The sequence below is a fragment of the Lampetra planeri genome, chromosome 59 (genome assembly GCF_965212315.1).
Source record: "Lampetra planeri chromosome 59, kcLamPlan1.2.h2, whole genome shotgun sequence".
Taxonomy (NCBI): domain Eukaryota; kingdom Metazoa; phylum Chordata; class Hyperoartia; order Petromyzontiformes; family Petromyzontidae; genus Lampetra; species Lampetra planeri.
Genome location: NC_136165.1, coordinates 438,325 through 510,413, shown reverse-complemented (window position 1 = coordinate 510,413; position 72,089 = coordinate 438,325). Strand labels below are relative to the sequence as shown.

Genomic DNA, 72,089 nt, shown 5'->3' with positions numbered 1-72,089 from the left:
GACCAGGCCATTCCAATCTCCGGAGGTATTGCTGGGCTACAGATTGACCTGTGCAGTGGACATGTGGGCACTGGGCTGCACGGTGGCGGAGTTGGTGACCGGCAGGGAATTATTCCAGTCGGACAGCCGCGACGACCACCTCCCGTGCTGCATGGAGGTATTTTCAACTGGGCGTTCACCCACTCGTGATTCCCCCCTCCCCTTCCTTAAAGTTGTAAGGAGAGGGGGGGGGGCGATTGGGTACTTGGTGACCTGGCGAATGGCAGCCATCGTATGTTGTATGTGTGTACATGTGTGTGTCTTGTATGTGTGGGGGAAGCGGTGGTGCAGCGGTTAGCGTGCTCAGCTACAAACCCGGTAATGCGAGTTTGATTCCAAATCACGGCCAACATCAGTGAGGATTATCTGAACCGGTACTGGGCATCCCCGAGTTCGACTCAGCCTCAAATGAGTACCTGGTGCGGTGTGTACCTGCTTCAATATGGCCAACCATCCCCTCTCTGTGTGTACCACAGTCCTGGCCCTCAACAGGTGCCGCTGCTGTTGCTGCTGTTTCTACTCACTACTAAAAGCACTTGCCCCTACAGTTTGCTGCGCCTACACGGGTGACATTTGCCTTTATCTCAACCATGTGCAGATCCTCGGGTTGCCTCCAAGATGTATGATGGATGCAGCTCCTGACGGAATGCACTACTTTGGTGAGTTGAAGGGTGGGGCGAGCAACCGACCGGATTCAGTGTTAGGGTGTGGCCTGGAGCTGTTGGGGTGGCCATGGGGGGGGCCTCTTTGTATTTTCAATTCCTTGGGTGAGTGGGTGGGTAAATGGCTGTGTGGGAGAGTGGGTGGGTGGGTAAGTGGGTAGGTGGGCAAAGTGGTGGTTGGTGACTGTGTGTCTCTCCTGCTGTGCATGTCTCCTGCAGATCGTGTGGGCATGATGTTCTGCCCAGTCAAGAGAAGGGTGCCAGGGAGCTTGTCACTTCATGGGGCACTCAATAGCCACGACCCGGAGTTTGTTGATTTCGTCAGCTCCTGCCTGCGGTAAGAATCATCCCCCTCCCCCCTCCCCATGAGGATTTCCCCCACCAAGGTGATCAACGATCGCTCTCCTTCGATCACCAGGAAGATGTGGAGCTGAGTGAACCTGCCGATGACCAGTACCACCGGTGTTAAGATCGCCCTCTTTGGAGGCTCATTAAAGATTCTACTCGGCAGTGCGAGGCTCAGGGCATTTTTAGAGTACTGCGTATTGAAGGATTTCCGCTGCTACCACGACTACCGCTGCTGCCGTGCGTTCCTGGACCTCGTGGGAGAAGGGAAGGAACGTCAATGCTCTCACCACGCCTCATCATGTGCGCCGCGTGTGACCCCCGTGTGTCTCTCAACAGATGGGATCCGGATTGTCGCATGACGCCAGCGCAGGCGCTGGGTCACAGCTGGCTCCGGACCGCGGCCACCAGCACCACCAGCAACGCCACCACCACTGCTACTCCTGGCAGTGTACAGTGTTTTGGAGCTGCTGAGCGACGGTAAGCCACGATCTGCTTGTCAAATATTCAAGACAGTCCATAGGGAGGTGTGGAGCCCGGGGCAAGTCACAATTAAACCGGAAGTATTACTAATAATACAGGTTTGTTTCGGTTAGATCGCGTAGATATACGTGTGTTGTTAAACCCACCATCACCCACCACAGCCAATTAATAAGGTGTATCATCTTCTTGGTTCTTTCGGTAAAGTCACGTAGAAGGGAAGTAATAAAATAATACAAATAAAACATACTAAAATAATTCTCACGACGTTTCGGCCACAACGCAAGCAGCCGTCCTCAGGTGAAGATCAGGTCTGTCGGGGAGACAGCGTCTGAATCATGTAAACAAAATGTGACAATTAGTTACTAGATCAGCACACCAGTGTGTTGGAAAGTAAACCCACCACATTTACAATTCGAGTACAACATTTTGCCGGGGAGAATTGTGGAGAAATGTGATGTCATCATTTGTGAGCCAATCTGGTACGAAAGCCTACGTGTTAAAAAGACATTACGTCTGACACCGTGACATCGAAGCACAGGGCCGCCAGAAGCACGGTGCCCGGGGCGGTTTCCCCAGTACACCGTACCCGGCTCTATATTGATTACTACTACCCTGATTTAGCCAGCATGAGCCTCACTCAGTCTCAAGACTCTTTTTAATTAGAGTCCTGCCAAGTTGTTTGCAGTACAGAACAAATTTGCTTTTGTTACTGCTGCTATGCGATTCCTATTGAGTGATTTGGGGGTTCAATTTCTAACACTGCCGAGGATGTCCATCCAACACTGGTTGTGTGGCGTGTGTGTCAGGGTTCGGTTACGTGGAGGAAAATGCCAAACCCCAAGGAATGAAAGTTACATTTTAATGTACAATTTCATTGAGGGACTGTGTGTTGTCTTGGTGAGGTCTGGGGCTGTTTTTGTTGATGTTTTGCTGCCTTGCCCAAGTTTGTATTTAGTGTTGAAAAACTGGCAGGATTTTACGTACTTTGTGCTTATATGCTGAATTATTTTGTGACTTTCTTACATATTTACACGTTGCACTCATTTTCTTATGTTTGTTGTTGTAACTTGCTGACCTTGTGCCTCGACTGCATATCTGTGAAAGAAGAGCTTCATAGCTTATCGGATTCCTCTTCATCCAGTCTAAATAACACTGGTCAACAAAAAAAACATGTTTTTCTGGCCTGGACTTTTGCAGCTGTTTTAGACTAATTTCAGTATGCTGATTCCAAATCTTATCTCAGATTTGCTCGATCACATCTCATTTTTATGCTATCGGCATACCCCATTTTCATTGCTTTTATCTGAAATTAACTCTGTCACTTATGATTGCAAGTTGTTGCGAGTCAGTGACTGCTTTAGTGTTAAAATATGGTGCTGTATTTTTAGGATAGTGTGTTTATAATATCATTTTATGTAGATATCCACATTTATTTAATATTTTTCTTCTGCAGTTTTTATTGAAAGTGCAATATTTGAGATCTCAAAAACCTGATGTGATAGACAAAAACTGAAGCCAGATTTGGAATCAGCACCCCAAAATTACCTTAAACCCGTTGGAATACCTTATGCCAGAAAAAGTGTTGACCAGTGTAATTTTCCACATTCCACACGGAGAAAGTGGCCCAAGTTTGGGCATCAAACCCAGGTCCCTCTGACTGAGTTCCAGCCCTGCCGCCTGCAAACGAACACATGTACAGTTCAAACCCCACGTGTACATTCGGTTATATACAGATGTATTTTTATAATTGGTTTCTGGGTGAGGACAAATAATGAAGCAGCCATATATTTGCCATGTAGCCTTTCATCCAGTGTGATATCGCAAGACTAATGCCCATTTTGTAACCAGACCCACGATGGGCAAAGGTATGCTGTGTTACTGCAGCATCGTTATTAACCTGGTTAATCTATCTCCGCACGATGGTGGGGGGGGGGGTGGGGGGAGTGCAATCTCTGCTGTAGCAGGAAGTTGGAACGGTGTCGTGCGCATCTCTTTACAGAGCGGAGCCGGCGCTGCCCCCATCCTCCGCGCTTGCCCAGGCCTCTAAATGGCTGACGGTTGTTGTGGAGGAAGAGGACACTCCGGTGGAGGAGCTGTTGGTGCAGGAGGAGGAGACCCTGGTGGAGGAGCTGGTGGTGCAGGAGGAGGAGACCCTGGTGGAGGAGCTGTTGATGCAGGAGGAGGAGACCCTGGTGGAGGAGCTGTTGGTGCAGGAGGAGGAGACCCTGGTGGAGGCGTTGGTGGTGCAGGAGGAGGAGACCCTGGTGGAGGAGCTGGTGGTGCAGGAGGAGGAGACCCTGGTGGAGGAGCTGGTGGTGCAGGAGGAGGAGACCCTGGTGGAGGAGCTGGTGGTGCAGGAGGAGGAGACCATGGTGGAAGAGCTGATGGTGCAGGAAGAAGAGATGAGGGGGGAGACAGAGGAGGTATGGACGAAGGAGCAGGAGGAGGAGATGGTGGTGCAGGTGGAGGAGACATTGGTGGAGAAGATGGTGGAGAAGGAGATGACAAGGAAAGAGGATCAGGTGATGGTGATGCAGGAGGAGAAGAGGAAGCGAGGGAGTCTGGCCCGCATAGCGAGAACCATCCGTTCACTCCTCCGACGCGTGCTGCTGTGTGGTGGCCGGTCCACCACACAGTAGAGGTGGTGGCCGGTCCACCACACAGTAGAGGTGGTGGTGGTGGTGGTCACGGATCGTTGTGAACCACGACCACTATCACCATACCCACCACACACACCCTGCACCCATTCACCCCCCTGTAATACCCACCACACCACACACACCCTGCACCCACCCACCCCATGATGCCACCCCCACCACATTCCACAGGTTTTGGGTTATTTCAGGGATAAGGGGTTTAGAGGTTTCGGGATTTCGAGGGTTATAGGGTTTAGGTGTTGAGAGTGTCAGGGGTTTAGGGGATTCGAGAGTTAGAGGTTTAGAGGGTTAGGGTTTTCAGGGTAAAGGGGGTTCAGAGGGTTAGGGGTTTATAGGGTTTTGGGTTTACAGTGAGGGAAAAAAGTATTTGATCCCCTGCTGAGTTTGTACGTTTGCCCACTGACAAAGAAATGATCAGTCAATAATTTTAATGGTAGGTTTATTTGAACAGTGAAAGACAGAATAACAACAACAAAATCCAGAAAAACGCATGTCAAAAATGTTATAACTTGATTTGCATTTTAATGAGGGAAATAAGTATTTGACCCCTCTGCAAAACATGACTTAGTACTTGGTGGCAAAATCCTTGTTGGCAATCACAGAGGTCAGACGTTTCTTGTAGTTGGCCACCAGGTTTGCACAAATCTCAGGAGGGATTTTGTCCCACTCCTCTTTGCAGATATTCTCCAAGTCTTCTTGGTTCTTTCGGTAAAGTCACATAGAAGGGAAATAATAAAATAATAAAAATAAAACATAATAAACCAATTCTCACGACGTTTCGGCCACAACCTAAGCAGCCGTCCTCAGGTGAAAACCAGGTCTGTCGAGGCGACAGCGCCTGAATGAAACAGCACACGTGCTTGGAGCATATATAAGCTGGGTTGGAAGGGGGGAAAAGGGCGCCTTGACAAAAGAATATGCATATCAATAGCAATTTAGCATATTTATGGGAAATGCAGGTATGTGATTAGTACTACTTATGCCCGTGCATTATGCAGGATTAGCAGCATCAAAGGGAGGGGATAGGGGTAGCATTAATAAAGGGAAGGAGTGTTAATAGTATGTATCTGCAGTAACTAAAACCACCACGTAAACAACTAAAGTATAAACTACATAGTATCATCAGTATACTAAATATACTCTACAATAAGCTGAGTTACTAACAGTAAGTAATACATTACAATTCTATGTCGTAAAAAATATATAATATGCTTCCATCTAAACTTTATTCTCTTACATCACACGAGTCTACACCGTACTATATACTGCCATAGACAAACCCAACATTAAATTACATACTGTATTGCTATAAACCACCTTATACATTGTAATATTACACTATGTATTATTCTACCCACCCTAATGTATATCACACTGCTGTATATTGACTATACAATTACGATACTATATATTACTTTGTACATTGTATTAAGCATATAAATGTTATACTATTTGTTATTATACACTGTACCATTGACCGTCGTGTGAAAGATACTAAGAGGAAGCAACAAAATATGTCAATGGGTGAGTAGTGTGGGAAACTTGCAGCGGAGCAAAGAATCCATTCCCTGCGGAGAATACAATGCCAGTGAGTGGAACGCGGTCTGAAAGTCACCGTAAACGTGAACACAATCAGTTAAGATCTGAAATGGTTTATTACGTCCTTCCAATGATTGCTAAGCCAGAATCCATCTTCTCGGTTGAAATTGTCTCTGTGTTTGTATATGTGGATCGCCTCATGAACGAATCTCTCATGGTAGCCAGATGGCTTGCAGAGAACCTCTGTCTTGGAGAAGTCAATATCATGTGAGCCCACTGAATTGTAACAGTGATCTGCCACGGCTGAGGTGTTTGTCCTACCGTGTTTCAGGACTGTTTTATGTTCACGGATGCGGTCCGAGACATGTCGTTTGGTTTCTCCAATGTAACTGCTACCACAGAAGCAACTTAGTTTGTAGACGCCAGGGTACTGTATGTCTGGAACCACATCTTTTACAGACGGGACCAGATCACGGATTTTATGTACTGTGTTGATTTGGACCTGGATCTTGTGTTTTATCAGGATTTTGGAGATCTTTTTTGTGACCCCAGCAATGTACGGTAAGGTGATGGTCTTGAAAGGCTCCTCAACAGGATCCTTCTTGATGGTTGGAGTGATGGCTTTACGGATTGTGTAGTCGGAGTAACCATTAGCCTGAAGAGCTTGGCGTACGTGTTTGAGTTCACTGGCAATGTGTTCCTGGTCGGATATGCATTGGGCTCTATGGTATAGAGTCTTGATGAGGGAATTCTTCTGGGATGGATGGTGGTGGGAATCCGGTTTTAGGGAAGCATCCGTATGGGTGCTTTCCTGTAGACAGAGTGGCTCATTGAACCATCAGGTCTCATTTTAATTAGGACATCCAAAAAGGGTAGCTTGCCATCTTTTTCGACTTCCATGGTGAATCTGATGGCTGGGTGTATGGAATTGATGTAGTCGAGAAATTGGTCTAGAGCAGGCCGGCCATGTGGCCAGATGACAAAAGTGTCATCTACGTACCTCTTCCATAAGGTCGGGCATAGAGTGGCAGTCTGGATGGCGTCAGTCTCAAATTTCTCCATGAACACGTTGGCTACAACCGGAGATAGGGGGGAGCCCATTGGGGTGCCCTCAGTTTGCTTGTAGAAAGTTCCATTCCAGGTGAAGTATGTATTGGTTAAGCAGTGTCTCACCAGGGGGGGTACCCCAGCATTCAGTCATTGATGAACCAAGTCTTCAATTATTGCGATGGTGTCAGGTACAGGAACTTTGGTGAATAAGTAAACCACATCAAAACTGACAAGCAGGTCGTCTGGGGACAGGGAAATCCCCTTGATTGTCGATACCAGGTCAGTAGAGTTTAGTACCGCAGAGGTGGGTTTTCCAGTGAAAGGCCGTAGGATTTCAGACGAAAAACGAGCCAGTTTGTAGGTGGGGGAGTTGATAGTAGAGACAATGGGACGAAGAGGTGTATCTTCTTTACGTATATTTGGCAAGCCGTATAATCTTGGTGGCCTGGCTGCAGAAGGTTTCAACGAGAACTGTTTGGTCTGATCAATTAATGCGGTTGACGCAGAAATGATTTTGTTGGTTTTAGAGACGAGGCTGTTGGTGGGGTCTCTTTTTATTTTTGTATAGCTGCCATCGTTGAGTAGTTCTTGAATTTTGTTGTTGTATTCTATTTTGTCCATGATGACAGTGGCATTGCCTTTATCGGCTGAGAGGATGACAATGTCATCCCTCTTTTTTAATTGAGCTAATTCAAAACGCTCATCTTTGCTGATGTTGCTAGCTGGCATCTTAGCGTTTTTGAGGGTTGCAGAGATTTCAGATCTTGCTACGTCTGCAGCGATGTGACTCAGGCCCTTGAGAGCTACATCTACTCTAGCAATTATATCATTAACTGGTATGTGTCTAGGTGTGACTGCAAAGTTTAGTCCTTTAGCTAAAACGGATTTCAGACCTTCAGAAATAGAACTGTTACTGCGATTAATTACGACTTTGTTAACGTCTAACTTTTCAATGTGTGGGTCCGGTCTCTTGTTTGAGAGGCGGTTGAATTTGGAAATCAAGTTGTCCTTACATTTGGTCGACATAGCGGCAGCTGAAGAGGCAGTCATTTTGTCTACATATTCCCAATCCTATGTGGACATTGTTGCACTCAAAGATAAGTGTGATTTGTAGAGTGTCTTGTCTAACTGATCTAGATCGGTGCACGTAAGTCTGATTTTCTCTGAGATAATGCTAAACGAATTCTATCTAGAACTAGCTTAGCTCTTATCTCAGAGAAAATCAGACTTACGCGCACCGATCTAGATCAGTTAGACAAGACACTCTACAAATCACACTTATCTTTGAGTGCAACAATGTCCACATCGGATTGGGAACATGTAGACAAAATGACTGCCTCTTCAGCTGCCGCTATGTCGACCAAATGTAAGGACAACTTGATTTCCAAATTCAACCGCCTCTCAAACAAGAGACCGGACCCACACATTGAAAAGCTAGACGTTAATAAAGTCGTAATTAATCGCAATAACAGTTCTATTTCTGAAGGTCTGAAATCCGTTTTAGCTAAAGGACTGAACTTTGCAGTCACACCTAGACACATACCAGTTAATGATATAATTGCTAGAGTAGATGTAGCTCTCAAGGGCCTGAGTCACATCGCTGCAGACGTAGCAAGATCTGAAATCTCTGCAACCCTCAAAAACGCTAAGATGCCAGCTAGCAACATCAGCAAAGATGAGCGTTTTTAATTAGCTCAATTAAAAAAGAGGGATGACATTGTCATCCTCTCAGCCGACAAAGGCAATGCCACTGTCATCATGGACAAAATAGAATACAACAACAAAATTCAAGAACTACTCAACGATGGCAGCTATACAAAAATAAAAAGAGACCCCACCAACAGCCTCGTCTCTAAAACCAACAAAAGCATTTCTGCTTCAACCGCATTAATTGATCAGACCAAACAGTTCTCGTTGAAACCTTGTGCAGCCAGGCCACCAAGATTATACGGCTTGCCAAAGATACATAAAGAAGATACACCTCTTCGTCCCATTGTCTCTACTATCAACTCCCCCACCTACAAACTGGCTCGTTTTTTGTCTGAAATCCTACGGCCTTTCACTGGAAAAACCACCTCTGCGGTACTAAACTCTACTGACCTGGTATCGACAATCAAGGGGATTTCCCTGTCCCCAGATGACCTGCTTGTCAGTTTTGATGTGGTTTCCTTATTCACCAAAGTTCCTGTACCTGACACCATCGCAATCATTGAAGACTTGGTTCATCAAGGACTGAACGCTGGGGTACCCCCCCTGGTGAGACACTGCTTAACCAATACATACTTCACCTGGAATGGAACTTTCTACAAGCAAACTGAGGGCACCCCAATGGCCCCCCCCTATCTCCGGTTGTAGCCAATGTGTTCATGGAGAAATTTGAGACTGACGCCATCCAGACTGCCACTCTACGCCTGACCTTATGGAAGAGGTACGTAGATGACACTTTTGTCATCTGGCCACATGGCCGGCCTGCTCTAGACCAATTTCTCGACCACATCAATTCCATACACCCAGCCATCAGATTCACCATGGAAGTCGAAAAAGATGGCAAGCTACCCTTTTTGGATGTCCTAATTAAAAGGAGACCTGATGGTTCAATGAGCCAGTCTACAGGAAAGCCACCCATAGGGATGCTTACCTAAAACCGGATTCCCACCACCATCCATCCAAGAAGAATTCCCTCATCAAGACTCTATACCATAGAGCCCAATGCATATCCGACCAGGAACACATTGCCAGTGAACTCAAACACGTACGCCAAGCTCTTAAGGCTAATGGTTACTCCGACTACACAATCCGCAAAGCCATCACTCCAACCATCAAGAAGGATCCTGTTGAGGAGGCTTTCAAGACCATCACCTTACCCTACATTGCTGGGGTCACAAAAAAGATCTCCAAAATCCTGATAAAACACAAGATCCAGGTCCGATTCAACACAGTACATAAAATCCGTGATCTGGTCCCGTCTGTAAAATATGTGGTTCCAGACATACAGTACCCTGGCGTCTACAAACTAAGTTGCCTCTGTTGTAGCAGTTACATTGGAGAAACCAAACGACATGTCTCGGACCGCATCCGTGAACATAAAGCAGACTTGAAACACGGTAGGACAAACACCTCAGCCGTGGCAAATCACTGTTACAATTCAGTGGGCTCACATGATATTGACTTCTCCAAGACAGAGGGTCTCTGCAAGCCATCTGGCTACCATGAGAGATTCGTTCATGAGGCGATCCACATACACAAACACAGAGACAATTTCAACCGAGAAGATGGATTCTGGCTTAGCAATCATTGGAAGGACGTAATAAACCATTTCGGATCTTAACTGATTGTGTTCACGTTTACGGTGACTTTCAGACCGCGTTCCACTCACTGGCATTGTATTCTCCGCAGGGAATGGATTCTTTGCTCCGCTGCAAGTTTCCTACACCTACTCACCCATTGACATATTTCGTTGCTTCCTCTTAGTATCTTTCACACGACGGTCAATGGTACAGTGTATAATAACAAATAGTATAACATTTATATGCTTAATACAATGTACAAAGTAATATATAGTATCGTAATTGTATAGTCAATATACAGCAGTGTGATATACATTAGGGTGGGTAGAATAATACAGTGTAATATTACAATGTATAAGGTGGTTTATAGCAATACAGTATGTAATTTAATGTTGCGTTTGTCTATGGCAGTATATAGTACGGTGTAGACTCGTGTGATGTAAGAGAATAAAGTTTAGATGGAAGCATATTATATATTTTTTACGACGTAGAATTGTAATGTATTACTTACTGTTAGTAACTCAGCTTATTGTAGAGTATATTTAGTATCTTCTTAGGTTTTTTCCGGTAAAGTCACGTAGAAAGTAAAATAAAATAAAAACAAAAATCACGACGTTTCGTGATTTTACGTGATTCGACGTGACTTTACCGAAAAAACCTAAGAAGATGATTCCTTGCAGTCACGAAAGCTTCAAATCTATATTTAGTATACTGATGATACTATGTAGTTTATACTTTAGTTGTTTACGTGGTGGTTTTAGTTACTGCAGCTACATACTATTAACACTCCTTCCCTTTATTAATGCTACCCCTATCCCCTCCCTTTGATGCTGCTAATCCTTCATAATGCACGGACATAAGTAGAACTATTCACATACCTGCATTTCCCATATCCCCTCCCTTTGATGCTGCTAATCCTGCATAATGCACGGGCATAAGTATTACTAATCACATACCTGCATTTCCCATAAATATGCTAAATTCCTCTTGATATGCATATTCTTTTGTCAAGGCGCCCTTTTCCCCCCTTCCAACCCAGCTTATATATGCTATAAGCACGTGTGCTGTTTCATTCAGACGCTGTCGCCTCGACAGACCTGGTTTTCACCTGAGGACGGCTGCTTGCGTTGTGGCCGAAACGTCGTGAGAATTGTTTTATTATGTTTTATTTTTATTATTTTATTACTTCCCTTCTACGTGACTTTACCGAAAGAACCAAGAATATGAATCCCTGCAGTCACGAAAGCTTTAAATCGAAAAATTCTCCAAGTCATTAAGGTTTCGAGGCTGACGTTTGGCAACTCAAACCTTCAGCTCCCTCCACAGATTTTCTATGGGATTAAGGTCTGGAGGCTGGCTAGGCCAGTCCAGGACCTTAATGTGCTTCTTCTTGAGCCACTCCTTTGTTGCCTTGGCCATGTGTTTTGGGTCATTGTCATGCTGGAATACCCATCCACGACCCATTTTCAATGCCCTGGCTGAGGGAAGGAGGTTCTCACCCAAGATTTGATGGTACATGGCCCCGTCCATCGTCCCTTTGATGCGGTGAAGTTGTCCTGTCCCCTTAGCAGAAAAACACTCCCAAAGAATAATGTTTCCACCTCCATGTTTGATGGTGGGGATGGTGTTCTTGGGGTCATAGGCAGCATTCCTCCTCCTCCAAACACGGCGAATTGAGTTGATGCCAAAGAGCTCCATTTTGGTCTCATCTGACCACAACACTTTCACCCAGTTGTCCTCTGAATCATTCAGATGTTCATTGGCAAACTTCAGACGGGCATGTATATGTGCTTTCTTGAGCAGGGGGACCTTGCGGGCGCTGCAGGATTTCAGTCCTTCACGGCGTAGTGTGTTACCAACTGTTTTCTTGATGACTATGGTCCCAGCTGCCTTGAGATCATTGACAAGATCCTCCTGTGTAGTTCTCACCTCCACGAGGTGAGATCTTGCATGGAGCCCCAGGCCGAGGGAGATTGACAGTTATTTTGTGTTTCTTCCATTTGCGAATAATCGCACCAACTGTTGTCACCTCATCGCCAAGCTGCTTGGCGATGGTCTTGTAGCCCATTCCAGCCTTGTGTAGATCTACAATCTTGTCCCTGACATCCTTGGAGAGCTCTTTAGTCTTGGCCTTGGTGGATAGTTTGGAATCTGATTGATTTCTTCTGTGAACAGGTGTCTTTTATACAGGTAACAAGCTGAGATTAGGAGCACTCCCTTTAAGAGTGTGCTCTTAATCTCAGCTCGTTACCTGTATAAAAGACACCTGGGAGCCAGAAATCTTTCTGATTGAGAGGGGGTCAAATACTTATTGCCCTCATTAAATGCAAATCAATGTATAACATTTTTGACATGCGTTGTTCTGGATTTTGTTGTTGTTATTCTGTCTCTCACTGTTCAAATAAACCTACCATTAAAATTATAGACTGATAATTTCGTTGTCAGTGGGCAAACGTACAAAATCAGCAGGGGATCAAATACTTTTTTCCCTCACTGTAAGGGTTTAGGTTAAGGGTTCAGTGGGTTAGAGGTTTGGGGGTTTATGGGTTAGGATTTTAGAGGGTGATGGGTTTAGACCGTTATGGTTTTAAGGGTAAAGGGGTTTTGAGGGTTGGGTTTTAGAGGGTTACAGTTTAGAAGGATATGGGTTTAAAGGGTTCTCGGTTTAGATAATTAGGTGTTTAGAGGATTTATGGGGTTTGATTGTTAAAGGGTTAGTGGTTTAGAGGGTTAGGAGTTTATAAGGTTATGGGCTTAGGGGTTTAGAGGTTTTGGGTGTTTCAAGGGTTATGATGTTTCGGGGTTGAGTATGTTAGAGGTTGAGGGGTTTAGAGGGTTAGGGTTTTCGGTGTATTTGGGTTAGGATTTAAAAGGGTGAGTTTAGACGGATATGGTTTTAAGGATAAAGGGGGTGAGTTTAGACGGATATGGTTTTAAGGGTAAAGGGGTTGAGTTTAGAAGGTTATGGGTTTAGAGGGTTTGGGGTTTAGAGAGTTGGGTGTTTAGAGGTTTAGAGGGTTCATGGTTTTTGATTGCTCGGTGTATTGGTTTACAAGGTTAGGAGTTTTAGAAAGTTATGGGTTTAGAGGTTTTGATGTTTAGTGGATTACGGTTTTACAGGTTTAGGGGTTTCGACGGTTTGGGGTTTATAAGGTTAAGGGTTTAGGCAGTTAAGAGTGTTGGGGGTTTATGGGTTGCCGTTTTATAGGGTGAGGTGTTTAGACGGTTGGGGTCTTAAGGGGAAAGTCCTTCAGAGGATGTGGTGTTTAGAGGGTTAGAGTTTAGAACGTTTTGAGTTGAGGGTTTAGAGAGTTACATGTTTAGAGGTTTATAGGTTTTAGAGGGTTAGGGGTTTAGAGAGTTACGTGTTTAGAGGTTTATGGGTTTCAATTGTTGGATGTTGAATGGTTTAGATGGTTAGAAGTTGAGGAGGTTATAAGGGTATGTGTTTAGGGGTTTAGAGGTATCGGGGTTTCAAGGGTTAGTGATTTACAGTGTTAGGGGTTTAGTGGTTTGAGAGTTGAGGGTTAACACCTAGACTTTCACAACTAATATTGTCCGTAATAAAGTGGGTTTTTTTCGTTAGTCTCCAACACTTAATGGCACTTTTTGTTGATGTGACAAATTTTACTAATTGGCTGTTGCGGGTGGTGGTTGGTTTAACGACACGTTTATATTTACATAATCTAACAAAAAAACCCTTTATGGGTTTAGAGGGTTACGGGTTTAGTGGATTATGTGTTTAGAGGGTTAGCATTTTAGGGGCATAGGTGTTTTAAGGGTTATGCGTCTAGAGGGTTCGTTCTTTAGAGGGTTGGGGTTTAAATGTGTTGGGATTAGGTTACGGATTTATGGCTTTAGAAGGTTAGGGTTTCAAGGTTTAGAGGGTTAGGGATTCAGAGGGTTTATAGGGTTTGGTTATTAATGGCTTAGACGGTTAGGGTTAAAAGAATAAGGGGTTTAGAGAGTGAGGGTTTTGGTGGATTAGGGTTTTAAGGGTAAAGGGGTTGAGGGTTAGGGGTATAGGAATTTAGAGGGTTAGGGGTTGAGATGGTTAGGGTTTTGGGGGTTTAGAGGTTAAGCTTTTAGAGGGCGAGGGGTTTAAAGATTAGGGTTGTAAGGGTAAAGGGGTTGAGAGGGTTAGCGGTTTAGATGGTTATGGATTTAGATAGTTAGGGGTTTAGAGGGTTTTAATTGTTCGAGGTTTAGTGGTTAAGGTCTCTGTGCGAGTCCAACAGGTTTGTATGAGTCTATGGTAAGATAAAAAGAGTTCAGTTTAATTTGTATATTTCGAAACAGTTTGTTTACCTTTCCTGTGATGTTTTTGTATTGTATTTTTGTTGTTATTTTCTGACCCACCCGATTGGACGTCTGTGAAAACAGATCGTTATAGCTCATCAGATTGATCCAGTATGAATAAATATTCAAATTCTAATTCTATTGACCTCTGTGCGAATATATGGATTTCTGTGTGAGTTTTTGGGCCTTTGAGTGTATGGATCTCTGTGCGAGGCGATGGGTCTCTGTGCATGTCTATCGGTCTCTGTGAGTATGGGGTCGCTGTGTGAGTCTGAGTGTCTGTAGGAATGTATGGGTCTCTGTTGGAGTCTATGGGTTTCTGGGTATGGTTGTTTGTGCGAGTCTTACATGTGTAATGCGGGCGTAAGCGACCTTCCGGATGTGACGTCACGGGGGGTGGAGTCATGTGACGTGGGTGGAAGGTTCGGGTCCTTAAGCGGGTAAACCGGAAGGGGAAGTCAGTCGGGGTGTGAGCGGAAAAGAGTGAGGCCACGCGGGCGGGTGAGAAGAGGGGGGGGCACCGACGGCTATCGGGAGCCAACCCCGAAGACAAGAGGAAGCTGCGGAGTGGTGTGCAGCTGCAGAGGAGACAGCCAGAAGGGCTGCGTGTTAGAGGCAGCGGTGTGGCTGCCAGGAGGAGCTGCGGAGAGAGAGAGAGACAGCACGAGGCTGTCAGGGCTGCGGAAGGAGAGAGGGAGACAGCACGAGGCTGTCAGAGCTGTGGAGAGAGAGGAGTTGCAGCGAGTACAGCCAAGGGGGGCTGTGTGAGAGAAACAGCAGCGGGGCTGCTGTTGTGGATCGGGCCGACATTGGAGTCAGCACCGTGGAGAAGCTACAGAGTAAAGACAGCCGTGTGGGTGTACAGCACGAACCGAATAAAGGACACTGAGCCAGACATCGTGGTCCAGTCGTTTATTACACTGGTGTCGGAAGTGCAACGGCATGTCGAAACAAGTGAGGAAGAAAGTTAATCCGGCGCCTGCATCGGCTTCTTCGTCCGACGACGACGAACTCCCTCCAACCACGGATCCTGTTGGGGTGGTGGAGGAGAGCCCGGCTGAGGCGACCACGGGAACGGGAGTGGAGGATGTTGGCGCGGTGGCGGGTCCGTCGACATCATCAGACGCGGATCAACGATGGCAAGCGATGGCGGTACAACTGGAGGCACTTAAGGACGTCCTGGCGCATCTATGCCATCTCGTCGCGCCAGGGACGATGGATGATGCAATTGGTGCTCCGCGGGCCGCCACGTTGCCTGTCCTGCCGCCGCCATTGCCCACGCGGCAAGAGGCCGCCATTTTGCGCGCTCCGTGGCGCCAAACCGCCATCTTGGCCACGCCGCGGGCCGACGCCATTTTGAATTTGCCATCACAACCACCACCATTGGAAGACGGCGGGAAGAGGAGTCGGAGTCGCCACCTTACAACGGTTAAAGAATTTTCCGTCGGTGGGGACTGGAGCGCGTTCGCCTGCCGCTTCTTGGCGGCGGTACGCACAGCAAGATGGACCGATGCGGAGGCTTTGGAGGTGTTGCCGACTCTCCTGGACGACGAATCTGTCCGATTCTTCCGTTCCATAACGACCGATAAGAAGGCAACTTTATGTGGTGTTTTTCAAGAAATGGCCGATGCTTATGAGCCACCAGATGATGCGCATCGGCGATTCGCTCAACGACAACGAGCACCAGAGGAGTCGCCCGTGGCGTTCAGGGGTGCGGTGCTGGAGCTGGCCATGGCAGCTTATCCTGAGACGCCACAGGACCTGCTCGAGCCTCTCATATTAGGGAAAATGTTGGAGCTGTCTCGGGATCTAGGGATCCCCATGCCTGTGTGTGGGCATGAGAAGCTAACTTCCCGGACGGCTGCTAAGTGTCTCGATGCGCAATTCAACCTCCGTCGCTGGAAACAAGTGACGGCGTGGACGGGGGGGCCCGTCAAAGAAGGGGATGCGCTGGGGTGGAACCCTGCGCAGGCTGTCTATGTTCCGGATGACCGGGGCCCTCAACAACTGACGGCCGCCTCCGCTCCATGGACGGGACGCGGCGGGCCGAGACCGCGCGCGGCGCTACCAGAACGGGGCCGTCAGGAGGCGAGGCCTGCGCTTCGGCGCAACGAGGCCGAATGTTTCCGCTGCGGGCGTAGGGGCCACTACGCCAGAGACTGCTGGGCCCGCTTCCCGGCTCCGCCGCAGCAGGAGGCCTCGGCACCGGTCAAGTCGGCTAAAGATCCTCCGAAACAGACAGGCCGGCCGTGACATTGCGGGGGACGAGGGGCCCTGCTCGGAGGACGCCTGCCAGGTCTGCGGGACCTTCGAGCCCTGCAGCCCTTCCGACCCAGCTGCGGGCACGGTCACAGGACAAGCCCAAGACTAACTCTTTAGGGACACGGGACGTCGGTGGACTTCCAGCTGCGACAGGGGGATTACCCCCTGTCATTCCTCGACTTTCATCGCGTTCCCGTTCTGCGAGTGGGCCGCCGACCGTCCGGGACGGGCCGGCGACCCGCACACGTTCCAAATCGCTTACGTTTCGTTGATTGTTGCTGTCTTGTTATTTTTTTTCTTACAGTTGTATTTATTGCATGCTTTTTGTACGTTCGTTGATGTTAATTGCGTTGTTGTTGTTGTTCTTGCTGTTACATTGTATGCTTAGTGTCCTTTAGGGGGGGAAGCTCGGTTCGCCGCATTACGATTTGCTATTGGTCAGCCGAGGTCGGCTGGGATTTTTCTACGGGGGAGGGTGGTGTAATGCGGGCGTAAGCGACCTTCCGGATGTGACGTCACGGGGGGTGGAGTCATGTGACGTGGGTGGAAGGTTCGGGTCCTTAAGCGGGTAAACCGGAAGGGGAAGTCAGTCGGGGTGTGAGCGGAAAAGAGTGAGGCCACGCGGGCGGGTGAGAAGAGGGGGGGGCACCGACGGCTATCGGGAGCCAACCCCGAAGACAAGAGGAAGCTGCGGAGTGGTGTGCAGCTGCAGAGGAGACAGCCAGAAGGGCTGCGTGTTAGAGGCAGCGGTGTGGCTGCCAGGAGGAGCTGCGGAGAGAGAGAGAGACAGCACGAGGCTGTCAGGGCTGCGGAAGGAGAGAGGGAGACAGCACGAGGCTGTCAGAGCTGTGGAGAGAGAGGAGTTGCAGCGAGTACAGCCAAGGGGGGCTGTGTGAGAGAAACAGCAGCGGGGCTGCTGTTGTGGATCGGGCCGACATTGGAGTCAGCACCGTGGAGAAGCTACAGAGTAAAGACAGCCGTGTGGGTGTACAGCACGAACCGAATAAAGGACACTGAGCCAGACATCGTGGTCCAGTCGTTTATTACACATGCACAAATTTAACTTAAAATGGCCATTGAGGGTTAGGGAATCCAAGTTGAATATTAAGTTCCCTGCAGTGCAAGCCAGCTCTCTAGTCGTGTCATCAAACAGCCCCTTCAAATCTTTAATAATAAAATAGACTTACTCCAGGAAATCCACACTGAGTCACAGTCGGGTCCTGAATTGTTTTTTTTTTAAGTTTTCGACGAATTAATGATGAGTTCTTACACAAGTGGGGGAAACCGGAGAACCCGGAGAAAACCCATGCGTGCGAGGGTGAAACACTCTATCCCTGTACAGGTGAAGATGGCGATTAGTCCACTTGCTCTACTGCCTTCTCCTGGCGAGTCAGGTTATGGCACCTCGACGCCCACGGGAAGGTGATTTGCCAACATCATTGTGCGGTGATTCACCAACCCTCGCTACCTTCCACAGTGCTGGATTAGAGACGTGCGCTACCAACACCAGGCGAATGATAACAATAATAACTTTCTACTTCTAACTTGATAACAATAGGCGAAAAATAACAACAGGCAAATGATAACGACAGGCGAACAGTAATTATTATTTCCACTTAGAACTTGATAACAATAATTATTTCTACTTTTAACGAAATAACAATTATTTCTACTTATAACGTGATTACAATAATAATAACTATTTCTACTTTTAACTTAATAACAGGCGAATGATAACAGGCAAATTAAAAAAAACAGGCACCACATCTACGCCTATACATAAGGAACGAAACAGGTGAATGTCTCCACAAATCTGGCTGTTGCCTGATGAATCTAGTTGTAATTACTGGCGAAACGTCGTACTCAGATTGTAAATGTTGTGGCTTGACTCTCCAACACACCGTGAGCTGTACTAGTTACAAATTGGCATGTTCTGCGTACGTGACAACCCTTACTAGTTGGCTGTGTCGGGTGGTGGTGGGTTTTAACGACACATTTATATATTTACGCGATCTAACCCAAAAAAGAAACCTCTATTATGGATGATATTGGTCGCGAAAGTCTACGTGTTAAACAAACCCGAAGGAATCAGAGGAAAATCGACGTGACCACGGGAGAAGATGCAAACTCCAAAAATACAGACATCAGGGTTGGGGTCAAAAATACGATTTCCAATAAACCAGTTTAACACGTCGACTTTCGCGAGGGAGTTTGCATCTCGCCACTGTGGCGCCTCATTCTCTGACTCACCCACCCACTAAACTACGAAAGCCACCCACACACTCACTCACCCACTCACCCTGCCACCCACTCAACTGCTAACTCACTCGCTCAAGCACACACACAGCCACTCAAGAACATACCTGTGCACCCACCTACACACCCACTCATTAACTCAACGACCCACCCACCAACCCACTCACTCACTCACTCTAGACTCCACTCACCCACCCACTCACCTATTCACTCCCCCACTCACACACCCACCCATCCACCCACCCACTCACCCACCCATCCACCCACCCACTCTCTAACTCACACACTCACTCACCCACCAACCCAACCACCCACTCAATCAATTACCCACCAACCACTCACCCACCCAATAAACGAAAACTGAACTATTTCTCATTGTACCAGCTAAGGCCCACAGAGCTATATAGATCTTTTTCAAAAGCGACCTTGTTACAAATTACAGGTAAACAAAGTGGCTTATCACATATACATTTATTGCAGCCAAATCCTCTGAATGCAAGTTTATTCTCAATGCAGAGGTAAAACCCCGATGACCCGGAGAAAAATCCACGTGACCACAGGGAGAAGATGTAAACTCGAAATATACAGGCGGCAGGGTCGGGATCAATTCCATGACCTCCTGTATACTATGCAAGGTAGCTAACATCTCACTACCGTGGTGCCCCATTCTCTGACTCACTCACCCACCCACTCGCACACTAACTTCCCCACTCAACCTCCTACACTAACTTACTCACCCACCTACCAGCCACTCACCCAAACACCCACCCATTCACCTACTGGCTCGCACCACTTACTCAAATACCCATCCACTCACACAATGACCCAGCCACTGACTCGAACACCCACCAGCTTACCCACCCAACCCCCATTCAACCACCCAACCACCAACCCACCCATTCACTCACTCACCCACGAAACAAAAACTAAACTGTTATTATTTTACCAGGTAAGGCCCACAGGGCTATATAGATCTTTTTCAAAAGCGACCTTGTTACAAATGACAGGTTAACTAAGTGGCTTATCACATACACATGCATTGCAGCCAAATCCTCTGAATGAAAGTTTATTCTCAATGCAGAGCGAAAACTCAGTGGACCTGGAAAAAAAATCACACGACCACGAGGAGAACAAGCACAATCAAATATACTTGCGACAGGGTCGGGATCGAATCGACAACCTCCTGTATACTAGGTGAGGAAGTTACCATCTCACCACCGTGGCACTCCATTCTCTGACTCACTCACTCAAACACCCACCCATTCACCTATTCACGCACACCACTTACTCAAATACCCACCCCTCTCACTCAATAACCCATCCACTCACTCATGAACCCACTGAAGCACTCACCCATACAAAAACCCACTCACCCACTCACTTACCGACTCACTCACCCATGAAATCGCACACCCATCTTCTCAACCACTCAGCCAGCCACCCACTCAATCTCGTACCCACTAACTCTCTCACTTCCTCACCAACCTACCAACCCACCAGCGACGTGCGGTCAGGGAAGGCAGAGCCTCACCTGTCATACTCCAATGACAATAGTTGTTATGAAAAGTAAAAAAAAGAGAATAATAAAAGAAAAATTAAGATTTTTCCACTGATCTGTGTTATAAATGTCATTTATGTATGATTCCAATCATTTTTATAGTCAAAATCGCCAAATTTGCGGAGCTCCGCTGCAAATACAGGAAGAGACGAGAGGTGAGGCAGCGACGAGCTCAGCCTCCCCTGATTACGCAACCCCTCAGTAACTGGATGGAGCGCGCGCAATAAGCGCGTGCCTGTTACTATCACAGTATGTCACCAATGTAATGTTTGTAGACCCCTTCATTTCATGTCCTCGCCTTCCATACTCCAGGTAACATATTTCACGTATGTGTATAAAGATATTTAGGCTCGCTGGTCTCGTCATGAAACTGCAATGAAAAAGCACCAGGGGAGGCAGCCATCACATTTGCCTCACTGAGGGTGATGCGTCTAACACGCCCCCCTCCGTGAGGCCACGTCCCCCTCAGTGTGTGAATCTGGCTCTGACACAAGCCAGTGCCTCCCCAGCCATTGACCTCACCACACGTCACTGCAACCCACCCACCCACACCCTCACTCAACCACCCACCCAGTCGATCATCCACCCACTAACACTCACCCACCCAACAACTCACTAACCCACCCAGCACTCACTCACCGAGCCAGTCAATCTCTAACCCACCAACTCACTTTTAAACTGACTCTCTCAACTACAACTCACCCAATTCACTAACCCACTCACTTAATTTATAACCCACCCACTACCCACGTAACCTCCTACCCACACTCACTCATCCACAAACCCACTCACCCCCTCACTCATCCATCCACTCACATACTCACCTACTCACCCAGTCACATACACATCCACTCACCATGCCACCCACTCAATTTCTAACCCACCCATTCGCCCAACCACTCTCTCAGCAACTCACCCACTAACCACGTAATTATTCACCCACCCACCCATCACTCAACCACCCAATAATTCAACCACCAAAACATTCCACCACCCACTAACTCAACCACCCACTACCACCCACTAACTCAACCACCGAGCCACTCACACTCACCCACTCACCCACTCACCCACCCACCCATCCACTCACCCGCCCACTCACCAACACACTAAACTAAATCTAAATTGTGGTTATTTTACCAGGTAAGGCCGACAGAGCTAAACATCTTTTTCAGAAATTACCTGGTTAAAAGTTATAGGTCAACGAAGTGGCTTATGACATGTATTGCAGCCAAATCCTATAAATTCTTGTTGATTTTAAATGTGGAGGGAAATATACAGGTGTCAGGGTCGGGATCAAACCCACAACCTTCTGCATACCAGGCGAAGTAGTTAACATCTCGCCACCGTGGTGCCTCACTCTCCGACTCACCCACCCACTAGCACACGAACTCACCTCCCATATTCACACACCCATCTACCCAAAAACTCAACCACCCGCACATTCACGCAACAATCCACTAACCCACCCACTCACTTATTCACCCACCCACTAAACCATGCACTTATCCACTCACCTATTCATCCACCCACTCACACACCCATTAAGCAACCCACCCACTTACCCTGCCACCCACTCAATCTCTAACCGACTCACTCACCCAGCCACGCAATCTCGAACCCACCAATTCACTAATCCTCTCACCAACTCACCAACCCACCTCTCACCCACTCCCACACCCACTCACGCGCTGACCCACCCACTCACTCACCTCAACCATTCACAAACCCACCCACCCACTCATTCACCCAACCAACCACCACCCACTCAATCTCTAAACCCATTCACCCACCCACCCACCCACCCACTCAGCCACCCACTAACTCACCCAATCAATCTCTAACCCACTCACCTACCCACCCACCCACCCACTCACCCAGCCACTCACCCAACCACTCGTCTATTCACTCCCAAACAACACACCCACTCACGTCACCCATGGCTTACCCTATCACCCACAATCTCTAACACACTCACTCACCTACTTCCTCAATCACTGACCCACACTCACAGACCCACCCAGTTAATCACCCACTCTATATGTAGTCCTTACCTCTTCTGGTAATGTGAGATATTCTTTTACCAACTAAGGCCCACTGAGCTATAAAGATTGTTTTCAGAAGCATCCTCGCCACAAATGATAGTTCAACAAAGTCGCTGTATACATTTATTGCACCCAATTCCTCTTATTACATGTTTCTAAATGTGGAGTGAAATATACAGGCGTCAGGGTCGGGATCGAACCCACAACATTCTGCATAGTAGGCGAGGTAGTTAACATCTTGCCACCGTGGCGTTCAATTCTTTGACTCACCCACTCAACTACTAAAGCCACCCACTAACCGACTCACAAACCCACTCACCCTGCCACGCACTCAATTTCTAACCCACTCACTAAGCCACTCATCCACGCACCCACCTGTACATGCACTCACTAACTCACTCACCCAACAACCCACCCATTAACTCACCCACCCACTCCCTGACCAACTCACGCACCAACCCACCCACTCACACTGTGACCTACTCCATATCGAACCCAACAACTCACTCACCCAGCCCCTCACCTACTAACCTAACCACCCACCAACTCACTCACCCACATACGCACTCAAATACCCACTCACCCAACTGTAAACACATTTTTTTTTACAAGGTAAGGCCCACAGAGCTATACAGATCTTATTCAGAAGCAACGTGGCCACAAAAAACCCAGAGGCCTCGGAGAAAAATCCATGAACCACGAGGAGAACATGCAAACTCCAAATATACAGGCATCAAGATCGAGACCGAACCCACAACCTCCTGTACAAAAGGTAAGGTAGTTAACATCTCGCCACCATGGGGCTCCACTCTCTGACTCGCAGCCACCCACTCACCTACCCATTCAGCCACATACCCATTCAGCCACATACCCATTCAGCCACCTACCCATTCAGCCACATACCCATTCAGCCACATACCCATTCAGCCACATACCCATTCAAAGACCCACACACCTTGCTAACCACTTACCTACGCACCCACCTACACACCCACTCACTGACTCACTCAACAATTCATTCACCCATCCACTCACCATTTCAGTCCCCCAATCATACACCCACTATCCACCCACTCCATCTCTAACTCACACACTCACCAGTCCACCCACTCACCCAGCCACTTACCTACTCACCAACTCCCTTCCACCTACTCGACCTGCAACAGACCTACCGACCCAACGAGCCCCCTAAACTAAACTACTTTATATTTCACCAGGTAAGGCCCATTGAGCTATATAGATCCTTTTCAGAATAGACCTGTGAACAAATTATAGATAAACGAAGTGGCTTATCACATAGACATTTATTGCAGCCAAATCCTCTAAACGCATGTTGATTCTAAATGCAGTAGGGAAAACCCGGAGGACCTGCAGCAAAATCCACGCGACCATGTGTAGAACATGCAAACTCCAAATATACAGGCGACAGGGTCAGGATCGAATCCACAACCTCCTGTATACCAGGCGAGGCAGTGCACGTCTCACCACCTTGATGCCTCACTCTCTGACTCACCCATCCAATCACTCACACGCTAACGTACCCACTCAACCTCCCACATCAACTCACCCACCCACTCGCTGACCCCACTCAGTCAACAACTCACCCACCCACCCAACCACTCACTCCGTTAACCACTTTCTCACCCACCCACTCACCCTACGACCACTCACCAAGCTACACACTCACCTACCAACACACCATTCACTTGCTCACCCACCTACTTACTCACCCAACCACTAACTGACCAACTCACCCACCCACAAACTCACGAACAAAAAACACACCCACTCAACCCATCGCTCACCCAACCCCTCACTCACCCACTTACTGAATCACCCACCCACCCACTCACCCAACCACCCACTCACCCAACCACCCACTCAATCTCTAAACCACACACAAACCCTGCTACTGACTCAATCTCTTAACCAAAGCTCATAAACCCACCCATCCACTCACTCACCCAGTGACTAACCCACTCACTCGATTTCTAACCCATCCATTCACGCACTACCCACCTAACCTCCTACCCACACACACTCACCCACCCACACATCCATGCACCCACTCACTCAACCATCCACTCACTAACTCACCCAGCCGTGCACCTACTCACTCACCCACTTTCAGATCCACTCACCCTGCCACCTACTCAATTTATAACCCACCTACTCTCACCCACCCACCCAGCCAACCACCCGCCTACTCCCTCAGCCACTCAGCTACTCACCCACTACCACCGTAATTATTGACCCACCCACTAATTTAATCACCTACTAACGTAACAACCCACAAACTCAACCACTGAGTTACTCGAACTTACCCACTCACAAAGCCACCCACTAAATCTCAAACCCACACTGATGCACTCACCCACCCACCCACTCACCAACACCCTTAACTAAAAAAAAAAAATTCCCCAGGTAAGGCCCACTGAGCTATATAGATTGTTTTGAGAAGCAGGGTTTGGATCGAACCTACGAACTTAAAAATACCAGGCAAGATAGTTAACAATTTGCCAACATGGCACTCCACTCTCTGACTCTCCCACCCAAGATAACACACACTCAAACACCCACCCACTAACTCAACCATCCATTCATTCAACCACCGAGCCAAGCACGCACTCACCCACTCACCAAGCCACCCACTCAATCTATAGCCCACACTCACTCACCCCACCACTGACCTACTACCCATCAAACTATTCTTAGGTTTTTTTCGGTAAAGTCACGTGGGTAAAAAAAATGTAAATTAATAAAAGTAAAATAAAACACCCATCAAACATCGCACTCACTCATCCACTCACCCACCCAGCCACTCCTCTGCACACTAAATGAAAATTACGCTTTTTTATTTTACCAGGTAAGGCACTCAGCTATATAGATATTTTTCAAAAACCATTTGACCACAAATATTCAACTCAATTAAGTGGCTTTTCACGTATAAAGTTATAGCAGCCAAATTCTATAATTGCATGTTTTTAAATGTGGAGGGAGAACCCGGAGCACCTGGAGAAAATTCCACGCGACCATGGGGAGAACATGCAAATATACAGGTGTCAGGGTCGGGATCGACCTCACGACCTCCTGTATAAAAGGCGAGGTAGTTAACAGCTCGCCACCACGGCACTCCACCCACTCACCCATTCAAAACCACCCACCAACCCACTCACAAACCCACTCACCCTGCCACCCACTCAATCTCTAATCCACTCACTCAACAATTTACTCACCCACTCACCTACTCAACTAATCACACCCCCACTCACACACCCACCCATTAACCCACTCAATCTCTAACCTACCCACCAAATCACTCAATAACCCACCTACCCACTCACCCACCCAATAAACTAAATTAAACAATATTTTTTTTATTTTACCAGAAAAGGTTCAGATCAGAGGTACGGGTACCCATTCCCTACCCGTACCCGTACCCTACCCAAAATGAGTGACAAACGGTTACTCACCAGTGACTCACGGCCTATCCGTACCCGTACCCGGCCGCCCAGGGTCGCAAACGGTTACCCGTACCGTACCCGGCCGGGTACGGGTAGCCGGGTATCGGGTAGGGTACGGGTATCGGGTACCCGGTTGCGACCTCTGGTTCAGATAACTAAATTAATATTTTTCAGAAGTGACCTGGTTACAAATGATAGGTTAACGAAGTGGATTATCATGGAGACATTTATTGCAGCCACATCCTCTAAATGAATGTTGATTTTAAATATGGAGAGAAAACCGGGAGGACCCGGAGAAAAATCCACACGACCACAGGGAGAACATGCCAACTCCAAATATACAGGTGGAAGGGATGGGATCTAATTCACAAAATCCTGTATACTAGGCGAGGTAGTTAACATCTCGCCACCGTGGTGCCTCACTCTTTGATTCACCCACGCACCCAATCACACACTAACAACTCACCTGCTCAACCTTCGATATTCACTCACCCACCCACTAACTGACTCACCCACCCACTCACCCAACAATCTACTCACCCGCCCACTAAGCTATTCACTCAACCCCTCACTCACCCACTCCCCCACACAATATCGCACTGACCTACCCACGCACTCACTCACACAGTCATTCACTAATTCACCCGCCCACCACCCACTCACCTATTCACCCACCTACTCAACCATCCACCCACTCATGCTCCCATACACTCACTTACTTATCCAGGCACTCACCTACTCACCCACCGACTTAATCACCCATTAAGCCACTCACCCACTCACCCTCCCAATCACCTAGTTACCCACCCACTCAATCTCTAACCCACCAATTTTCTCATCCACTCACCAACCCACCTCTAACCCACTCCCTCACCTAATAAATAACTTCAAACCATTCACTCACCCACCCACCCACTAATTCACACAATCTCCCACCACCCACTCAATCTCTAACCCACACCCACCTACTCACTCACCCAACGACTCACTCAACAATCCACTCCTTTCCATTCAACACACCCACTTCTCTAACACACTCACTCACCTACTCCCTCAACCACTGACCCACCGACTCACCCACCGACTCACCCACCGACTCACCCACCGACTCACCCACCGACTCACCCACCGACTCACCCACCGACTCACCCACCGACTCACCCACCGACTCACCCACCGACTCACTCACACACCCACTCAGTTAATCACTGTGTAGTCCTCACCTCTTCCAGTATTGTGAGATATTCTTCCTCCAGCGGTATCTTCACGACAACGCCCTGGGGGGTGATCAAGCCTCTCAACGAGTCGGGCGAGCGGGGCAACAGCCTGGTCATGTTGGGTTCATAGCGCAGTGCGGCACACACATACACACAAGCAGACCACACACATATGAACACAATAACAACAGTGGGAGCCACTCACGCGATAGGGATGGACCGCATGGTCCACTCCAGCTCGATGTACGGCTTGCCCGGATACAATGTTAACTACCTCGTCTGGTATACAGGAGGTTGTCGGTTAGATCCCAACCCTGACACCTGTATATTTGGAGTTTGCATGTTCTCTCCGTGGTCAAGTGGATGTTTATTCTGGTCCCTACACATTTAGAAACAGGCGTTTAGAGTAGTTGGCTGCTATAAATTTCCACATAAGGCACGTTGTTGACCTATCATTTGTGGCCAGGTCACTTCTAAAAAAAGAGTTATGTTACTCAGTAAGATGGTTGAGACACAGGTGATGAGTCTGTGTGTAAGGGGTTGAGTGAGTGAGCGGTTTAATTCATGATTGAGTGACTGATTGGTTGAGTGAGTGGCTGGGTGAGTGAGTGAGTGAATAGTTGAGTGAGTGGCTGAATGAGTGATTTATGGAACGATTGGTTCAGTGAGCGAGCGGGTGGTTGAGTGAGCGAGTGAGTGGTTCAGTGAGTGAGTGGTTGAGTGAATTAGTGAGTGGTTGAATGAGTATTTGAATGAGTGAGTGTTTGAACCAATGAGTGAGTGTTTGAGTGCATGAGTGTGTGGTTGAGTGAGTGGTTGAGTTAATGACTGAGTGAGTGATTGATTGAGTGGTTGAGTAAGTGGATGGTTGAGTGAATGGTTGAGTGAGTGTTTGAGTGAATGAGTAGTTGAGTGAGTGGTTTAAGTTAGTGGATGAGTGAGTGAGTGGTTGTATGAGTGGCTGAGTGAGTGAGTGGTTGTATGAGTGGCTGAGTGAGTGAGTGAGCGAGTGGATGAGTGAGTGGCTGGCGCGCAGCTTGCCTGCGTTGTCCAGAGTGTCCCGCTGGTGCCGCCCCACTGTGTTGCTGCGCTCCGCCAGGGTGAGAGCGGCGGTGCCGCGCCCGCAGCTGCTCCAGCGACTACGCCATCTTGCCCAGCCCCTCCTGGCGAGCACGCAGCATGCCCTGGAGCTCCCATCACATGGTGCTGGCAATCTGAGACACCCGCCTGTAGCACACACACAGAAGAAGAGATACGGGAATGGATTAGGGCGACCCGGGTGACGAGAAGTTCACTACTTCGCCCGGTATACAGGAGGTTGTAGGTTAGATCCAAACCCTGACGCTTACATATTCAATTCTGCTCGTCCAGGCGGGGAGAATCCAATCACATTTATTCGATGCGATGTTTCTCATGGGATATAATAAGCGACAAAATTTGGACCCCAAACCGAGAGGATTCTGGGATGTGTGTTTTTTTGGCAATAACTCTGGAAGGAAACGTCGCAGACCTATCAAGGTGGGACTCGTCCAGCGACATAATGGTTGAGTGACTGGTTTAATGAATTCGGGAATGGTTGAATGAGTGAGTGGTTCAGTCAGTTAGTGGTTGAGGGAGTGAGTGGCTGAGTGAGCGACTGGTTGAGTGATTGAGATAGTGACTGAGCGGCTGAGCGGTTAAGTTAGTGAGTCGTTGAGTGAGTGTGGCTGATTGAGTGAATGGTTGAGTGAGTTAAAGAGTGATGGTTGAGTGGTTGAGTAGTAATTAAGTGAGTGAGTGGTTGAGTGAGTAAGTAGCTTCGTGAGTAAGTAGCTTCGTGAGTGCGCGGCTGAGTGGTTGAGTGTGTGGCTGAGTGAGTGGCTAAATGAGTGAGTGGCTGAGTGAAAGGGTGAGTGGCTGAGTGAAGGAGTGAGCGGCTGAGGGAGTGAGAAAGTAATTGGTTGAGTGGTTGAGTAAGTCATTAAGCGAGTGAGTGGTTGCTCTAATGAGTGGTTAAGTGAATGGTTAAGTGAGTGGTTAAGTGAATGGTTAAGTGAGTCCCCAAGCCGAGAGGATTCTGGTGAGTCGTTGAGTGAGTGGTTTGGTGAGGGGTTGAGTGAAAGGTTGAGTGAGGGGTTGAGTGAGCAAGCGAGTGGTTGAGTGAGTGAATGGTTGAGTGAGCGAGCGGTTGAATGAGCGAGTGGTTTAGTGAGCGAGTGGTTGAGTGACTGAGTGAGTGAGTGGCTGAGTGAGTGGCTGAGTGAGTGAATATCTGAGTGAGTGAGCGGCTGAGTAGTTGAGTGAGTCGTTGAGTGAGTGTGTGGCTGAGTGAGTTTGTGGCTGAGTGAGTGAATGGCTGAATGAATCACAGCTATGATAAAAATGGACATCAGCATATAAGTGGTCTTGTATTCACTCAGTAAATGAAGTTTAATATAAAATTGTACACTCACAGGATCGAGATGAAGATGACATTGCACATCGGAGTAAACCGAGTCGCGGCTATGATGAAATTTTGCATTAGCATAACATTGATTTACTAGCATACAAAATGACTTTTTGCAGAGCGATTTAATACAAAGGTCTGATAGACTACATGAATTTATTTTTTTATAAAAAGTACATACAAACCAGGCTTGCTGCTGTATCGACTGAGTGGAATCAATACAATTAGTATCAATTCACAATCAACAAAGACCATATATGGGAAAATCTCTGATCGGTGATTTTGATTGCATCGTATTGCAGCGCCCCTTTGATGATGTTATAAAGCACTTGCCCCAACAGTCTGTTAAAGGCTACACGTGGATCTTTGTGTGCGAGTAGCTCACAGATCCTTGAGAGATCTGAACACTGTCCGATCATCAGCGAGCTCCTCCGGCAGGCGAGGCTGCGTTGGCGGTTGTCTGTGCATTAAGAGGTGTTAACTATCCCACGCAGAGAAGTCTGTTTACAGGACATAAGAGGTTCTTCACGTACCGTGCCCCGTGTCACCTGAATGTTAAATGGGGCTCCGGTAATTCAGTGTCCACCGCCGAATCATTTTTCACCATCACCACGCGTCCATTAAGGCCAATGTGACGAGGCCATAGATAGACAACGCGTTATAACGGGGTGGGGGGGGGGAGCAAGAAAAACGTCGTACTACGTGACATCACAACACCCTGCACACAGCCATAGTGGCTGATTAGGGTGCGCATCATTTACGAATATGTGGTTTAAGTGGTTGAGAGTAGATTTTGGTGTAAATTGATCACGATGCTTTGCGTAGCCTGCATTTAAAATTTCATGCGTGGGTGCGTGAGCAGATATGAGTGGGTGAGTGCGTGAGTAAGCCGGTAAGTGAGTATGTGGGTGGATGGAGGGAGCTGGGCGGGCACGGCATGGGCTGGAGTGGAGGTGGACTGATGCGGTACGGGAGGATGTGGAGCTGAGTGGGCTTTGTCGACGACTGGTACTGGTGGTGTCGAGATCGGCCTCTGCAGGGAGGCTCGTGAAGGATGCTTCTACTTGGCAGTTGGCGACAATCGCCCTCCAACAACAACGGAGGAGTGACACTCACAACAACGAGCGGAACACCGGATGATAAATATGCAGCAATTTGGCACAGCTGCCAGTCATCTCAGTCGGCCAACCCATGGCACCTGGGTCTGTTCCAGGACCTCCGGTCAGCGAGCCTTCGACACTTCACGTGGCTTCAAAGTGCACCTGGCCTGGCACAGGCGCTGTGGTGACGTCACTGTCACTTATTGGCGAATGGTGACGATTGATAATGCAGCGGTGGTTGTGAGAAATGCCATTTTGGGGGGGGGGGGGGTGCCAACCCTGACCAGCTGTGAACCACCTCACGTTGCCCGCAGCCACCAGTGGCCACGGGGAGTTCTGGATGGGTGCGAGGGGCTGGTAACCCCCCTCCACCTTCAACTAAATCACCACACATTCACGTGCTAGCCCTTGGGTCTCTCTGTGAGTCGATGGATCTCTGTGTGGTGAGTCTATGGGTCTCTGTGATAGTCCGTGGGTCTCTGTGAGGTGAGTCTATGTGTCTCTGTGTGGTGAGTTTATGTGTCTCTGCTTTGTGAGTCTATAGGGCTCTGTGTGAGTCTGTTTGAGTTGGTGGTTCTCCGTGTGATGAGTCTATGCGTTTTTGTATAACTCTATGGGTCTCTGTGGGGTGAGTCTATGGGTCTCTGTGGGGTGAGTATATGGGTCTCTGTGGTGAGTCTATGGGGCTCTGTGGTGAGTCTATGGGGCTCTGTGGTGAGTCCGTGTCTTTGTGTGGTGAGTCTATAGACCTCTGTGCGAGTCTGTGGGTGTGTTTGAGTCTGTGGTTCTGTGTGATGAGTCTATGCGCTTTTGTGTAGATCTATGGGTCTCTGTGTGGTAATTATATGGGTATGTGTGGCGAGTCTGTGGGTCTCTGTGCGAGTATGGGTACGATTGAGTCTATGGGTATCTGTCTGGTGAGTCTATGTGTCTCTCTGTGGTGAGTCTATGTCTCTGTTTGGTGAGTCTATAGGGCTCTGTGCGAGTCTGTGGATCTGTTTGAGTCTGTGATTCTCTGTCTGATGAGTATATGGGTCTTTGTTGTGAGTCTATGGTTCTCTGTGCAAGTCTGAGGGTCTGTGCGTAGTGAGTGTATAGGTCTATGTGTGATGACTCTATGGGTCTCTATGTGATGGATATCTGTGGTGCACATATCCTGGCACAAGCGCCGTGGTGTCGTCACGACCACTTAGTGGAAAAAGCTCCTCCCACTACTCCTGCTTGTTGTTGTGCTCGGGAAGGAGATAAAACTAGACTAAAATCTCAACGATTTTAATTTTACCAGGTAAGGTCCACTGAGATAAACATCTCTTTTATTATGCACTTTAATTTAATTCACTCTGTCTGTTGTTGTCGTTGTCGTATCCTCAAATCTTGCAACTCAATTTTAACCCACTTCCCAATGTGGTATCGACTGACAACTTGGTATACTTATGTCATACTGATGCATAAACTACATTCTATAAAAAAGTATTTTTAAACATTCATTTTTATATGTTATGTTTCGGCTTGGGTCTAATTGTCCACGCTCAACTGACGTTGGCTGTAAATCACCACGATCCCTTACGTTATGGCAAGCCTCGGGGCCACTTCCTGGAGTCGTGGTACATTTCATTTAATTAAAGCGTGTTTTAAAAAAAAGTTATTTTAAATATTACTCATTCAGAAGCGACTTGGCACCAATGATAGCTCAACTTAGTGGCTCATCATCACGTGTAATTTATAGCAGCCAAACAATTTCGATTTAAAGCTTTCGTGACTGCAGGGATTCATCTTCTTGGTTCTTTCAGTAAAGTCACGTAAATAGAAAACCAAAAAATAAAAAAATTAGTAATGAAAATAAAAGAAATAAGAAATTGCTTTTATTATTTTCAATTAATCTTATTTTGTATATTTTTTTATTTAAAAAAAATAGATTTTTTTTTCTATTTACGTAACTTTACCAAAAGAACCAAGCATATGAATTCCTGCAGTCACGAAAGTTTAAAGTCAAAACTTTAAACGAATGTTTCTTAATGTGGAGAGAAAAACCGGAGGACCCGGAGAAAAATTCACGCGACCACGGGGAGAGACAGAGACACGCAAACTCCAAATATACAGCAGGCATCAGGGTCGGGATCGAACCTACAAACTCCTGTATACCAGGCGAGGTAGTTAGGGGGGAAAGCAGAGACAGCGAGAGGGAAGATAATTAGTCAAACTCACACTCAGTATTACTCACCAACCATGATACACTCACCATCACACTCACCATGATACTCACCATGATACTCACCATCATACTCACGCATTCACCATCATACTCACCATCATACTCTCGCATTCACCATCATACTCACACACAATCCCACACACATCAACAGTCGCCATTCACCACTACGTGGCGGTGACGTCACCACAATAACCCAGGTGCCATGGATTGACGGCTGTGCCAGGCTAAGTGCAGGAGGAGGTCACGGGCCAGACTCAGGTGCCATGGGCCGACTGCTCTGCCTGGCTCGGTACAAGAGGAGGGCTAGACCCTGGTGCTATGGGTTAACTCGTGTGCCACCACCTGCACAACCACCACAGTAACAACCACACAACTATAATCACAACAATAACCACGACCAACAACTGCAACCACAACTATAATGTAACCACAACTATCAGCCACGCGGCCGTCTGGGAGTGCCTCTCAGCAGCAGCAGGGACGAGCTCTGCTTGAAGCTGCGCCGTGAACTCCGCAGAACGTGACGGCTGTGGGCCAGGCGTCTCCTCTGTCTCCTCCCACCGCCGCCGCCACTGCTGATGTGGACACACCGCGCGAGGTTCTCACCTTCAGGCTGAGTCGACGTAGAGGAGGCCCAGCGAGCCGCCGCTTCAGAAGCTTTCGCTCGCCCCTGACGGTGGCCGTGAGCGGGAATCAAAATCTGCCGCTCGCCACTTTAGTTGTTTACGTGGTGGTTTCGTTACTGCAGCTACATACTATTAACATTCCTTCCCTTTATTAATGCTACCCCTATCCCCTCCCTTTGATGCTGCTAATCCTGCATAATGCACGGGCATAATATGACTTTGAAACCCCCCGCCCACCTCCTACGCATTTCACAAGTAGTACTAATCACATATCTCCATTTTCCATAAATATGCTAAATTCCTCTTGATATGCAAATTATTTTGTCAAGGCGCCCTTCCCCCCTTTCAACCCAGCTTAAATATACGCTCCAAGCGTGGTGGTCTTTCATTCAGACGCTGTCTCCCCGACAGACCTGGCCTTCACCTGAGGACGGCTGCTTGCGTTGTGGCCGAAACGTCGTAAGAATAATTTTATTGTTTAATTTTAATTATTTTATTATTTCCCTTCTACGTGACTTTACCGAAAGAACCAAGAAGATGAATCCCTGCAATCACGAAAGCTTTAAATCGAGATGTAGAGGTGTTACGTACCGGGGTGTAGCAAGCCATTACGTTGCGGTGTCTATATCACGGTCTGTGCGTGGGGTGTCTACATCAACGTCCGCATACAGCCCCGCCCCTCGGGGGCAGTTGGCTATATAAGGCGGTGCGCGAGAGAGCTCGAGGCAGTCGTTGGAGCAGAAGAGCCGTTGAAGATTGAAAACCAGCTCGCAAGCCCTGGGACTTCCCTGAGTCGGTCTTCTGCAGGAGTGGAACCGAGCTGTGGGTGAGTGGTGGCTGTGTGAGTCTCTGTATGTGAGTCTCTCCGTGTGAGTCTGTGTGTGTGTGAGTCTGTCTGTGTGGAACGGTCATGGTGGGGGTATTGAGGGGGGGCATGGGGGTCTCGGGTGGGGGGCAGAGGAGGCATGGGGTGAGGAGCTCAGGTGGGGGGGGAGGAGCTCATGGCTGTGACATCACGGGGGGGCGTGGTTAACTTGTACCGCCCCCGCGTCTCGCGCCACGTGCTTCCCACTGGCAGTTTGCCCGTTAGAGAGGCGCGGACAGACCCCAGAGCAGGTGAGGAGTAGAACCGAGCTGTGGGCGAGTGGTGGTGGTGGTGTTAGTCTCTCTGTGTGAGTCTCTCTATGTGAGTCTGTGTGTGTGAGTCTGTGTGTGTGTGTGTGAGTCTCTCTGTGTGAGTCTGTGTGTGTGAGACTATCTGTGTGAGTCTGTGTGTGTGGAACGGTCGTGTAGCTGACAGCGCGCCGCGCTATTAACTGGGAGACCCCGAGGTGGATTCTCTCTCAAGGCCAACAGCAGTGACGATTATCTGAACCGGTGCTGGGCCTCCCCTAGGTCGACTCAACCTCGAATGAGTACCTGGTGCGGTGTGTAAAGATCGCCACTAGGGAGACAAAGGCGGCCGGGCGTGGTGTCGTGTCAGCCTTCATACGTACTGCTGGCTAAAAGCACTTTCCCCTACAGACTGTTAAGTCTCTATGGGGATCTTTGTTTTTATTTCGATTTAAAGCTTTCGTGACTGCAGGGATTCATCTTCTTGGTTCTTTCGGTAAAGTCACGTAGAAGGGTATTAATAAAATAATAAAAATAAAACATAATAAAATAATTCTCACGACGTTTCGGCCACAACGCAAGCAGCCGTCCTCAAGTGAAGACCAGGTCTGTAGGGGAGACAGCGTCTGAATGAAACACCACCACGCTTGGAGCGTATATTTAAGCTGGGTTGGAAGGGTGGAAGGGCGCCTTGACAAAATAATTTGCATATCAAGAGGAATTTAGCATATTTATGAGAAATGCAGGTATGTGATTAGTACTACTTGTGAAATGCGTAGGAGGTTTGGCGGGGGGTTTCAAAGTCATATTATGCCCGTGCAGTATGTAGGATTAGCGATTAATTACGACTTTGTTAACGTCTAGCTTTTCAGTGTGTGGGTCCGGTCTCTTATTTGAGAGGCGGTTGAATTTGGAAATCAAGTTGTCCTTACATCTGGTCGACATAGCGGCAGCTGAAGAGGCAGTCATATTGTCTACATGTTCCCAATCCGATGTGGACATTGTTGCAGTCAAAGATAAGTGTGATTTGTAGAGTGTCTTGTCTAACTGATCTAGTTCGGTGCGCGTAAGTCTGATTTTCTCTGAGATAAGAGCTACGCTAGTTCTATACAGAATTCGTTTAGCATTAGAAGAAGTTGCAGCAGCAGAGGTTAATGTAAATGCGATTGGTATTACCTTAGAGTCGCGGCATCTCTTTAGAAAGATGAGAGACTCGATTAGCTGAGCCTTCTTTGTCTTTGTTGTCCCATACTGGCAGGGGGAGGAGTGGTGGTGTTAATGTTGGTGGTATTAGTGGGGGTGGTGCTTGTGATGGTGGTGGTGTTAGTTTTAGTGATGGTGGTGTTAGTGATTGTGGTTGTTATTAGTGGTGATAGTGGTGGTGTTACTGGTGTTAGTGATGGTGGTGTTGGTGGTATTAGTGGTGGTGGTGTTAGTGAGGTGGCAGGATGCCCTGGTGGTCCCCATCTTTAAGAAGGGAGACCGCACAGACTGTAACAACTACAGGGGCATCTCACTCCTCAGTGTGCCGGGAAAGGTCCTGGCAAGGATTATTCAACACCGCCTTGCCAGGCATGCTGAGGAAAGGCAGTTGTTGCTTTTTGTGTTTTTCGTATTGTGGGTGACTGGTGAGGATGTGAGTCTGTGTTGATGATGAGAGTCCGCATTGTGAAGTGACGTGTGTTTAGACGTGGGCGTGTCACGCCCCTTCGACTCTGTGACCCTCGCCTCTGTCTCCCGCTCTCCACGCAGAGACCCGGACCGCGCGAGAGACACCGTGAGCTCTGAGCACCCTCGTCTGCAAGTTGCTACCATGGAGGTACATGTGGCTCCTCGACTTGTGTGGTGAAGTATGGGTGGACGTGTGTTCTCCCCTCTGCGTGTGCCTACCTGTGACCTGTATGTGCTTCTCCTTGCCCGCCTGAGTGTGTGTGCGTCTATCAGTGTCTCTCCGAGATCCTGTTGGTGTACATGCCTGTCTACGCGTGAGCATCTACAGCACTGTTATCTATCCACTGATGGATGAATGCCTCGCTCCCTGAGACCCTGCTACCCCTCACATCCTGTGATGGAATAATCCGCCAAGCGCCGGTTTCGTCGCACCATCTCTCTGGCGGCTCTCCTCTCTGATGTGTTCCGTTCCTTGGTTGTCGCTGTTATTATTCTTGACTGTCAGCCATTGTTGTCCATCCTGGCCATGGCTCGTCCTGCCCGAGTCCCACTCACTCCTCAAGCTCTAGTGGTGGACCTTTTTGTGTGTGTGTAGATCAGCCGAGCTGGAGAGGCTCGGAGTAACGGCGAGTCTTGCACCACGTGGAGTGCGCTGTCCTCAGCGCGCACCGCCTCCATCCGCAGCAAATCGCCACAAGGTAAGAACAGAAATGAGTGACGTCAAGATGGCCACACTGAATGGTGGGACATCACGATGGTCATGTTTCAAGGGGGACGTGACAGTGACCATGATGCATGGGGGACTTCATGGTGGCCATGTTGCATGGGTGATGTACCGTTCGACTTTTGCCGTTCTCTGGTCTCACACCGGCGAGACAAAGTCATAAAGAAGGTTGTCTCTGGTGCAGGCCAGTCAATTTCAAAGACTGCATATATTATCGGAGCATGTTTGTTTGCATATTTTTCCACAAGTATGTGTGGTAAATGCAGACTTGATGCCTTGCAAAAGGTATCTATTTGGTGTTTGAACATATTAACACCTGTTTTTGTGCCAGAAAGGGTAAAAGCTTTTATTTCATAAAATCCTTGGCATATCTGTGTTATATTTATCTAATTCATTAACCCCGTTGTCAAATCCAAGCAACCTAAGACGTCATCAAAGCTGCATATAGCTGGACATCGAACGAAGATGGTCACTGCATCGCACGTTTTCAGATGTGCTTCTGCAGTCATCTGGAATGCTCTTCTGACATTAGGAAGCCACTGGAGCGATGTTCTTTTAAATCTATAATTTTTGCGAACTTTTTAGTTTATTGTCCTTCCCCCTCACTTCTGATTAGCAGGGTTGCCGAAGCACGGTGCAAAATAAGTTCAACATACAGACATAACTGGTATTGGCCAAAACATCCAAATCCCCTGCAAACTCCTCAAATTGGCATCACACAGCAGACGTAATGGCAGCAGCGTCACCCCCATTCTCTATAAATCTGCAGGAACCTCCTGAAAAGGAATCTAAACAAATGATCACCGACAGCTGTTGTTGTTATTCTCTTGCCTGCAGCAATCCTGGCTCTCTTTGGCTCTCAAATGACCCACCGGGAGAAGCTGGAGCTTGTCGCCATACAGGAAGTATGGTACTTTGCGCTCCGCAACAGATCCCGGGGACCAAACAACGATGGATACGACGACCACGAACATCATTACATTCCGGTGAGACTCGCCACAAAGCCCCCACGCCGTGGGGGCTGTCACAGGCGCAGCGGTCACGAGGTTCGTGGCTTCTTGTCATTGCACCTGAAGTACCAACCAACCAGAGACAGCACACATGCACTCTCTCACACACTTCACAATCAAGTTTATTTCACAAGCTAAGCCCATTGAGCTAATGAGCTTTTTTTAAGGGTGTCTCAGCCAGCAGACATCAGAGCATTCCACAATTACAGATTTAAGAAAACCAAACACTTAATAAAACAATTATTTCGTAAAATATAGTCAGTCTAAATGATTGTAATTTGGTGCAGGTCCAGCATGAGCACCTCCACTACCGCTATGAGGTGCTGAAGAAGATTGGGTACGGAGGTCAAGGCCAGGTGATCCGGTGCCTTGACCACATGAGGAACACCCTGGTGGCCGTGAAGATCTTGGTATCACCATTGAGGTAAGAATTCAGAGCGGTGTTGTCACAAGGACGACGTTGTTGTTCAGTCCTTTGCTGTGGGCGGCCGTGTGATGAGGTGGTGACAACTCGTGCCTCACAGAGGGTCCCCGGTTCGACTCCTGACTCGGGTGCCCTCCTGCGTGGAGTTTGTATGTTCTCCTCCTGTTCTGGATCAGCTCACTCTTACATTACATAAATTCTTCATTTCACCTGGTAGATGCATTCCTGAAAAGTGCCGCGTTAAGGGAAAGCACATTAAGCAAACATAATATCCCCATATATAATGTAACGATAAAGTGTTGCAAGATATAATACACGCACACAGTGATATGAAGATACCAATAATGGAGGGTATGCTGTCACGTCACGTTATCATTCCGCATTCCGCCTACTGTATCATACCGCTCAGCCGTGCAGTTTCATAGCGGGCACATTCCACGTTATAATGGGCACTTTCTTGCATTAGAACAGATGCATTCCGGATTATAATGGGTGCGGTCCGCGTTATAACGGGAGCCTTCCACGTTATAATGGGCACGTTCCACGCAATAAAAGGCACGTTCCACGCTTTAATGAGGTTGTCCCATGTCATAACGGGCGCGTTCCGTGTTATAACATGTGCGTTCTGCGTTATAGCAGCTACATCATGGGACCTCCTTTGCCAGTACCAAAGATATACTGGCAAAGGAGGTCCCATGATGTAGCTGCTCACCCCGAGCTCTGATTCCTCTGTTAGTGTTTGTCTTTGTGCTGTACGCCTTTTGGCGTCCTCTGGTTTAACACCGTTTTGAGACTAGACTCAACAGAAAGCTGTCTAGTGTGGACCAATCAGTTTAAAAGACAATGCATATATTATCGGAGTGTTTTTTTTTTGCATACTGACCACAAGTATTGTGGTTAATTCAGACATGATTCCTTGTAAAAGGTTTAAGTTTTTTTTTACATCTTAACACCTGTTTTGTTGCCAGGAAAAAGGGGAAAATCTATTCTCATATTTTGGTATTAGCAAAGGAGGTCCCATGATGTTCCACGTTATAATGCCTTGCTTTGTGAGAGCCACATTCAGTCACGAATCAGCTATGGCTCAGTCTCTAAAACTCAGGCTCAGCTCCAGCTCAGCCGTGGTTTGGCTCAGGCTTGAGCCACTCAGCTGCTGATAAAGATACACGAGTGGCTCAGCCGTGGCTTGGCTCAGCTCCTGGAAATCCTGAGTGTGGCTGGGGCCATGCTCGGAGTCGGCTCAATTCACACATTAGGGAATCACTACGTTAAGGCAGCACCCCAAACCCCCCTCTATCCCTTGCTTATTTGATCCTCTTCCCTATCCTTTCTGGAACCTTCCATGAGCGCGCTACTGGAACTCACAATGACATTACACTTGGGGAACGTATAATTATTTAATTCTGAATATAATTTGTTTCTGGTCATTCCTTAAGCAAGTCTAAGTCATGATTCATTTGTGGATTTTCTCTGCACAGCTCCAAGCGTGATAAATTTCAGAGAATGGAGATCAAGATGGCTCTGGCACTTCAGGGCAAGGACAGTGATGAGGACTACAACGTCGTCAAAGTCCTGAAATATTTTGACTTCAGAGGACACCACTGCATTGTCCTGGAGCTGTTGAAGTACGTACCATGTGTTCCCACCGCCCCCACCCCCCCCCCCCTTGGCGTGGTTAACTTCATTAGCTAAACAAAAACTATTTTATTTAGCAGGTAAAGCCCACTGCCCGATTAGTTATTTTTCACAAGCGGCCTGGCTACAAATTATAGCTCAAAAAAGTGGCTGATGTGGAAATGTATGGCAGCCAAATACTCTAAACACATGTTTCTAAATGTAGAGGGAAAAACCAGAGGACCCGGAGAAAAATCCACGTGACCAGGGGGCGAACATGCAAACTCAGAATATACATGCGTCAGGGTCAGGATCAAAGCCCCGATCTCTTCCACACCAGGGGGGGTGATAACATCACACCACCGGGGCTAGATGTTACTTCTGGGATTCCCGTGCCAACCTCGTATTGCGATACTGTGGAGCTGTCATGTGCCCCAGGTGCACTAGAGGCCACTCCTCTTTTCTCAATCAGCACCGCCCACTTTTATATAGCCACGCCTCCACTCGATCAGCAGGTTGGCTGCAGCGCAGTGGTGACGCTTGTGCCCCTCGGTGAAAATCCCTGAGTTTGATTCTCAACACGGACGCCTTTCTGCGTGGAGTTTGTATCTCCTAATAGAGAACTCCACCACCCGGAAACAGAGCCAATGAAAGCAAGTGGTCAGATGTGCTAGCTGATTCGGTTTATCAGCAAACCAATGACCTAAACCCACACGGAGCTATGACTCATATTAGTCGTGAATGTGCAAATAGAATATTAATATTGTCGTTATCATAATCCACGTAGTATTGCAGGGTATGACACTGACACTGCGTCGTTGTTGTAATTGTTGTTGTTGCTTCTGCCTCTTTCACAGGGAGAGCCTCCATGATGTGATTAAGGAAGCGGGGCTCCGGCAATTGCACATGGGGATGGTGAAAACTTACACCAGGGGCATCCTCAAGTTCCTTTGCCACACCAAGGCCAGGAGCATCATCCATGCGGACATCAAGCCAGTGAGTGGACACAGCATTCAGCGCGACTTTGTTCCGGAGTTGTGTCATTATTGGGGACTCGGACCATAGAGAAAACCGCCCACGTTGGTCACAGGGTCGATGTGTTAGCTCTGTCCGTCTATCTGGAAGGAGACAGGGTCACGTTACCTCTGGTGATGATCCGGTATGAATTAAACTGTCGTGTAGAGTCGTGTCGCTATTGGGGGACTCGCCACAGAGAAAACCAGCAATGTAGATCACAGCGTTGCCACAAACTTTGGCAAACACAAACCGGAGCTGAAAAGAATGATTTTCAAAACGTGCCAAACACGCGTTTGAACTGACAGGTGCCCATTGTCGGCTTCCATGCTGTGAATGGAAAACTTCCCAAATCGTCACTAAATCCTTGCGCCCTCGAGTGTGGTTTTTGGTTCGTAACTCGTTAACGGACAGCTGTGAGCAACTAGGATAAGTTGTCTATAGAGCCGCACCCTTTTACTTAGATGGTGCTTCAGAGAGCTTTACATGTGATGAGCCTCGACGAACATCGCTCGTCTTGACGCAGAAAACAGGGAATGTTGCACTTGACTAAAGGTTGACGACGGCGCTACGCCTCACCTAGTTCCCCTGTTTAGTATGTACTGTGGTACGTGATTGATCCACTGCTGGCTGAATGCTATTGGCGTAACCTTCGAGTGTGAATTCCTTCTGCCTCTCTTCCTTTAGGAAAATGTTCTAATCAAGGACACCGTGACCGGCACCATCAGGGTCACGGACTTTGGCACCAGCTTTTTTGTGAAACGTCAACGTGAGTAACCTCACCTGGGTGTGAGTTTCTGCGTGTGGGTGTGTCTGTGTACCAGTGTGTGTGCAAGTCTCTTAGTGTCTGTACATGTGACAGTGTGTGATAACGATGCTGTTCATGACATAGTGAGTACACACATACATACATATTTGTTGTTGTTGTGATTGTTGTGCAGCTCTGTATGCTGGTGGGACCAGGCCATTCCAATCTCCGGAGGTATTGCTGGGCTACAGATTGACCTGTGCAGTGGACATGTGGGCACTGGGCTGCACGGTGGCGGAGTTGGTGACCGGCAGGGAATTATTCCAGTCGGACAGCCGCGACGACCACCTCCCGTGCTGCATGGAGGTATTTCCAACTGGGCGTTCACCCACTCGTGATTCCCCCCTCCCCTTCCTTAAAGTTGTAAGGAGAGGGGGGGGGGCGATTGGGTACTTGGTGACCTGGCGAATGGCAGCCATCGTATGTTGTATGTGTGTACATGTGTGTGTCTCTTGTATGTGTGGGGGAAGCGGTGGTGCAGCGGTTAGCGTGCTCAGCTACAAACCCGGTAATGCGAGTTTGATTCCAAATCACGGCCAACATCAGTGAGGATTATCTGAACCGGTACTGGGCATCCCCGAGTTCGACTCAGCCTCAAATGAGTACCTGGTGCGGTGTGTACCTGCTTCAATATGGCCAACCATCCCCTCTCTGTGTGTACCACAGTCCTGGCCCTCAACAGGTGCCGCTGCTGTTGCTGCTGTTTCTACTCACTACTAAAAGCACTTGCCCCTACAGTTTGCTGCGCCTACACGGGTGACATTTGCCTTTATCTCAACCATGTGCAGATCCTCGGGTTGCCTCCAAGATGTATGATGGATGCAGCTCCTGACGGAATGCACTACTTTGGTGAGTTGAAGGGTGGGGCGAGCAACCGACCGGATTCAGTGTTAGGGTGTGGCCTGGAGCTGTTGGGGTGGCCATGGGGGGGGCCTCTTTGTATTTTCAATTCCTTGGGTGAGTGGGTGGGTAAATGGCTGTGTGGGAGAGTGGGTGGGTGGGTAAGTGGGTAGGTGGGCAAAGTGGTGGTTGGTGACTGTGTGTCTCTCCTGCTGTGCATGTCTCCTGCAGATCGTGTGGGCATGATGTTCTGCCCAGTCAAGAGAAGGGTGCCAGGGAGCTTGTCACTTCATGGGGCACTCAATAGCCACGACCCGGAGTTTGTTGATTTCGTCAGCTCCTGCCTGCGGTAAGAATCATCCCCCTCCCCCCTCCCCATGAGGATTTCCCCCACCAAGGTGATCAACGATCGCTCTCCTTCGATCACCAGGAAGATGTGGAGCTGAGTGAACCTGCCGATGACCAGTACCACCGGTGTTAAGATCGCCCTCTTTGAAGGCTCATTAAAGATTCTACTCGGCAGTGCGAGGCTCAGGGCATTTTTAGAGTACTGCGTATTGAAGGATTTCCGCTGCTACCACGACTACCGCTGCTGCCGTGCGTTCCTGGACCTCGTGGGAGAAGGGAAGGAACGTCAATGCTCTCACCACGCCTCATCATGTGCGCCGCGTGTGACCCCCGTGTGTCTCTCAACAGATGGGATCCGGATTGTCGCATGACGCCAGCGCAGGCGCTGGGTCACAGCTGGCTCCGGACCGCGGCCACCAGCACCACCAGCAACGCCACCACCACTGCTACTCCTGGCAGTGTACAGTGTTTTGGAGCTGCTGAGCGACGGTAAGCCACGATCTGCTTGTCAAATATTCAAGACAGTCCATAGGGAGGTGTGGAGCCCGGGGCAAGTCACAATTAAACCGGAAGTATTACTAATAATACAGGTTTGTTTCGGTTAGATCGCGTAGATATACGTGTGTTGTTAAACCCACCATCACCCACCACAGCCAATTAATAAGGTGTATCATCTTCTTGGTTCTTTCGGTAAAGTCACGTAGAAGGGAAGTAATAAAATAATACAAATAAAACATACTAAAATAATTCTCACGACGTTTCGGCCACAACGCAAGCAGCCGTCCTCAGGTGAAGATCAGGTCTGTCGGGGAGACAGCGTCTGAATCATGTAAACAAAATGTGACAATTAGTTACTAGATCAGCACACCAGTGTGTTGGAAAGTAAACCCACCACATTTACAATTCGAGTACAACATTTTGCCGGGGAGAATTGTGGAGAAATGTGATGTCATCATTTGTGAGCCAATCTGGTACGAAAGCCTACGTGTTAAAAAGACATTACGTCTGACACCGTGACATCGAAGCACAGGGCCGCCAGAAGCACGGTGCCCGGGGCGGTTTCCCCAGTACACCGTACCCGGCTCTATATTGATTACTACTACCCTGATTTAGCCAGCATGAGCCTCACTCAGTCTCAAGACTCTTTTTAATTAGAGTCCTGCCAAGTTGTTTGCAGTACAGAACAAATTTGCTTTTGTTACTGCTGCTATGCGATTCCTATTGAGTGATTTGGGGGTTCAATTTCTAACACTGCCGAGGATGTCCATCCAACACTGGTTGTGTGGCGTGTGTGTCAGGGTTCGGTTACGTGGAGGAAAATGCCAAACCCCAAGGAATGAAAGTTACATTTTAATGTACAATTTCATTGAGGGACTGTGTGTTGTCTTGGTGAGGTCTGGGGCTGTTTTTGTTGATGTTTTGCTGCCTTGCCCAAGTTTGTATTTAGTGTTGAAAAACTGGCAGGATTTTACGTACTTTGTGCTTATATGCTGAATTATTTTGTGACTTTCTTACATATTTACACGTTGCACTCATTTTCTTATGTTTGTTGTTGTAACTTGCTGACCTTGTGCCTCGACTGCATATCTGTGAAAGAAGAGCTTCATAGCTTATCGGATTCCTCTTCATCCAGTCTAAATAACACTGGTCAAGAAAAAAAACATGTTTTTCTGGCCTGGACTTTTGCAGCTGTTTTAGACTAATTTCAGTATGCTGATTCCAAATCTTATCTCAGATTTGCTCGATCACATCTCATTTTTATGCTATCGGCATACCCCATTTTCATTGCTTTTATCTGAAATTAACTCTGTCACTTATGATTGCAAGTTGTTGCGAGTCAGTGACTGCTTTAGTGTTAAAATATGGTGCTGTATTTTTAGGATAGTGTGTTTATAATATCATTTTATGTAGATATCCACATTTATTTAATATTTTTCTTCTGCAGTTTTTATTGAAAGTGCAATATTTGAGATCTCAAAAACCTGATGTGATAGACAAAAACTGAAGCCAGATTTGGAATCAGCACCCCAAAATTACCTTAAACCCGTTGGAATACCTTATGCCAGAAAAAGTGTTGACCAGTGTAATTTTCCACATTCCACACGGAGAAAGTGGCCCAAGTTTGGGCATCAAACCCAGGTCCCTCTGACTGAGTTCCAGCCTTGCCGCCTGCAAACGAACACATGTACAGTTCAAACCCCACGTGTACATTCGGTTATATACAGATGTATTTTTATAATTGGTTTCTGGGTGAGGACAAATAATGAAGCAGCCATATATTTGCCATGTAGCCTTTCATCCAGTGTGATATCGCAAGACTAATGCCCATTTTGTAACCAGACCCACGATGGGCAAAGGTATGCTGTGTTACTGCAGCATCGTTATTAACCTGGTTAATCTATCTCCGCACGATGGTGGGGGGGGGTGGGGGGAGTGCAATCTCTGCTGTAGCAGGAAGTTGGAACGGTGTCGTGCGCATCTCTTTACAGAGCGGAGCCGGCGCTGCCCCCATCCTCCGCGCTTGCCCAGGCCTCTAAATGGCTGACGGTTGTTGTGGAGGAAGAGGACACTCCGGTGGAGGAGCTGTTGGTGCAGGAGGAGGAGACCCTGGTGGAGGAGCTGGTGGTGCAAGAGGAGGAGACCCTGGTGGAGGAGCTGTTGATGCAGGAGGAGGAGACCCTGGTGGAGGAGCTGGTGGTGCAGGAGGAGGAGACCCTGGTGGAGGCGTTGGTGGTGCAGGAGGAGGAGACCCTGGTGGAGGAGCTGGTGGTGCAGGAGGAGGAGACCCTGGTGGAGGAGCTGGTGGTGCAGGAGGAGGAGACCCTGGTGGAGGAGCTGTTGGTGCAGGAGGAGGAGACCCTGGTGGAGGAGCTGGTGGTGCAGGAGGAGGAGACCCTGGTGGAGGAGCTGGTGGTGCAGGAGGAGGAGACCATGGTGGAAGAGCTGATGGTGCAGGAAGAAGAGATGAGGGGGGAGACAGAGGAGGTATGGACGAAGGAGCAGGAGGAGGAGATGGTGGTGCAGGTGGAGGAGACATTGGTGGAGAAGATGGTGGAGAAGGAGATGACAAGGAAAGAGGATCAGGTGATGGTGATGCAGGAGGAGAAGAGGAAGCGAGGGAGTCTGGCCCGCATAGCGAGAACCATCCGTTCACTCCTCCGACGCGTGCTGCTGTGTGGTGGCCGGTCCACCACACAGTAGAGGTGGTGGTCACGGATCGTTGTGAACCACGACCACTATCACCATACCCACCACACACACCCTGCACCCATTCACCCCCCTGTAATACCCACCACACCACACACACCCTGCACCCACCCACCCCATGATGCCACCCCCACCACATTCCACAGGTTTTGGGTTATTTCAGGGATAAGGGGTTTAGAGGTTTTGGGATTTCGAGGGTTATAGGGTTTAGGTGTTGAGAGTGTCAGGGGTTGAGGGGATTCGAGAGTTAGAGGTTTAGAGGGTTAGGGTTTTCAGGGTAAAGGGGGTTCAGAGGGTTAGGGGTTTATAGGGTTTTGGGTTTACAGTGAGGGAAAAAAGTATTTGATCCCCTGCTGAGTTTGTACGTTTGCCCACTGACAAAGAAATGATCAGTCAATAATTTTAATGGTAGGTTTATTTGAACAGTGAAAGACAGAATAACAACAACAAAATCCAGAAAAACGCATGTCAAAAATGTTATAACTTGATTTGCATTTTAATGAGGGAAATAAGTATTTGACCCCTCTGCAAAACATGACTTAGTACTTGGTGGCAAAATCCTTGTTGGCAATCACAGAGGTCAGACGTTTCTTGTAGTTGGCCACCAGGTTTGCACAAATCTCAGGAGGGATTTTGTCCCACTCCTCTTTGCAGATATTCTCCAAGTCTTCTTGGTTCTTTCGGTAAAGTCACATAGAAGGGAAATAATAAAATAATAAAAATAAAACATAATAAACCAATTCTCACGACGTTTCGGCCACAACCTAAGCAGCCGTCCTCAGGTGAAAACCAGGTCTGTCGAGGCGACAGCGCCTGAATGAAACAGCACACGTGCTTGGAGCATATATAAGCTGGGTTGGAAGGGGGGAAAAGGGCGCCTTGACAAAAGAATATGCATATCAATAGCAATTTAGCATATTTATGGGAAATGCAGGTATGTGATTAGTACTACTTATGCCCGTGCATTATGCAGGATTAGCAGCATCAAAGGGAGGGGATAGGGGTAGCATTAATAAAGGGAAGGAGTGTTAATAGTATGTATCTGCAGTAACTAAAACCACCACGTAAACAACTAAAGTATAAACTACATAGTATCATCAGTATACTAAATATACTCTACAATAAGCTGAGTTACTAACAGTAAGTAATACATTACAATTCTATGTCGTAAAAAATATATAATATGCTTCCATCTAAACTTTATTCTCTTACATCACACGAGTCTACACCGTACTATATACTGCCATAGACAAACCCAACATTAAATTACATACTGTATTGCTATAAACCACCTTATACATTGTAATATTACACTATGTATTATTCTACCCACCCTAATGTATATCACACTGCTGTATATTGACTATACAATTACGATACTATATATTACTTTGTACATTGTATTAAGCATATAAATGTTATACTATTTGTTATTATACACTGTACCATTGACCGTCGTGTGAAAGATACTAAGAGGAAGCAACAAAATATGTCAATGGGTGAGTAGTGTGGGAAACTTGCAGCGGAGCAAAGAATCCATTCCCTGCGGAGAATACAATGCCAGTGAGTGGAACGCGGTCTGAAAGTCACCGTAAACGTGAACACAATCAGTTAAGATCTGAAATGGTTTATTACGTCCTTCCAATGATTGCTAAGCCAGAATCCATCTTCTCGGTTGAAATTGTCTCTGTGTTTGTATATGTGGATCGCCTCATGAACGAATCTCTCATGGTAGCCAGATGGCTTGCAGAGAACCTCTGTCTTGGAGAAGTCAATATCATGTGAGCCCACTGAATTGTAACAGTGATCTGCCACGGCTGAGGTGTTTGTCCTACCGTGTTTCAAGTCTGCTTTATGTTCACGGATGCGGTCCGAGACATGTCGTTTGGTTTCTCCAATGTAACTGCTACCACAGAAGCAACTTAGTTTGTAGACGCCAGGGTACTGTATGTCTGGAACCACATCTTTTACAGACGGGACCAGATCACGGATTTTATGTACTGTGTTGATTTGGACCTGGATCTTGTGTTTTATCAGGATTTTGGAGATCTTTTTTGTGACCCCAGCAATGTACGGTAAGGTGATGGTCTTGAAAGGCTCCTCAACAGGATCCTTCTTGATGGTTGGAGTGATGGCTTTGCGGATTGTGTAGTCGGAGTAACCATTAGCCTGAAGAGCTTGGCGTACGTGTTTGAGTTCACTGGCAATGTGTTCCTGGTCGGATATGCATTGGGCTCTATGGTATAGAGTCTTGATGAGGGAATTCTTCTGGGATGGATGGTGGTGGGAATCCGGTTTTAGGGAAGCATCCGTATGGGTGGCTTTCCTGTAGACAGAGTGGCTCATTGAACCATCAGGTCTCATTTTAATTAGGACATCCAAAAAGGGTAGCTTGCCATCTTTTTCGACTTCCATGGTGAATCTGATGGCTGGGTGTATGGAATTGATGTAGTCGAGAAATTGGTCTAGAGCAGGCCGGCCATGTGGCCAGATGACAAAAGTGTCATCTACGTACCTCTTCCATAAGGTCGGGCATAGAGTGGCAGTCTGGATGGCGTCAGTCTCAAATTTCTCCATGAACATGTTGGCTACAACCGGAGATAGGGGGGAGCCCATTGGGGTGCCCTCAGTTTGCTTGTAGAAAGTTCCATTCCAGGTGAAGTATGTATTGGTTAAGCAGTGTCTCACCAGGGGGGGTACCCCAGCATTCAGTCATTGATGAACCAAGTCTTCAATTATTGCGATGGTGTCAGGTACAGGAACTTTGGTGAATAAGTAAACCACATCAAAACTGACAAGCAGGTCGTCTGGGGACAGGGAAATCCCCTTGATTGTCGATACCAGGTCAGTAGAGTTTAGTACCACAGAGGTGGGTTTTCCAGTGAAAGGCCGTAGGATTTCAGACGAAAAACGAGCCAGTTTGTAGGTGGGGGAGTTGATAGTAGAGACAATGGGACGAAGAGGTGTATCTTCTTTACGTATATTTGGCAAGCCGTATAATCTTGGTGGCCTGGCTGCAGAAGGTTTCAACGAGAACTGTTTGGTCTGATCAATTAATGCGGTTGAAGCAGAAATGATTTTGTTGGTTTTAGAGACGAGGCTGTTGGTGGGGTCTCTTTTTATTTTTGTATAGCTGCCATCGTTGAGTAGTTCTTGAATTTTGTTGTTGTTGTATTCTATTTTGTCCATGATGACAGTGGCATTGCCTTTATCGGCTGAGAGGATGACAATGTCATCCCTCTTTTTTAATTGAGCTAATTCAAAACGCTCATCTTTGCTGATGTTGCTAGCTGGCATCTTAGCGTTTTTGAGGGTTGCAGAGATTTCAGATCTTGCTACGTCTGCAGCGATGTGACTCAGGCCCTTGAGAGTTACATCTACTCTAGCAATTATATCATTAACTGGTATGTGTCTAGGTGTGACTGCAAAGTTTAGTCCTTTAGCTAAAACGGATTTCAGACCTTCAGAAATAGAACTGTTACTGCGATTAATTACGACTTTGTTAACGTCTAACTTTTCAATGTGTGGGTCCGGTCTCTTGTTTGAGAGGCGGTTGAATTTGGAAATCAAGTTGTCCTTACATTTGGTCGACATAGCGGCAGCTGAAGAGGCAGTCATTTTGTCTACATATTCCCAATCCTATGTGGACATTGTTGCACTCAAAGATAAGTGTGATTTGTAGAGTGTCTTGTCTAACTGATCTAGATCGGTGCACGTAAGTCTGATTTTCTCTGAGATAATGCTAAACGAATTCTATCTAGAACTAGCTTAGCTCTTATCTCAGAGAAAATCAGACTTACGCGCACCGATCTAGATCAGTTAGACAATACACTCTACAAATCACACTTATCTTTGAGTGCAACAATGTCCACATCGGATTGGGAACATGTAGACAAAATGACTGCATCTTCAGCTGCCGCTGTCGACCAAATGTAAGGACAACTTGATTTCCAAATTCAACCGCCTCTCAAACAAGAGACCGGACCCACACATTGAAAAGCTAGACGTTAATAAAGTCGTAATTAATCGCAATAACAGTTCTATTTCTGAAGGTCTGAAATCCGTTTTAGCTAAAGGACTGAACTTTGCAGTCACACCTAGACACATACCAGTTAATGATATAATTGCTAGAGTAGATGTAGCTCTCAAGGGCCTGAGTCACATCGCTGCAGACGTAGCAAGATCTGAAATCTCTGCAACCCTCAAAAACGCTAAGATGCCAGCTAGCAACATCAGCAAAGATGAGCGTTTTGAATTAGCTCAATTAAAAAAGAGGGATGACATTGTCATCCTCTCAGCCGACAAAGGCAATGCCACTGTCATCATGGACAAAATAGAATACAACAACAAAATTCAAGAACTACTCAACGATGGCAGCTATACAAAAATAAAAAGAGACCCCACCAACAGCCTCGTCTCTAAAACCAACAAAAGCATTTCTGCTTCAACCGCATTAATTGATCAGACCAAACAGTTCTCGTTGAAACCTTGTGCAGCCAGGCCACCAAGATTATACGGCTTGCCAAAGATACATAAAGAAGATACACCTCTTCGTCCCATTGTCTCTACTATCAACTCCCCCACCTACAAACTGGCTCGTTTTTTGTCTGAAATCCTACGGCCTTTCACTGGAAAAACCACCTCTGCGGTACTAAACTCTACTGACCTGGTATCGACAATCAAGGGGATTTCCCTGTCCCCAGACGACCTGCTTGTCAGTTTTGATGTGGTTTCCTTATTCACCAAAGTTCCTGTACCTGACACCATCGCAATCATTGAAGACTTGGTTCATCAAGGACTGAACGCTGGGGTACCCCCCCTGGTGAGACACTGCTTAACCAATACATACTTCACCTGGAATGGAACTTTCTACAAGCAAACTGAGGGCACCCCAATGGGCCCCCCCCCTGTCTCCGGTTGTAGCCAACGTGTTCATGGAGAAATTTGAGACTGACGCCATCCAGACTGCCACTCTACGCCTGACCTTATGGAAGAGGTACGTAGATGACACTTTTGTCATCTGGCCACATGGCCGGCCTGCTCTAGACCAATTTCTCGACCACATCAATTCCATACACCCAGCCATCAGATTCACCATGGAAGTCGAAAAAGATGGCAAGCTACCCTTTTTGGATGTCCTAATTAAAATGAGACCTGATGGTTCAATGAGCCACTCTGTCTACAGGAAAGCCACCCATAGGGATGCTTACCTAAAACCGGATTCCCACCACCATCCATCCCAGAAGAATTCCCTCATCAAGACTCTATACCAGGGGTCTGCAACCTTTAAGACATAAAGAGCCACTTGGACCCGTTTCCGAAGGAAAAAATAAACTGGGAGCCGCAAAACCATTGCAACATTTAAAACAAATATAACACTGCATATATTGTTTCTTACTTTATTGCTATATACAGGATCGTGCAGTCAGCTGTCAATCTGAATAAAAAAAGGACTTTTTCACTTAACAATGTAAAATATATTTTTGCAAATTAATAGCTAAATTACCTGGTTAATGGGATTTTTGCTCCTGAACCTCAGTGCACAGTGTCTGCACATCAGGGCTGTAAGACGTCACCTTCATTTTCACACAGGCTTGCAAGCTGTCATCTGTGAGGCGTGATCGATGTTTGTTTTTAATATAGTTCATGTTGGAGAAGACCTGCTCACATACATATGTGGAGCCGAAGATCGACAGGACTCCAAATGCATACTTTTTCATGTTTATATAAGTGTTGGGGATGGCATTCCATGTTTCGAATACAAGTTTGTCCTGTTTGGGAAGGTTTTCAATATCACTCCATTTATGATTCTGAGCCAGAATGGCCTTCTGACGGGCAACATCCTCAAGAGTAGCGGTCAAGCATTTGAACTTGGACACCCATATATCTTTGTCGGCTATATCGGCCAGTTCCATCTCAAGATCAGGTTGACTTACACCTGCAAATGCAGTCATATTCAATAGGGATGGATCGATCGCCAGGGGAGTGACAGGGAAGGATAATGTCGTTTTTTCCTCTCTGAACTCACAGAATCGTTTCCCAAACGAACTTTGCATTGTGGTGATTGCAGACTTGAAATATTCCAAATTTATCGTATCATGACTTTGTTTGAACTCTCTCAAAGAGGGAAAGTGAGACAGTGTACCTCTCTGTAAATCTTTGACAAACACTGTCAACTTGCGCTCGAATGCCAAAACCTCCTCCAGCATGTGCAGGGCTGTGCCTCCTTTCCCCTGAAGGGTTGTATTTAGCGTGTTTAGATGTGCTGTCATGTCTACCATAAAATGTAATTTTTCCAGCCACTCTGGCTGTTCCAGCTCAGCAAAGGTGAGCTCTTTGCTGCCCAGGAAGGTTTTTACTTCTTCCAAACATGTGACAAAGCAACGGCAACGTTATTGCCTGTCACCGGGCGGGCAGTGTGGAGCGGAGCGGCGACCTGTCAGCAGCGGCAACGCCAGAGCAGGTGTCACAGTGCGCCTCCTCCCCTCGCTAGCATCCGCCCCGGAGCCGCGGTCAAGGTTCAAAAGAGCCGCATGCGGCTCCGGAGCCGCAGGTTGCCGACCCCTGCTCTATACCATAGAGCCCAATGCATATCCGACCAGGAACACATTGCCAGTGAACTCAAACACGTACGCCAAGCTCTTAAGGCTAATGGTTACTCCGACTACACAATCCGCAAAGCCATCACTCCAACCATCAAGAAGGATCCTGTTGAGGAGGCTTTCAAGACCATCACCTTACCCTACATTGCTGGGGTCACAAAAAAGATCTCCAAAATCCTGATAAAACACAAGATCCAGGTCCGATTCAACACAGTACATAAAATCCGTGATCTGGTCCCGTCTGTAAAATATGTGGTTCCAGACATACAGTACCCTGGCGTCTACAAACTAAGTTGCCTCTGTTGTAGCAGTTACATTGGAGAAACCAAACGACATGTCTCGGACCGCATCCGTGAACATAAAGCAGACTTGAAACACGGTAGGACAAACACCTCAGCCGTGGCAAATCACTGTTACAATTCAGTGGGCTCACATGATATTGACTTCTCCAAGACAGAGGGTCTCTGCAAGCCATCTGGCTACCATGAGAGATTCGTTCATGAGGCGATCCACATACACAAACACAGAGACAATTTCAACCGAGAAGATGGATTCTGGCTTAGCAATCATTGGAAGGACGTAATAAACCATTTCGGATCTTAACTGATTGTGTTCACGTTTACGGTGACTTTCAGACCGCGTTCCACTCACTGGCATTGTATTCTCCGCAGGGAATGGATTCTTTGCTCCGCTGCAAGTTTCCTACCCCTACTCACCCATTGACATATTTCGTTGCTTCCTCTTAGTATCTTTCACACGACGGTCAATGGTACAGTGTATAATAACAAATAGTATAACATTTATATGCTTAATACAATGTACAAAGTAATATATAGTATCGTAATTGTATAGTCAATATACAGCAGTGTGATATACATTAGGGTGGGTAGAATAATACAGTGTAATATTACAATGTATAAGGTGGTTTATAGCAATACAGTATGTAATTTAATGTTGCGTTTGTCTATGGCAGTATATAGTACGGTGTAGACTCGTGTGATGTAAGAGAATAAAGTTTAGATGGAAGCATATTATATATTTTTTACGACGTAGAATTGTAATGTATTACTTACTGTTAGTAACTCAGCTTATTGTAGAGTATATTTAGTATCTTCTTAGGTTTTTTCCGGTAAAGTCACGTAGAAAGTAAAATAAAATAAAAACAAAAATCACGACGTTTCGTGATTTTACGTGATTCTACGTGACTTTACCGAAAAAACCTAAGAAGATGATTCCTTGCAGTCACGAAAGCTTCAAATCTATATTTAGTATACTGATGATACTATGTAGTTTATACTTTAGTTGTTTACGTGGTGGTTTTAGTTACTGCAGCTACATACTATTAACACTCCTTCCCTTTATTAATGCTACCCCTATCCCCTCCCTTTGATGCTGCTAATCCTGCATAATGCACGGACATAAGTAGTACTATTCACATACCTGCATTTCCCATATCCCCTCCCTTTGATGCTGCTAATCCTGCATAATGCACGGGCATAAGTATTACTAATCACATACCTGCATTTCCCATAAATATGCTAAATTCCTCTTGATATGCATATTCTTTTGTCAAGGCGCCCTTTTCCCCCCTTCCAACCCAGCTTATATATGCTATAAGCACGTGTGCTGTTTCATTCAGACGCTGTCGCCTCGACAGACCTGGTTTTCACCTGAGGACGGCTGCTTGCGTTGTGGCCGAAACGTCGTGAGAATTGTTTTATTATGTTTTATTTTTATTATTTTATTACTTCCCTTCTACGTGACTTTACCGAAAGAACCAAGAATATGAATCCCTGCAGTCACGAAAGCTTTAAATCGAAAAATTCTCCAAGTCATTAAGGTTTCGAGGCTGACGTTTGGCAACTCAAACCTTCAGCTCCCTCCACAGATTTTCTATGGGATTAAGGTCTGGAGGCTGGCTAGGCCAGTCCAGGACCTTAATGTGCTTCTTCATGAGCCACTCCTTTGTTGCCTTGGCCGTGTGTTTTGGGTCATTGTCATGCTGGAATACCCATCCACGACCCATTTTCAATGCCCTGGCTGAGGGAAGGAGGTTCTCACCCAAGATTTGATGGTACATGGCCCCGTCCATCGTCCCTTTGATGCGGTGAAGTTGTCCTGTCCCCTTAGCAGAAAAACACTCCCAAAGAATAATGTTTCCACCTCCATGTTTGATGGTGGGGATGGTGTTCTTGGGGTCATAGGCAGCATTCCTCCTCCTCCAAACACGGCGAATTGAGTTGATGCCAAAGAGCTCCATTTTGGTCTCATCTGACCACAACACTTTCACCCAGTTGTCCTCTGAATCATTCAGATGTTGTAACAGTGGTCTGCCACGGCTGAGGTGTTTGTCCTACCGTGTTTTAGATCAGCTTTATGTTCACGAATGCGGTCTGAGACGTGTCGTTTGGTTTCCCCAATGTAACTGCTACCACAGAGGCAACTTAGTTTGTAGACGCCAGGGTACTGTATGTCTGGAATCACATCTTTTACAGACGGTACCAGATCACGGATTTTATGTACTGTGTTGAATCGGACCTGGATCTTGTGTTTAATCAGGATTTTGGAGATCTTTTTTGTGACCCCAGCAATGTAGGGTAAGGTGATGGTCTTGAAAGGCTCCTCAACAGGATCTTTCTTGATGGTTGGAGTGATGGCTTTGCGGATTGTCTAGTCGGAGTAACCATTAGCTTTAAGAGCTTGGCGTACGTGTTTGAGTTCACTGGAAATGTGTTCATGGTCGGAGATGCATTGGGCTCTATGATATAGAGTCTTGATGAGGGAATTCTTCTGGGATGGATGGTGGTGGGAATCCGGTTTTAGATAAGCATCCGTGTGGGTGGCTTTCCTGTAGACAGAGTGGCTCATTGAACCATCAGGTCTCCTTTTGATTAGGACATCCAAAAAGGGTAGCTTGCCATCATTTTCGACTTCCATGGTGAATCTGATGGCTGGGTGTATGGAATTGATGTGGTCGAGAAATTGGTCTAGAGCAGGCCGGCCATGTGGCCAGATGACAAAAGTGTCGTCTACGTATCTCTTCCATAAGGTCGGGCGTAGAGTGGCAGTCTTAACCGAGAAGATGGATTCAGGCTTAGCAATCATTGGAAGGACGTAATAAACCATTTCGATACACATTAGGGTGAGTTAAATAATACATAGTGTTATATTAAAATGTATAAAGTATAGGGTGGTTTACAGCAATACAGTATATAATTTAATGTTGGGTTTATCTATGGCAGTATATAGTACTGTATATGCTAAGAGAATAAAGTTTAGATGGAAGTATATTATATACTTCTTACGACGTAGAATTGTAATTTATTATTTGTTGTTAGTAACTCAGCTTATTGTAGAGTATAGTAAGTATCAGTTTATATTTTAGTTTTTTTTTTTTTATGTAGTTTTCACTTTGGTTTTCTACGTGGTTGTTTGGCAAATGCAGCTACATATCACTAACATTCCTTTCCTTTATTAACGCTGTTCCTTGCGCCCCCCCGTGGTGCTGTTGATCCTGCATAATGCATGGGCATAATGCGACTTTGAAACCCCTCCGCCCACCTCCTATGCATTGCCCATTGGTATGCTAAATTCCTCTTCATATGCACATTCTTTTGTTAAGGCGCTCCTCCTCGCTACACCTATATAAGCTCCTAGCTTGATAATGTTCTCATTCTTCGCCTGAGGACGGCTGCTTGCGTTGTGGCCGAAACGTCGTGAGAATTGTTTTATTATGTTTTATTTTTATTATTTTATTACTTCCCTTCTACGTGACTTTACCGAAAGAACCAAGAAGATGAATCCCTGCAGTCACGAAAGCTTTAAATCGAAAAATTCAGATGTTCATTGGCAAACTTCAGACGGGCATGTATATGTGCTTTCTTGAGCAGGGGGACCTTGCGGGCGCTGCAGGATTTCAGTCCTTCACGGCGTAGTGTGTTACCAACTGTTTTCTTGATGACTATGGTCCCAGCTGCCTTGAGATCATTGACAAGATCCTCCTGTGTAGTTCTCACCTCCACGAGGTGAGATCTTGCATGGAGCCCCAGGCCGAGGGAGATTGACAGTTATTTTGTGTTTCTTCCATTTGCGAATAATCGCACCAACTGTTGTCACCTCATCGCCAAGCTGCTTGGCGATGGTCTTGTAGCCCATTCCAGCCTTGTGTAGATCTACAATCTTGTCCCTGACATCCTTGGAGAGCTCTTTAGTCTTGGCCTTGGTGGATAGTTTGGAATCTGATTGATTTCTTCTGTGAACAGGTGTCTTTTATACAGGCAACAAGCTGAGATTAGGAGCACTCCCTTTAAGAGTGTGCTCCTAATCTCAGCTCGTTACCTGTATAAAAGACACCTGGGAGCCAGACATCTTTCTGATTGAGAGGGGGTCAAATACTTATTGCCCTCATTAAATGCAAATCAATGTATAACATTTTTGACATGCGTTGTTCTGGATTTTGTTGTTGTTATTCTGTCTCTCACTGTTCAAATAAACCTACCATTAAAATTATAGACTGATAATTTCGTTGTCAGTGGGCAAACGTACAAAATCAGCAGGGGATCAAATACTTTTTTCCCTCACTGTAAGGGTTTAGGTTAAGGGTTCAGTGGGTTAGAGGTTTGGGGGTTTATGGGTTAGGATTTTAGAGGGTGATGGGTTTAGACCGTTATGGTTTTAAGGGTAAAGGGGTTTTGAGGGTTGGGTTTTAGAGGGTTACAGTTTAGAAGGATATGGGTTTAAAGGGTTCTCGGTTTAGATAATTAGGTGTTTAGAGGATTTATGGGGTTTGATTGTTAAAGGGTTAGTGGTTTAGAGGGTTAGGAGTTTATAAGGTTATGGGCTTAGGGGTTTAGAGGTTTTGGGTGTTTCAAGGGTTATGATGTTTCGGGGTTGAGTATGTTAGAGGTTGAGGGGTTTAGAGGGTTAGGGTTTTCGGTGTATTTGGGTTAGGATTTAAAAGGGTGAGTTTAGACGGATATGGTTTTAAGGGTAAAGGGGTTGAGTTTAGAAGGTTATGGGTTTAGAGGGTTTGGGGTTTAGAGAGTTGGGTGTTTAGAGGTTTAGAGGGTTCATGGGTTTTGATTGCTCGGTGTATTGGTTTACAAGGTTAGGAGTTTTAGAAAGTTATGGGTTTAGAGGTTTTGATGTTTAGTGGATTACGGTTTTACAGGTTTAGGGGTTTCGACGGTTTGGGGTTTATAAGGTTAAGGGTTTAGGCAGTTAAGAGTGTTGGGGGTTTATGGGTTGCCGTTTTATAGGGTGAGGTGTTTAGACGGTTGGGGTCTTAAGGGGAAAGTCCTTCAGAGGATGTGGTGTTTAGAGGGTTAGAGTTTAGAACGTTTTGAGTTTAGAGGGTTTAGAGAGTTACATGTTTAGAGGTTTATAGGTTTTAGAGGGTTAGGGGTTTAGAGAGTTACGTGTTTAGAGGTTTATGGGTTTCAATTGTTGGATGTTGAATGGTTTAGATGGTTAGAAGTTGAGGAGGTTATAAGGGTATGTGTTTAGGGGTTTAGAGGTATCGGGGTTTCAAGGGTTAGTGATTTACAGTGTTAGGGGTTTAGTGGTTTGAGAGTTGAGGGTTAACACCTAGACCAGGGGTCGGCAACCAAAATAACAAGAAGAGCCATTTCTTTCCAATTCGGTACAAAATTCAGTATTTCAAGAGCCGCAATGCACCTGAGTACATACTGTACATACGTACATATCGTCAAGAAGCAGCCCGCAAAGAGCCGCATGCGGCTCCGGAGCCGTAGGTTGCCGACCCCTGACCTAGACTTTCACAACTAATATTGTCCGTAATAAAGTGGGTTTTTTTCGTTAGTCTCCAACACTTAATGGCACTTTTTGTTGATGTGACATATTTTACTAATTGGCTGTTGCGGGTGGTGGTTGGTTTAACGACACGTTTATATTTACATAATCTAACAAAAAAACCCTTTATGGGTTTAGAGGGTTACGGGTTTAGTGGATTATGTGTTTAGAGGGTTAGCATTTTAGGGGCATAGGTGTTTTAAGGGTTATGCGTCTAGAGGGTTCGTTCTTTAGAGGGTTGGGGTTTAAATGTGTTGGGATTAGGTTACGGATTTATGGTTTTAGAAGGTTAGGGTTTCAAGGTTTAGAGGGTTAGGGATTCAGAGGGTTTAGAGGGTTTGGTTATTAATGGCTTAGACGGTTAGGGTTAAAAGAATAAGGGGTTTAGAGAGCGAGGGTTTTGGTGGGTTAGGGTTTTAAGGGTAAAGGGGTTGAGGGTTAGGGGTATAGGAATTTAGAGGGTTAGGGGTTGAGATGGTTAGGGTTTTGGGGGTTTAGAGGTTAAGCTTTTAGAGGGCGAGGGGTTTAAAGATTAGGGTTGTAAGGGTAAAGGGGTTGAGAGGGTTAGCGGTTTAGATGGTTATGGATTTAGATAGTTAGGGGTTTAGAGGGTTTTAATTGTTCGAGGTTTAGTGGTTAAGGTCTCTGTGCGAGTCCAACAGGTTTGTATGAGTATATGGTAAGATAAAAAGAGTTCAGTTTAATTTGTATATTTCGAAACAGTTTGTTTACCTTTCCTGTGATGTTTTTGTATTGTATTTTTGTTGTTATTTTCTGACCCACCCGATTGGACGTCTGTGAAAACAGATCGTTATAGCTCATCAGATTGATCCAGTATGAATAAATATTCAAATTCTAATTCTATTGACCTCTGTGCGAATATATGGATTTCTGTGTGAGTTTTTGGGCCTTTGAGTGTATGGATCTCTGTGCGAGGCGATGGGTCTCTGTGCATGTCTATCGGTCTCTGTGAGTATGGGGTCGCTGTGTGAGTCTGAGTGTCTGTAGGAATGTATGGGTCTCTGTTGGAGTCTATGGGTTTCTGGGTATGGTTGTTTGTGCGAGTCTTACATGCACAAATTTAACTTAAAATGGCCATTGAGGGTTAGGGAATCCAAGTTGAATATTAAGTTCCCTGCAGTGCAAGCCAGCTCTCTAGTCGTGTCATCAAACAGCCCCTTCAAATCTTTAATAATAAAATAGACTTACTCCAGGAAATCCACACTGAGTCACAGTCGGGTCCTGAATTGTTTTTTTTTTTAAGTTTTCGACGAATGAATGATGAGTTCTTACACAAGTGGGGGAAACCGGAGAACCCGGAGAAAACCCATGCGTGCGAGGGTGAAACACTCTATCCCTGTACAGGTGAAGATGGCGATTAGTCCACTTGCTCTACTGCCTTCTCCTGGCGAGTCAGGTTATGGCACCTCGACGCCCACGGGAAGGTGATTTGCCAACATCATTGTGCGGTGATTCACCAACCCTCGCTACCTTCTAGTTGTAATTACTGGCGAAACGTCGTACTCAGATTGTAAATGTTGTGGCTTGACTCTCCAACACACCGTGAGCTGTACTAGTTACAAATTGGCATGTTCTGCGTACGTGACAACCCTTACTAGTTGGCTGTGTCGGGTGGTGGTGGGTTTTAACGACACATTTATATATTTACGCGATCTAACCCAAAAAAGAAACCTCTATTATGGATGATATTGGTCGCGAAAGTCTACGTGTTAAACAAACCCGAAGGAATCAGAGGAAAATCGACGTGACCACGGGAGAAGATGCAAACTCCAAAAATACAGACATCAGGGTTGGGGTCAAAAATACGAATTCCAATAAACCAGTTTAACACGTCGACTTTCGCGAGGGAGTTTGCATCTCGCCACTGTGGCGCATCATTCTCTGACTCACCCACCCACTAAACTACGAAAGCCACCCACACACTCACTCACCCACTCACCCTGCCACCCACTCAACTGCTAACTCACTCGCTCAAGCACACACACAGCCACTCAAGAACATACCTGTGCACCCACCTACACACCCATTCATTAACTCAACGACCCACCCACCAACCCACTCACTCACTCACTCTAGACTCCACTCACCCACCCACTCACCTATTCACTCCCCCACTCACACACCCACCCATCCACCCACCCACTCACCCACCCATCCACCCACCCACTCTCTAACTCACACACTCACTCACCCACCAACCCAACCACCCACTCAATCAATTACCCACCAACCACTCACCCACCCAATAAACGAAAACTGAACTATTTCTCATTGTACCAGCTAAGGCCCACAGAGCTATATAGATCTTTTTCAAAAGCGACCTTGTTACAAATTACAGGTAAACAAAGTGGCTTATCACATATACATTTATTGCAGCCAAATCCTCTGAATGCAAGTTTATTCTCAATGCAGATGTAAAACCCCGATGACCCGGAGAAAAATCCACGTGACCACAGGGAGAAGATGTAAACTCGAAATATACAGGCGGCAGGGTCGGGATCAATTCCATGACCTCCTGTATACTATGCAAGGTAGTTAACATCTCACTACCGTGGTGCCCCATTCTCTGACTCACTCAACCACCCACTCGCACACTAACTTCCCCACTCAACCTCCTACACTAACTTACTCACCCACCTACCAGCCACTCACCCAAACACCCACCCATTCACCTACTGGCTCGCACCACTTACTCAAATACCCATCCACTCACACAATGACCCAGCCACTGACTCGAACACCCACCAGCTTACCCACCCAACCCCCATTCAACCACCCAACCACCAACCCACCCATTCACTCACTCACCCACGAAACAAAAACTAAACTGTTATTATTTTACCAGGTAAGGCCCACATGGCTATATAGATCTTTTTCAAAAGCGACCTTGTTACAAATGACAGGTTAACTAAGTGGCTTATCACATACACATGCATTGCAGCCAAATCCTCTGAATGCAAGTTTATTCTCAATGCAGAGCGAAAACTCAGTGGACCTGGAAAAAAATCCACACGACCACGAGGAGAACAAGCACAATCAAATATACTTGCGACAGGGTCGGGATCGAATCGACAACCTCCTGTATACTAGGTGAGGAAGTTACCATCTCACCACCGTGGCACTCCATTCTCTGACTCACTCACTCAAACACCCACCCATTCACCTATTCACGCACACCACTTACTCAAATACCCACCCCTCTCACTCAATAACCCATCCACTCACTCATGAACCCACTGAAGCACTCACCCATACAAAAACCCACTCACCCACTCACTTACCGACTCACTCACCCATGAAATCGCACACCCATCTTCTCAACCACTCAGCCAGCCACCCACTCAATCTCGTACCCACTAACTCTCTCACTTCCTCACCAACCTACCAACCCACCAGCGACGTGCGGTCAGGGAAGGCAGAGCCTCACCTGTCATACTCCAATGACAATAGTTGTTATGAAAAGTAAAAAAAAGAGAATAATAAAAGAAAAATTAAGATTTTTCCACTGATCTGTGTTATAAATGTCATTTCTGTATGATTCCAATCATTTTTATAGTCAAAATCGCCAAATTTGCGGAGCTCCGCTGCAAATACAGGAAGAGACGAGAGGTGAGGCAGCGACGAGCTCAGCCTCCCCTGATTACGCAACCCCTCAGTAACTGGATGGAGCGCGCGCAATAAGCGCGTGCCTGTTACTATCACAGTATGTCACCAATGTAATGTTTGTAGACCCCTTCATTTCATGTCCTCGCCTTCCATACTCCAGGTAACATATTTCACGTATGTGTATAAAGATATTTAGGCTCGCTGGTCTCGTCATGAAACTGCAATGAAAAAGCACCAGGGGAGGCAGCCATCACATTTGCCTCACTGAGGGTGATGCGTCTAACACGCCCCCCTCCGTGAGGCCACGTCCCCCTCAGTGTGTGAATCTGGCTCTGACACAAGCCAGTGCCTCCCCAGCCATTGACCTCACCACACGTCACTGCAACCCACCCACCCACCCCCTCACTCAACCACCCACCCAGTCGATCATCCACCCACTAACACTCACCCACCCAACAACTCACTAACCCACCCAGCACTCACTCACCGAGCCAGTCAATCTCTAACCCACCAACTCACTTTTAAACTGACTCTCTCAACTACAACTCACCCAGTCACTAACCCACTCACTTAATTTATAACCCATCCACTACCCACGTAACCTCCTACCCACACTCACTCATCCACAAACCCACTCACCCCCTCACTCATCCATCCACTCACATACTCACCTACTCACCCAGTCACATACACATCCACTCACCATGCCACCCACTCAATTTCTAACCCACCCACTCGCCCAACCACTCTCTCAGCAACTCACCCACTAACCACGTAATTATTCACCCACCCACCCATCACTCAACCACCCAATAATTCAACCACCAAAACATTCCACCACCCACTAACTCAACCACCCACTACCACCCACTAACTCAACCACCGAGCCACTCACACTCACCCACTCACCCACCCACCCATCCACTCACCCGCCCACTCACCAACACACTAAACTAAATCTAAATTGTGGTTATTTTACCAGGTAAGGCCGACAGAGCTAAACATCTTTTTCAGAAATTATCTGGTTAAAAGTTATAGGTCAACGAAGTGGCTTATGACATGTATTGCAGCCAAATCCTATAAATTCTTGTTGATTTTAAATGTGGAGGGAAATATACAGGTGTCAGGGTCGGGATCAAACCCACAACCTTCTGCATACCAGGCGAAGTAGTTAACATCTCGCCACCGTGGTGCCTCACTCTCCGACTCACCCACCCACTAGCACACGAACTCACCTCCCATATTCACACACCCATCTACCCAAAAACTCAACCACTCGCACATTCACGCAACAATCCACTCACCCACCCACTCACTTATTCACCCACCCACTAAACCATGCACTTATCCACTCACCTATTCATCCACCCACTCACACACCCATTAAGCAACCCACCCACTTACCCTGCCACCCACTCAATCTCTAACCGACTCACTCACCCAGCCACGCAATCTCGAACCCACCAATTCACTAATCCTCTCACCAACTCACCAACCCACCTCTCACCCACTCCCACACCCACTCACGCGCTGACCCACCCACCCACTCACTCACCTCAACCATTCACAAACCCACCCACCCACTCATTCACCCAACCACCCACCACCCACTCAATCTCTAAACCCATTCACCCACCCACCCACTCAGCCACCCACTAACTCACCCAATCAATCTCTAACCCACTCACCTACCCACCCACCCACCCACCCATCACCCAGCCACTCACCCAACCACTCGTCTATTCACTCCCAAACAACACACCCACTCACGTCACCCATGGCTTACCCTATCACCCACAATCTCTAACACACTCACTCACCTACTTCCTCAATCACTGACCCACACTCACAGACCCACCCAGTTAATCACCCACTCTATATGTAGTCCTTACCTCTTCTGGTAATGTGAGATATTCTTTTACCAACTAAGGCCCACTGAGCTATAAAGATTGTTTTCAGAAGCATCCTCGCCACAAATGATAGTTCAACAAAGTCGCTGTATACATTTATTGCACCCAATTCCTCTTATTACATGTTTCTAAATGTGGAGTGAAATATACAGGCGTCAGGGTCGGGATCGAACCCACAACATTCTGCATAGTAGGCGAGGTAGTTAACATCTTGCCATCGGCGTTCAATTCTTTGACTCACCCACTCAACTACTAAAGCCACCCACTAACCGACTCACAAACCCACTCACCCTGCCACGCACTCAATTTCTAACCCACTCACTAAGCCACTCATCCACGCACCCACCTGCACATGCACTCACTAACTCACTCACCCAACAACCCACCCATTAACTCACCCACCCACTCCCTGACCAACTCACGCACCAACCCACCCACTCACACTGTGACCTACTCCATATCTAACCCAACAACTCACTCACCCAGCCCCTCACCTACTAACCTAACCACCCACCAACTCACTCACCCACATACGCACTCAAATACCCACTCACCCAACTGTAAACACATTTTTTTTTACAAGGTAAGGCCCACAGAGCTATACAGATCTTATTCAGAAGCAACGTGGCCACAAAAAACCCAGAGGCCTCGGAGAAAAATCCATGAACAACGAGGAGAACATGCAAACTCCAAATATACAGGCATCAAGATCGAGACCGAACCCACAACCTCCTGTACAAAAGGTAAGGTAGTTAACATCTCGCCACCATGGGGCTCCACTCTCTGACTCGCAGCCACCCACTCACCTACCCATTCAGCCACATACCCATTCAGCCACATACCCATTCAGCCACCTACCCATTCAGCCACATACCCATTCAGCCACATACCCATTCAGCCACATACCCATTCAAAGACCCACACACCTTGCTAACCACTTACCTACGCACCCACCTACACACCCACTCACTGACTCACTCAACAATTCATTCACCCATCCACTCACCATTTCAGTCCCCCAATCATACACCCACCCATCCACCCACTCCATCTCTAACTCACACACTCACCAGTCCACCCACTCACCCAGCCACTTACCTACTCACCAACTCACCCTGCCACCTACTCGACCTGCAACAGACCTACCGACCCAACGAGCCCCCTAAACTAAACTACTTTTTATTTCACCAGGTAAGGCCCATTGAGCTATATAGATCCTTTTCAGAATAGACCTGTGAACAAATTATAGATAAACGAAGTGGCTTATCACATAGACATTTATTGCAGCCAAATCCTCTAAACGCATGTTGATTCTAAATGCAGAGGGGAAAACCCGGAGGACCTGCAGCAAAATCCACGCGACCATGTGTAGAACATGCAAACTCCAAATATACAGGCGACAGGGTCAGGATCGAATCCACAACCTCCTGTATACCAGGCGAGGCAGTGCACGTCTCACCACCTTGATGCCTCACTCTCTGACTCACCCATCCAATCACTCACACGCTAACGTACCCACTCAACCTCCCACATCAACTCACCCACCCACTCGCTGACCCCACTCAGTCAACAACTCACCCACCCACCCAACCACTCACTCCGTTAACCACTTTCTCACCCACCCACTCACCCTACGACCACTCACCAAGCTACACACTCACCTACCAACACACCATTCACTTGCTCACCCACCTACTTACTCACCCAACCACTAACTGACCAACTCACCCACCCACAAACTCACGAACAAAAAACACACCCACTCAACCCATCGCTCACCCAACCCCTCACTCACCCACTTACTGAATCACCCACCCACCCACTCACCCAACCACCCACTCACCCAACCACCCACTCAATCTCTAAACCACACACAAACCCTGCTACTGACTCAATCTCTTAACCAAAGCTCATAAACCCACCCATCCACTCACTCACCCAGTGACTAACCCACTCACTCGATTTCTAACCCATCCATTCACGCACTACCCACCTAACCTCCTACCCACACACACTCACCCACCCACACATCCATGCACCCACTCACTCAACCATCCACTCACTAACTCACCCAGCCGTGCACCTACTCACTCACCCACTTTCAGATCCACTCACCCTACCACCTACTCAATTTATAACCCACCTACTCTCACCCACCCACCCAGCCAACCACCCGCCTACTCCCTCAGCCACTCAGCTACTCACCCACTACCACCGTAATTATTGACCCACCCACTAATTTAATCACCTACTAACGTAACAACCCACAAACTCAACCACTGAGTTACTCGAACTTACCCACTCACAAAGCCACCCACTAAATCTCAAACCCACACTGATGCACTCACCCACCCACCCACTCACCAACACCCTTAACTAAAAAAAAAAATTCCCCAGGTAAGGCCCACTGAACTATATAGATTGTTTTGAGAAGCAGGGTTTGGATCGAACCTACGAACTTAAAAATACCAGGCAAGATAGTTAACAATTTGCCAACATGGCACTCCACTCTCTGACTCCCACCCACGATAACACACACTCAAACACCCACCCACTAACTCAACCATCCATTCATTCAACCACCGAGCCAAGCACGCACTCACCCACTCACCAAGCCACCCACTCAATCTATAGCCCACACTCACTCACCCCACCACTGACCTACTACCCATCAAACTATTCTTAGGTTTTTTTCGGTAAAGTCACGTGGGTAAAAAAAATGTAAATTAATAAAAGTAAAATAAAACACCCATCAAACATCGCACTCACTCATCCACTCACCCACCCAGCCACTCCTCTGCACACTAAATGAAAATTACGCTTTTTTATTTTACCAGGTAAGGCACTCAACCATATAGATATTTTTCAAAAACCATTTGACCACAAATATTCAACTCAATTAAGTGGCTTTTCACGTATAAAGTTATAGCAGCCAAATTCTATAATTGCATGTTTTTAAATGTGGAGGGAGAACCCGGAGCACCTGGAGAAAATTCCACGCGACCATGGGGAGAACATGCAAATATACAGGTGTCAGGGTCGGGATCGACCTCACGACCTCCTGTATAAAAGGCGAGGTAGTTAACAGCTCGCCACCACGGCACTCCACCCACTCACCCATTCAAAACCACCCACCAACCCACTCACAAACCCACTCACCCTGCCACCCACTCAATCTCTAATCCACTCACTCAACAATTTACTCACCCACTCACCTACTCAACTAATCACACCCCCACTCACACACCCACCCATTAACCCACTCAATCTCTAACCTACCCACCAAATCACTCAATAACCCACCTACCCACTCACCCACCCAATGAACTAAATTAAACAATATTTTTTTATTTTACCAGAAAAGGTTCAGATCAGAGGTACGGGTACCCGTTCCCTACCCGTACCCGTACCCTACCCAAAATGAGTGACAAACGGTTACTCACCAGTGACTCACGGCCTATCCGTACCCGTACCCGGCCGCCCAGGGTCGCAAACGGTTACCCGTACCGTACCCGGCCGGGTACGGGTAGCCGGGTATCGGGTAGGGTACGGGTATCGGGTACCCGGTTGCGACCTCTGGTTCAGATAACTAAATTAATATTTTTCAGAAGTGACCTGGTTACAAATGATAGGTTAACGAAGTGGATTATCATGGAGACATTTATTGCAGCCACATCCTCTAAATGAACGTTGATTTAAAATATGGAGAGAAAACCGGGAGGACCCGGAGAAAAATCCACACGACCACAGATAGAACATGCCAACTCCAAATATACAGGTGGAAGGGATGGGATCTAATTCACAAAATCCTGTATACTAGGCGAGGTAGTTAACATCTCGCCACCGTGGTGCCTCACTCTTTGATTCACCCACGCACCCAATCACACACTAACAACTCACCTGCTCAACCTTCGATATTCACTCACCCACCCACTAACTGACTCACCCACCCACTCACCCTCCCAATCACCTAGTTACCCACCCACTCAATCTCTAACCCACCAATTTTCTCATCCACTCACCAACCCACCTCTAACCCACTCCCTCACCTAATAAATAACTTCAAACCATTCACTCACCCACCCACCCACTAATTCACACAATCTCCCACCACCCACTCAATCTCTAACCCACACCCACCTACTCACTCACCCAACGACTCACTCAACAATCCACTCCTTCCATTCAACACACCCACTTCTCTAACACACTCACTCACCTACTCCCTCAACCACTCACCCACCGACTCACCCACCGACTCACCCACCGACTCACCCACCGACTCACCCACCGACTCACCCACCGACTCACCCACCGACTCACCCACCGACTCACCCACCGACTCACCCACCGACTCACCCACCGACTCACCCACCGACTCACCCACCGACTCACCCACCGACTCACCCACCGACTCACCCACCGACTCACCCACCGACTCACCCACCGACTCACCCACCGACTCACCCACCGACTCACCCACCGACTCACCCACCGACTCACCCACCGACTCACCCACCGACTCACCCACCGACTCACCCACCGACTCACCCACCGACTCACCCACCGACTCACCCACCGACTCACCCACCGACTCACCCACCGACTCACCCACCGACTCACCCACCGACTCACCCACCGACTCACCCACCGACTCACCCACCGACTCACCCACCGACTCACCCACCGACTCACCCACCGACTCACCCACCGACTCACCCACCGACTCACCCACCGACTCACCCACCGACTCACCCACCGACTCACCCACCGACTCACCCACCGACTCACCCACCGACTCACCCACCGACTCACCCACCGACTCACCCACCGACTCACCCACCGACTCACCCACCGACTCACCCACCGACTCACCCACCGACTCACCCACCGACTCACCCACCGACTCACCCACCGACTCACCCACCGACTCACCCACCGACTCACCCACCGACTCACCCACCGACTCACCCACCGACTCACCCACCGACTCACCCACCGACTCACCCACCGACTCACCCACCGACTCACCCACCGACTCACCCACCGACTCACCCACCGACTCACCCACCGACTCACCCACCGACTCACCCACCGACTCACCCACCGACTCACCCACCGACTCACCCACCGACTCACCCACCGACTCACCCACCGACTCACCCACCGACTCACCCACCGACTCACCCACCGACTCACTCACACACCCACTCAGTTAATCACTGTGTAGTCCTCACCTCTTCCAGTATTGTGAGATATTCTTCCTCCAGCGGTATCTTCACGACAACGCCCTGGGGGGTGGTCAAGCCTCTCAACGAGTCGGGCGAGCGGGGCAACAGCCTGGTCATGTTGGGTTCATAGCGCAATGCGGCACACACATACACACAAGCAGACCACACACATATGAACACAATAACAACAGTGGGAGCCACTCACGCGATAGGGATGGACCGCATGGTCCACTCCAGCTCGATGTACGGCTTGCCCGGATACAATGTTAACTACCTCGTCTGGTATACAGGAGGTTGTCGGTTAGATCCCAACCCTGACACCTGTATATTTGGAGTTTGCATGTTCTCTCCGTGGTCAAGTGGATGTTTATTCTGGTCCCTACACATTTAGAAACAGGCGTTTAGAGTAGTTGGCTGCTATAAATTTCCACATAAGGCACGTTGTTGACCTATCATTTGTGGCCAGGTCACTTCTAAAAAAAGAGTTATGTTACTCAGTAAGATGGTTGAGACACAGGTGATGAGTCTGTGTGTAAGGGGTTGAGTGAGTGAGCGGTTTAATTCATGATTGAGTGACTGATTGGTTGAGTGAGTGGCTGGGTGAGTGAGTGAGTGAATAGTTGAGTGAGTGGCTGAATGAGTGATTTATGGAACGATTGGTTCAGTGAGCGAGCGGGTGGTTGAGTGAGCGAGTGAGTGGTTCAGTGAGTGAGTGGTTGAGTGAATTAGTGAGTGGTTGAATGAGTATTTGAATGAGTGAGTGTTTGAACCAATGAGTGAGTGTTTGAGTGCATGAGTGTGTGGTTGAGTGAGTGGTTGAGTTAATGACTGAGTGAGTGATTGATTGAGTGGTTGAGTAAGTGGATGGTTGAGTGAATGGTTGAGTGAGTGTTTGAGTGAATGAGTAGTTGAGTGAGTGGTTTAAGTTAGTGGATGAGTGAGTGAGTGGTTGTATGAGTGGCTGAGTGAGTGAGTGGTTGTATGAGTGGCTGAGTGAGTGAGTGAGCGAGTGGATGAGTGAGTGAGTGGCTGGCGCGCAGCTTGCCTGCGTTGTCCAGAGTGTCCCGCTGGTGCCGCCCCACTGTGTTGCTGCACTCCGCCAGGGTGAGAGCGGCGGTGCCGCGCCCGCAGCTGCTCCAGCGACTACGCCATCTTGCCCAGCCCCTCCTGGCGAGCACGCAGCATGCCCTGGAGCTCCCATCACATGGTGCTGGCAATCTGAGACACCCGCCTGTAGCACACACACAGAAGAAGAGATACGGGAATGGATTAGGGCGACCCGGGTGACGAGAAGTTCACTACTTCGCCCGGTATACAGGAGGTTGTAGGTTAGATCCAAACCCTGACGCTTACATATTCAATTCTGCTCGTCCAGGCGGGGAGAATCCAATCACATTTATTCTATGCGATGTTTCTCATGGGATATAATAAGCGACAAAATTTGGACCCCAAACCGAGAGGATTCTGGGATGTTTGTGTTTTTTTGGCAATAACTCTGGAAGGAAACGTCGCAGACCTATCAAGGTGGGACTCGTCCAGCGACATAATGGTTGAGTGACTGGTTGAATGAATTCGGGAATGGTTGAATGAGTGAGTGGTTCAGTCAGTTAGTGGTTGAGGGAGTGAGTGGCTGAGTGAGCGACTGGTTGAGTGATTGAGATAGTGACTGAGCGGCTGAGCGGTTAAGTTAGTGAGTCGTTGAGTGAGTGTGGCTGATTGAGTGAATGGTTGAGTGAGTTAAAGAGTGATGGTTGAGTGGTTGAGTAAGTGATTAAGTGAGTGAGTGGTTGAGTGAGTAAGTAGCTTCGTGAGTAAGTAGCTTCGTGAGTGCGCGGCTGAGTGGTTGAGTGTGTGGCTGAGTGAGTGGCTAAATGAGTGAGTGGCTGAGTGAAAGGGTGAGTGGCTGAGTGAAGGAGTGAGCGGCTGAAGGAGTGAGAAAGTAATTGGTTGAGTGGTTGAGTAAGTCATTAAGCGAGTGAGTGGTTGCTCTAATGAGTGGTTAAGTGAATGGTTAAGTGAGTGGTTAAGTGAATGGTTAAGTGAGTCCCCAAGCCGAGAGGATTCTGGTGAGTCGTTGAGTGAGTGGTTTGGTGAGGGGTTGAGTGAAAGGTTGAGTGAGGGGTTGAGTGAGCAAGCGAGTGGTTGAGTGAGTGAATGGTTGAGTGAGCGAGCGGTTGAATGAGCGAGTGGTTTAGTGAGCGAGTGGTTGAGTGACTGAGTGAGTGAGTGGCTGAGTGAGTGGCTGAGTGAGTGAATATCTGAGTGAGTGAGCGGCTGAGTAGTTGAGTGAGTCGTTGAGTGAGTGTGTGGCTGAGTGAGTTTGTGGCTGAGTGAGTGAATGGCTGAATGAATCACAGCTATGATAAAAATGGACATCAGCATATAAGTGGTCTTGTATTCACTCAGTAAATGAAGTTTAATATAAAATTGTACACTCACAGGATCGAGATGAAGATGACATTGCACATCGGAGTAAACCGAGTCGCGGCTATGATGAAATTTTGCATTAGCATAACATTGATTTACTAGCATACCAAATGACTTTTTGCAGAGCGATTTAATACAAAGGTCTGATAGACTACATGAATTTATTTTTTTATAAAAAGTAC

At 47.4% G+C, this 72,089-nt stretch overlaps 2 long non-coding RNA genes across 2 annotated transcripts in view; both read right to left on the bottom strand.

Moving 5' to 3' along the window:
* Positions 1-27,233, bottom strand: part of LOC144736186 (uncharacterized) — a 31,138-nt gene extending 3,905 nt beyond the window's left edge. Inside the window, exon 1 of the long non-coding RNA XR_013588725.1 lies at positions 27,170-27,233. This is a non-coding gene — a long non-coding RNA (uncharacterized LOC144736186). The remainder of the gene's footprint in view (positions 1-27,169) is intronic.
* A 10,915-nt stretch (positions 27,234-38,148) lies between these two features.
* Positions 38,149-70,707, bottom strand: LOC144736193 (uncharacterized). Its single transcript, XR_013588730.1, has 3 exons — positions 70,526-70,707; positions 69,487-69,589; positions 38,149-38,693 (listed from the first exon to the last, which is right to left on the bottom strand). It is a non-coding gene; the product is annotated as an uncharacterized LOC144736193 (long non-coding RNA).
* Between the last annotated feature and the right edge of the window lie 1,382 nt (positions 70,708-72,089).